We start from the raw sequence: 60,948 nt of genomic DNA, 5'->3' as shown, positions 1-60,948 counted from the left end.
AATAAACACCACACATCACATGAAGCTAAAATTGCCATAGAGTTCAGCAGATTTATGCATATAGTTAACGTGACCTGGAGAGTACAGGTCACTGATGGCGAACCTATGGCATGGGTGCCACAGGTAGCACGCGAAGCCATATCTGCTGGCACGTGAGACGTTGCCCCAGCTCAGCTCCAATGTGCATGTGTGTGCAGGCCAGCTGATTTTTTGACTTCCAGAGAGCCTCCAGGGGGATGGGGGAGGGCAGTTTTACCCTACTCCAGCTCCAGGAAGTCTTTGGAGCCTGAGGAGGGTGAAACACGAGCCTACTGGGCCCACCAGAAATTGGGAAACAGGCCATTTCTGGCCTCCAGGGGGCTTCCAGGGGAAGCTGTTTCTGCCCTCCCCAGGCATTGAATTATGGGTGTAGGCACTTGCGCACGCACAATAGTGCACACCCACACACTTTCGGCACCCTAGGGAAAAAAGGTTTGCCATCACTGGTATAGGTAAAGCTGGATTATAACCACAATAGAGTTCAAAATGTCCAGTTCTAATCTAGACCTTTGTTAAGCGAGTTTTGCCCCATTTTATAACCTTTCTTGCCACAATTATTAAGGGAAACACAACATTTGTTAAGTAAATCATCGGGTTGTTAAGTGAAGCTGGCTTTCCCCATTGATTTTGTCTGAAAGTTACAAATGATAATCATATGATCAATGGGACACTGAACTGACATTATGTGCCCCCAATTTTGATTGATGACTAAGCGGATGCTACAGTACACGTAATCCTCAACTTACAACAGTTCATTTATTGACTGTTCAAAGTTATAACAGCACTGAAAAAAGTGATGTATGACGAATTTTCACACTTACAACCCTAGCTGCATCCTCATGGACATGTGATAAAAATTCAGATGCCTGGCAACTCATATTTATAACGGTTGCACTCTCTCAGGGTCATGTGATCACCTTTTGCCACCTTCTGGCAAGCAAAGTCAATGGGGAAACTACATTCACTTAACCACCAGGTTACTAACTTCACAACTGCAATGAGTAATTTAACAACTGGTATAAGAAATGTCATAAAATGGGGCAAATTCATGTAATTAATGTTGCATTTCCCAATAGAAATTTTGTGCTCAATTTTGGTTGTAAGTCAAGGACTACCACTAATTTAAAATGGAAACTGATATTGCAGGAAACTGAAAACGGATACTTATTTTAGGCTTATGACAATTAATGCAGCTGGGAGCTAGCCTCTAGGGCAGGGGTGTCAAACTCTATTTCATTGGGGGCCACATCAAGGTTGCGTTTGACCTTGGGGGTTATGGTGGGCATGGCCACCTCAACACCACTCGTCAGGGATGGTTGTGGTGATCCAAGCGCTCTGCCGGTGAAAACAGGCTCCCGAGCTCCATATTCGGCTGCCGTGGCCTCCTGTCAGTGAAAATGGAGCTCAGGCGTGCCACGCGTGGAGCCCGTTTTTATTGGCAGAAGCACTGTGGGCTGGCCCTTCACTGTTTCCAGGGCAACCTGTAGACAGATCTAAGTACAGTGGTACCTCTACCCAAGAACGCCTCTACTTACGAACTTTTCTAGATAAGAACCGGGTGTTCTTATCTAGAAAAGTTTTTTGCCTCTTCTTAAGAACCATTTTCCACTTACAAACCCAAGCCTCCAAAATTGAAACCAGAAAAAGCAGGGAGAAGCCTCCGTGGGGCCTCTCTAGGAATCTCCAGGGAAGAATCAGGTCCAGAAAAGGCGAGGAGAAGCCTCCGTGTGGCCTCTCTAGGAATCTCCTGGGAGGAAACAGGGCCAGAAAAGGTAGGGAGAAGCCTCTGTGGGGCCTCTAGGAATCTCCTGGGAGAAAACAGGGCCTCCACCCTTCCTGTGGTTTCCCCAATCGCACACATTATTTGCTCTTACATTGATTCCTTCTTCTTACAGACTTTTCTACCTGGTCATGGAATGAATTAAGTTCGTAAGTAGAGGTACCACTGTACCTTGCAGATCTTGAGTTTGATACCCCTTCTCTAGGGTTCTTACAAATGACTTGCCAGTGATGCTGGCAGTAATAGCTCTATACCGGGAGAACCTCCTTTGTGATGACTGGCCTGAATATTTCTTTAATTTTGTTCTAGATTATTTACATTCTTTCCATTTTCCAAAAATTGAAAAGATTGATGATTCAGTTTCAACCATAATCTTTATTTCCCTGAATGAATGGGTCTACATAAACTTGGAAACATTATTGAAAAATAAAAATGAAAGTTGATAAATTATTCTAAGTCAAAATAATATATAAAATTATAAAAACATATAATCATTTACCAATGGAGAACTCTCCAAAGAAATTAAAATTACAAAATACAAATACAAATTAACACTCAGTCAGTTTTTCATGAATAACCTTGGCATCCTGTTTTATCTCTTAACTTTGCTTCATTATTCTGCATGTATGTGGATATTTTTCATTTCAGCAGAATGAAGCTAGAGAACATCTGTGACATTTACTAACAGAGTTTGTAAACAATATTTCTGTACTGAATAATATTAGTTTCTCTTTAAATACAACATTTCTATCTTTGAAAAGAGCAAATGGGTTAGCATATTGAAAAATACCAATCAGAAAAGGACAGATACTTCATAATATTTTAAGGCTATTTCTACAAACACTTTATAGGAATAGGTAATGTTTTTACTGCAACATTCAAGTATGTGTAGTTCAGAAGAAATACTTAGATTTAGTCTGACAGTTTTAAGAGCACTGTTTTCTTTCTTGAAAAATTAAAACATTGACAAGGATTAGCAACTAAACATAAAGCTACTAAAACTGAAATTAAAACCAAGGCACTTTAAACAGCAGGAACAAGTAACAGAATTGGTGGAATTTAAAAAAAAAACCCTTAAATTTAAAAAAAAATAAAGAAAGGGTTTTCAGGATTAGTAGAAGCCCAAATCTAAAATTACAAATTAAATTTAAAGGTATCTAATCATTTTACCGAAGGGTTTCATCTTTTAGTGCTCCCCCTTCTTTTGACCTTCTTACAAGTCATATATTTTGTTGGTGTTTTGCCTTAGAACAGCTAGCATGGCAGGTAACGACACTTCTTTGAGGCGGGCAATCTCTTTCACTGTGTGCAGAGCTAATCCAGGATGTGAAAACTGGCTTACACTTTTTGGCATCTGCCGAGGAAGGAAATAAGGTGCATCTGTTTCTACCACTATTCTGTTTAATGGGATTTTTTGAACAGCCTCTCTAACCTCAATTGCTGATGGGTAAGACAGCAATGCTGTGAACCCAACAGTTAGATTTGGAAAATAATCTAAGAGTGGCTCAATGACACTATAGTGGCCATTGAAACAATGCCTGTGTATTTTATAGTCTTTTGGTACACATTTTTTCATGATTTCTAACAGATCACCATCAGCATCTCTGCAGTGAATGAGTAGGGGCTTCCTTAAAGAAACAGCTAGATTCAGTTGCCTCTCAAAAACCTCATGCTGTTTTGGAATTTCTGTATGGCACTTGTAAGAGTAATCCAGTCCTATTTCACCAAAGGCAATAGATTTGGGATGTCTCATTGCCTGCAACAGATTTCTTTCATAAAAATGTGTGTAATAAAAAGCAAAGTGGGGGTGGCAGCCAAATGCCCCCCAAACCATATCTTCCTTTAATAAATCTTCCCATAAGTTGTTTTTTAGAGTACGAGGGTTACAAAAGTCAGCTATGCAGCCCTGAAATTCTTCAGGAAAGGTGCTGCTGTATTTGTTCCTAAATTCAGAAAAAGTTCCTCTGAAAGATGTTTTTGAATACAACATGTCCAAATGGCAGTGTGTGTCAATAAAGCCACTTTCTAAATATTTGGGCAACTTCATAGGAAAATCCTGGTCCACACAATTGTTAGTGAAAGAATCTGACTTCCATGATGAAGAAAAGATAGGAACAAATGCTCCTCTTTCTATATTTTGGGGTCTTTTTTCCCCTTTATAGTCCTGTAAAGCAGTGTTTCCCAACCTTGGCAACTTGAAGATATTTGGACTTCAACTCCCAGAATTCCCCAGCCAGAGAATGCTGGCTGGGGAATTCTGGGAGTTGAAGTCCAGATATCTTCAAGTTGCCAAGGTTGGGAAACACTGCTGTAAAGAACCGTATGATGCCATATTCTCTTGTACACTTTCCACTGAAGTTTTTTTATCTTTTGCTGCATCTGTTGTTCTTTCTAAAGAAATGTCATAGAGATTATTGACATATGAAATGTTTCCAGTAGGTCTTGTAAAAGAATGTGCTGGCTTTGGGTTGCTTGTACAATGTTTTTTATAATCATTCATTTTGTGACTGTAAAAATTAAGAGGATACATCAAAAATTCTGTTGCTGACGCTGACATTTCCATAGTTCCTGAAACTCTGTGATTGGGGATGGAATTTTCTTGTGAAAAAGTAACCAATGGTTCTCCATCTTCCATATTGGACCTATTTTTAGATGAAAGTTCTTTCTTTTCCTCCATACACTTTCGATCTGGTCTTGAATCACCTGTAAACACTGGTTCTAGAGAGGATTCAGCAATAACTGTCTTCTGGAAGTTGACAAACCTTTCTGCAGAATCACTTTGTTCATTAGATAAAGTGGAGGGAATCCATTTGTCCTTTGCTGTGTTTTTTTGTTTTGCGCCAGAAGTAAAGCTTTCTACAAAAGGTTTCTGATTGTTGCTATTCTGTTTGGTCTCTTCATCTTCAGACTTTGAATCTCCATAGGCCAATGTCCAATAGGCTTCCGATTTCCAATATTGTTTTTTCCTTTGGCTAACAAAAGTATTCCAGTCAGAGGTTTTACTTAGCTGTTCCGGAGAGACTTGGGTATTTTTTTGTTCTCCAATTTGTGAAAAGCTGTTTTTAAATTTGTGTTTTGGTTGGTAATTTTCTTTCCAAAATGTTTTATTCTGTTGAATATCTGTTTTCTCTTTCACGGGAACATGTGAGTCATTTGATCCTTGATAAAGTTCATTTCCATATCTTGATCCTGTAGGAACATATTTGGAAGTAAGCATTGTCTTAGAAAGTTCTCTCATGCTATACTTAGCTGCCTTAATGTTGGAAATCTCTGGAGGTTCCAATTCATATTCAGGTCTTGATAGTTTATAAATTTGTTTGGAACCAAGCATTGGTATGGAATCTTCTTCAGCGCTGTCTCCAGAACTTTTTGTAACAGCTTTCTTATTGTTGGGATCCTGTTGGATATTTTTTTTATCCATTGATCTTGATCCTTCCACGCCTGGACTTGACATTACAGGTACACTTCTTGGATTGCCCCCCAACCAACATAGTGCTTTATCGTCTTGCTTGACAGAAATGTTATGTTCCTGTGGTGCAGTTTCCAAACAAAGTGACTTTTTTCCAATTCCTCGCCCTCTACCTTTTGAAAACTCTTCCAAGTCGTTAACTGGTCCAGGCTCCTCTTTTCCAGTAGAGCTTCCTTTATGAACTGCATTTGTAGATGAAGTTTTTCTTTGGGCTTGCAATGATCCCCCAAATACACCCAGCAGAGCTTTAAGATATATTATTCGAGAGCCTTCATCTTGATTTTGTCTTTTTATTCTTCTCTGGGCACATTCAGGCGACTTTTGTTTTAAGGCGCTTTCAGGGGATGGGGGTTTATTTGCTTCTGCTTCTCTACCATCATCTCGCTTAATCTTCAGTTTCTCACGTGGCTGAGAGGAAGATGTCATTTAAAAAAATAGATTTATCCAAAGCGGCTGCGTGGGTGCGTGGGTGGGGGCTTTATAAGAGCTTGGCTTTCCTTAGCCCTACTGCTAATGTATCATCTTACTTCGACTTCATCAATCGCTGGCAGCGAATAAAGTTCGGGAAAACTACTTCCACGGGTAGAAGACTTTCTGATTTTGAGGAGTCTTCCTAAACGCAGCCGCCCTGCTGTCCACCAGAATACAACGCGGAAAAAGCTGGCAGGTACGGGAGGCTTGCAGAATTTCGCAGGGAACTTACAGCGAAGCTGCGCACTCGGTTTTGCATCTCCTGCTTGGCTGCGTCGAAGTTATATTTTCTTCACCCAGACGTTGGATGCGGTCTGGGTCACCGTTGCTTCGTCCCAGCTGCCCCTTTGACGGCTCGACCCGCTGTATCTTCTTCCGATACCTTACCGCTCCCTTTACGTCGCGTGCCTTGTCCACATCCCGCTGTCGCGCCTATAGAGCGCCGGGAGGGAGGCTGTAGCCAGATGGTTCTGCCCAATGTTTTTTTTGCGAGGGAAGCCCGATCCTCTTACCAGAAAAATAGCCGCAATAGCCACGTGTGTCCTAAGGCAATAGAAGACCAACAGAGAGCGACTCTCAATTAGTGTTAAAGTAAAACTGTGGTGCCTGCTTAGCATCCTCCAGCTTTGTAGCTGTGGTGGCTTTGAACAGGTGACAACATTTGTGAAAGTGTCTTCAGCACACTGTCAAAAGTTCCAACAACCGTCCTGGTTCGGGCTAAGAACTCTCTTACTCCCCATTTCATTCCTCACAATGGGAAACCCAATACTAGTTTAGATGGAGGAATTCATTAACTTTGATAAATGAAAATATATATAGAAGTGTTAAGCAATTACAGAAACAATTACAACTACAAGGTATCAAATGTAACCTCTGTTCACACCACTTCAGCTTGATGCTTTTTCTATCTGTTCTCTGCAAAGGACTAGAAATAATTCTTTTCTTGCCAGGAGGTATTGTTTCCACCTGTTCTTTGGTTTGGTAGCAATCCTATATGGTCAATCTATACTAAAAAGTTGTTTCTTTTAATGTTCACAACTGCTAAATCTCTGTATATAAAAAGAATTAATTTTGGAAAGGAAGAAATAAGAGGGAACTTACATATGAATTCCAGGTTTAAAAAGAAAGACAATTAAAACAATTGCATGTCATTTATTTAAGTAAAATAACATGTGAAAAGAATCCCAGGAAAGGGGCTTTCATTGCATCCTGATAAATGTTTTTCAACTGTCCCTTTCTCTAGTTGTTTAGAGCAGTTTTTCCCAACCTTCGCCACTTGAAGATATCTGGATTTCAACTCCCAGAATTCCCCAGCCAGCATTCGCTGGCTGGGGAATTCTGGGAGTTGAAGTCCAAATATCTTCAAGTGACCAAGGTTGGGAAACACTGGTTTAGAGTACTGCCATTTCTGTGATGTAGAGTAGAGAGATAGTGATATCTAAGAAAATTTATATGGCCACCCAACTATTTCTCAGTTCCAGACAGCTTGCAAAGAGAAAAATCCAATATAACATCATCATCATCATCATCAACAACAACAACAAAAGTTAAAATCAGTGTCTCAAGAGAATTGATTGTTGCTTTAGATCAGTGTTTTCCAACCTTGGCCACTTGAAGATATCTGGACTTCAACTCCCAGAATTCCCCAGCCAGCATTTGCTGGCTGGGGAATTCTGGGAGTTGAAGTTCAGATATCTTCAAGTGGCCAAGGTTGGAAAACACTGCTTTAAATAATCAAATAAAATCCTCTGGTCATTATTATTATTTTTTATTATTATTTATTAGATTTGTATGCCGCCCTCTCCGTAGACTAATAAAGTATAAACAGCTCATCTGGCCATGACTCCTGTCTGGATACCAATAAGGGTGACATCTAGTGTGAAACAAAGAAGCTTCTGCTGGAAAGGGTTGCTAAGAAACAATGTCTGATCTTCCCAGCTATGTGGCAGTTTATCAAATATGGCTGATAAAGCCATCAGAGTCACTTTCCATAAGACGGGTGGCCGTATGAATTTGAATGAATGAATGAATGAATGAATGAATGAATGAATGAAAAAGCAGTGTGGTTAAATATGTTGGATTTGGAATGATTCTAGGACCCAGATTCCTAGTCCACCTCCAGTTCATTGGGTGGGCAGGGGAACTAATCACACTCTCAGCCAAACTTATTTTGCAAGTGGTTGAGGGTAGAAGTAGAGTAGAGAGAACTGCATCAATAAAGGAAAATATATCTAACTCAGGGCTGCACCATGGAGTCCTTGGTACTGAATGACCTTAACTTTATTCACAGATGTTTCATTACTCCACTAGGTAACATCATAAGTGGATAATACTGCATAATGCTGCTGATGTTATTGTTGATGATGGGTAATGAAACATCTGCAACCATGTATATGTAATGATATATGGGAATGATTTAAGGAGACCAGGGGAATGGTCTCTGTTACAAAAGGCAAATGGTCAGCTAAGAGGCAGTTTAGCCCAAAAGGAATGTGGGTGTACCATATCTCAGAACAGCCCCCACTTTTAGTTTTTTGGTCTCTAAAAGCAATATAGAAGAAACCTTATAATGAAGTAGAATTAGGTCATCTGGCAATGTGTTTCCCTTCTGAACTGCTTCATAAGGCTGAGAGCCTATCAACTTATTCTCTTGAATAAAAGGAAGGTTATAAATCTAATAAACCAACAAGCACATTTTGCCACAAGCAAGGCAATTGTTAAGTAACTTGGCTTGATTTTAGGACTTTTCCTGCCATTATTAAGCAAATTACTGAAGTTGTTAAAGTGAATCTTGTGGCCATTATGAGAACCTGGCTTCCGCAGTTCTCTTTGCTTGTCAGAAGCCGGCTGGGAATGTTGCAAATGGTGATCATAAGACCCCTGGATACGGCAACCATTGTAAATACATGCCCATTGTCAAGCACCCAAATTTTGATCACCCTGACTATAGGGATATTATAATGGTCATAAACGCATTAATCCATTGTAAATCACTTTTTTCCAGTGCCATTGTATCTTCAAATAGTTGTTATTTGAATGGTTGTAAGTTGAGGACAACGTGTAGTCAGCGGTGGGCTACCAGCTGGAACTCTAAATTGCGCTCACCGCCGCGGCTCTTAAGTTCTTGCAGGACCAGCGCGATTTTAATGCTGCACCTGTGGAGGAAGCATAAACGCGCACGGAGCCGCAGGTACACCTGTGTTTCAGCGAGGTTTTTTTGCAGCAGCAAAATCGCACTGGTCCCACAAGCACTTATGAGCCGCCGCCACAAGCACAATTGAGCGTTCTGGCTTGTAGCCCACCACTGGTAGGAGTGTTCATTTTGGGTTGTCCAGTATTATCAATATGGAGATTTCCCTAGGTATATTTGGCAGTAGGAGCATTATTTTTTTTAAATTCTAATCTAATTTAAAATCTTCCCATGACTATTTCCTGTCAGTTGAGAAGCTCATAAAAAGCCCATTTCAATTGTTTGCCAGAACTGAATTCAAACAAAATATTAAATTATGAGATTATAATTCACCATCTTTAAAAACTGAAAACACTCCTCATTAATACATATTTAGGAAGTTCTCCTTTATATCGCAACATGAAGTAATATAATAACGCAGAAAAGAGAATGTTACTATTCCTCTCCCAGCTGTCTTTTCACTCTCTTGATATTTTTTTTTTAAAAAAAACCTTCTTTTTGTGACGGTTGGCTAATTGAAGATCAAAGGTGTTAACACTTGGTGACCTGGCTCTGTGCCAGCCAGATAATTATGGTCTGCCACTCTGAATCCCACTGTACTTTCATTATTAAGATCAATTGTTGTGTCCAAATAATTGGAATACCTTTCTATGTAAAGTCTTTTATTAACTTAGGTAAGTTTTTTCTGACATCTACTTTAGCCTTGTTACAAAATGTGTTTAGGTTTAGATTCATATATTCAAGAATAATCAAAAACACTTGATACCATGTTTGTGGGATTGTGCCAATTTCAGAAGCTAGCTGAGTGACAGCAAGATTGATCACCAATGTCAAAAAATCCACATAATGTCAAGGAGATTTGCCCATAGTACGCTCCTGTTAAAGAGACAGGTGTTAGAGAATTCAAAGTAGGATCCCATTAATTCCTACAAAAAGCCCCAGGGCTGATCCTTCTATATCCATTTCAGACAAGTGCCCTAGTAAGTGAATATTGCTTCAATAAGGCTCTGATCTGGACCTCCATTTTACATGTAGATGTTGGGAATCACAGAAATTTGCAATGATGAATTGGTATTACAGGAATCCAGTATAGAGAGTAATGCAGTGCAACAGAGACAACAATATGTGAAAATCTCTTTGATGTGTTCAAAGTATGCATTTATTGCTAGAAGATTAATTAAAGAGTCTTCTTAGTTATGTAAGATATATGTTGTAGAGGGCTTTTATGGCTCCATCATTTTTCATGTCTATATTAAAAACTACGCTAGCCATAAAATGTCCGAACAGTCCAGATGGGACCATAAGGCTGAAGCCCTACTCATTTTTGTGTGCACTTAAAACGGGGAAAGACTTTAGCAATGTAGTGCCAAGAACTGCCATCGTCACATTTTTAAATTTCCCATGGATGCATTATTTTAAACCCTCTTTAGTATCAATCTGTAATGATATGTGGGAATGACCATGGGGGGGAGGGGGCAGGGCAAAGAAACACAAACAAGGAAATGGTAAGATAGAAGGCTACTTACCTAGACTTCTCGAAAGAAATGTGGGCAGGGCACCTGTCTCAGAAATGATTGTCCCTAGCTTCTTGGGCTGTTAAAGGAACCGAGTAGATCATCTAGTCTAACCCCACCCACCCTAGCAGGATGGGGTTACACTATTTCTGACAGATGGTAATCCAGTCTCTTGAAAACTTCCAGTGGTGAAATTCCCACAACTTCTGAAGGTAAGCAGTTCCATTGGTTGATTGTTCTCACTGTCAGAAAACTTATCCTTATTACTAGGTCGAATCTCTCCTTGTTCAGTTCCCATCCATTATTCTTTGTCTGGCCTTTGACTGTTTTGGAAAATAGTTTGACCCCCCGTCCTCTATGTAGCAGCCCCTCAAACATTGGAACACAGCTACCATGTCTCCCCTGGTCCTTCTCTTCACTAGACTAGCCATGCCCAGTTCCTGTAACAGTTCTTCATATGTTTTAGCCTCCAGTCCCCTAATCATCTTTGTTGCTGCTCTCATTTTAGACTTGCAAGAGTGTAACCTTACAATAAAATAGAATCCGGTAATCTGACTTTGTTTTCTGTTTTATAAGCTGATACATTCTTCCTCTCCATACTGTAGGTTAAAATGATAAAAGGCAGTGCTATCGGATTTATGTTTTGCGGAGGCTTTTTGAAAGTGAGACTGAAATATAGCTCTGCATGAAATCAGATTGAGGGGCTAGGCTTCCAGGGTAGAAACAGTGTGGACAAGCACATATCCAGGGACTGGGGACAATGTTGCGGCAAATGTGACAGCTGGGCAATGTGCCCAAGTGAAAAGAGTTTCTTTCACAAAAATAAAGCTGCAAGGTCGCCCACTTCAGCCTTGTAGGGCAACCCCTCATAAGGAAACCCACGGTCCACTTTTCTAAAGCACATTTAGATAGATAAAATGTAAAGAACATTCAAAACCAGAGGTAGGATTCAGCTGGTTTGGACCATTTTGGGCAAACTGGTAGTTCTGACAAACGGTTGACACTGCCCCACCTCTCTCGTCCAAAGAGTCCCCACATGACCCATTTTGGATCCCAGGTAAGTGCAGGTGGCACTTAGATCCTGGGGGAAGTAGGAAACTGGCCTCCCAGAGGTTCATGGAGAGGGAAAACAGATCTGTTTCCTTTCTTCAGAGAGCCTCCTGAGTCTGGGCGGTGGGGTGGGGTGGAAAATGGGCCTCCCAGAAACCCATGGAGAGGGGAAATGGGCCTATTCCCTGTCTCCAGAGAGCCTCCAGGGCCTGGGAAGGCGGGAAACCCAAAAACGGTCCTATTGCTGGCTTTTGGAGCCCAGGGGGTTTGAAAACTGCCCCCCCCCCCACAGCTCATTTTTGCTCTGGAGGGGGAGGTTGTCTGCCACATCCCCTGGCCACGCCCACCATGGCCATGCCTATCCAGCCGGTTATTTTGGCAGAGAACTGGTTGTCAGTTTATTTGAATCCCATCACTGACCCAAACCCATCCAGATAAATGTACAGTGGTACCTCTGTTTATGAACTTAATTCGTTCCGTGACCAGGTTTTTAAGAAAAAAGTTTGTAAGAAGAAGCAATTTTTCCCATAGGAATCAATGTAAAAACAAATAATGTGTGTGATTGGGGAAACCACAGGGAGGGTGGAAGCCCTGTTTCCTCCCAGGAGATTCCTAGAGTGGTCCCATGGAGGCTTCTCCCTGCCTTTTCCAGTTACAGTTTAGGAGGCTCAGGTTTGTAACTGGAATAGGGTTCTTGAGAAGAGGCAAAAAAATCTTGAACACTCGGTTCTTATCTAGAAAAGTTCATAAGTAGAGGCGTTCTTAGGTAGAGGTACCACTGTACTTCCAACCTATGTGAATCATTAAAAAGTAAGGAAACCACTATAAATTAGACTGAGGAATACTTGTTCTGTTTTAAGCAAACTGAAATTATTTGTGTGGCATAACAAACCAGCCTGGTGGCTTTGGACCAGTCATTCTCTCTCAGCTCAACCCACCTCACAGGGTTGTTTGCAAAAATAATAAAGGTGGAATACAAATAAAATAATAAAAAGGGCAAAGATTTCCCTTGCTGATTCCAGGAGCAGTGTTCATCATCTCTGATTCACAGCCAAAGAGCCAATATTGTTCAAATATCTTTGTGGTCATGTGGCCAACCTGACTATATGTTGAGGTATTATTCCTATTTATCTACTTGCATTTATATCTCTAACTAACTTAGCATGTAGTAAACAGATCTGGTTCTGGAAGAAGTCAAAACTAGCTAGTAGTACCTGGAACCCAGAGATATGCACAGATCAATTAATTGATCAAGCTAGGGTCAACCTTTAGCAGCTATGTACTGTATAGAAGATTTTTCCTGGATGATCTACTGTATTTTAATGATTTTTCAAAGTGTTTCTATTTTTTTGTCCACTCCCTGTATTTCCAACTTGGTATTTTTTAGTGTTGTGCTCATCTCTGCTATATCAAGTGCTTCCATCTTTCTGCTGGTTATTCTCTTCACTTTTTTCCACTTTTCCAACTTTAAAGACTTTTTAAGACAGCTACATCTTATGTGCTGGGTCTAATGATAATTTAAGCCTGATACTTTTTGAGTCTGAGTTGATTTGTTTGATAATATGTTTGCTTTCTTGACTATCCATTATATTATTTCCAGTCTTCTCTAGCACCAAAGTTTAAAGAACATTTTTTCTATGGTGTTTCTTCATAGTCTATGTTTGGCTCCCCTTACAAAGAGAAAACATTACCTGAACAGTTCTGATCTTTGACACCTCCCAGTATATGAATGTTTTTTCAAGGCCTTCTTTGCTACCCTACCAAGTCATAGGTGTACAGTGTTCCCTCGATTTTCGCGGGGGTTACGTTCCAAGACCTCCCGCGAAAGTCGATTTTCCGCGAAGTAGCGGTGCGGAAGTAAAAACACCATTTTTGGCTATGGACAGCCAAAAACTACCCCCACGCACCCTTTTTCAAGGCAGCGCAAGGAGCTGGGCTTGAAATTAGGGCAGGGAGCGACGAAAGTGCGGAGGCCGGCAAAGATTGCTTTGAATGTCGGCTGCCCCCGCCCCCCCAGCGCCTCCGGCCCCCTCGCCGCTACCGCCCGCCTGCCTGATCCACCCCTCTCACCGGCTTTCTTGGGACACGGGTCCTCCTGCAGCAGCGCTGGCAGCTACGGGTTCTCATCCTCCTCATTCGGCCGGTAGCCGCTCTGAGCGCTTTGAGAATGCCCGCCACGCCCCTCTCGCAGTCCCTTAGCTGAGAGCGCTTTTGTCGCAGCTATCAGCAAGGGGGCTGCAGGAGAGGTGGGGGCAGGCATTCTCACAGAGAGGGAGAGAGAGAGGGAGAAAGAGAGAGAGAGCAAGAGGGGGGAGAGTGGAAGGTAGTGAGAGAGAGAAAAATTATAGAAAAAGGGAAAAAAAAGAGAAATGAGAAAATGATTGAAGCAGAGAATGACAGGAAAGAAAGAGAAAGAGAGAGAGAAGTGACTCTTGGTGATGACATATGACATCATCGGGTGGGAAAAACCGTGGTGTAGAAAAAAAAACCGCGGAGTATTTTTTAATTAATATTTTTTGAAAAACCGTGGTATAGCCGTTTCGCGAAGTTTGAACCCGCGAAAATCGAGGGATCACTGTATTTCTGGACTGCTGATTTTTTAATTTACTGTTGATATCCATGGGAGTGTCAAAGAAGTCAAAATGGTGGTTGCAAGCACAATTGAAGCTCTATCAATTCTTAATGTCTAACATGTATTTTTTTTAAAGTGAAGAATCTGGTTGTGTAGTTGAAATCATCTGTAGATTCCACTGCCTAGGCCCTAATTCCTGCTTGAGGTATCATAAGAAAAAAAGAACAAAACAGAAAAGAAAAGGAAACCAGACTGCCACTTATGAAGGGGATCCACAATAGCTACAAATTCCGCATATTATATTTTTAAAGAGCTTCTCAATGGGATCTAAAAGAAAGGTCTATTACCTTATTAGTCCATGCATATAAATAGCTTTTGTAAAGCTTTAATTCAGAGGTGGGGAACTATGGCCCTTTTATGACCTGTGGGCTTCAACTTCTAATATTCCTGGTTTCCCAGCCCTGTTTTAATTCATAAGACTGAGACTTAAATTGTAAAATTAAACACGTAAATTTGTTTTAATCTGCCTATTAATGATTCATATTTTGTCTATTTATTTATTTTATCTGCCTATCTAAAATATTGTGGTGGGTTTCTGACAGATCATGGGGTATGTGAAAATGAATATTCCCATGATATGGGCAAAATAGATCTATTGAAAGCTTATGCAATAATTCATGAGTATTTTTCTGGGGTCTTCTGAATCAGTTCTCCTTTCATGCAAATGGTTATTTCAAAGATAATCCTGAAGAAGTTATCTAATTAGTTTGCTCAGTTGAAATAATCCAATTTCTAACATTTTAAATCTTGAGGTTAATACATCCATCTAAAGTAGTTTTGGGAAATATGATGTGTTAAAAAAAGGTTATAGAAATTATCAAAATAGAACTAATTTTCAGACAGACAAATGTTTAATCTATGTAAGTCCAGAGCTTGTTTGAATGCATGATGATGATGATAACAACAGCAGCAAAAGCAACAACAACAATAACAACAGAATTGGAAGGGACCTTGGAGGTCTTCTAGTCCAACCCTACACCACTTCAGACAAATAGTTAGCCAACATCTTCTTAAAAACTTTCAGTATTGGAACATTCACAGCTTCTGGAGACAAGCTGTTCCACTGATTAATTGTTCTGTCAGGAAATTTCTCCTTAGTTCTAAGTTGCTTCTCTCCTTATTTAGTTTTCACTCATTGCTTCTCTTTCTACCTTCAGGTGCTTTGGAGAATAGCCTGACTCCCTCTTCTTTGTGACAGCCCCTGAGATATTGGAGCACTGCTATCATGTCTCCCCTAGTCCTTCTTTTCATTAAAAGTAATTTCATGGTTGTTTGGAACCTGGCCAGAGAATGTTGTCAGCTCCTGCCAAAATAGCATTTGATTTATTAAAATCTATTATAGTCACTGATGAATCAATTAAAACACATAACTGTAAAATAAATACTTATTGCACACTTGGTATAAAGAATAAATAACCTTTTGCTTACTGATTAAAAGTCATAACAAATGCACTAGTATATCAGACAAAGTGCTTTTCTTTCTTAAACGTAACATTAAAATAGCCTTCGTTAATAATATACATTAGGATGTATAAAAGCCCATAGGAACCCAGTCAGTGAACCTATGGGTCATGACCTTGGTTTTATGGGCTATTAAAAAGCCATCAAAACCTTCCTTGAAGTGGTTCACACGTCTTCCAGAATAATGTGTAATTAAAAGGACCTCTAAATTCATAACAGATTTTATATTTTCTAGATTTGAACCGTAACCTCCCCCCCCCCCATCAAAGTATAAACATTTGGATTCTTCTCTACTTTTGAAAAATAAAGTATTATTTGGAGGTTCTTTCCTTGAATAAGGATTATTAATTTGGATGCTGTTTTGATTTTCCAGCTGAGTAAAACAAAGAACATATTGGCAGCATGGTTGTAATTCTGCTTCTGGTCTTTTAAAAAAAGGGAGAAATGAAAATGATTTTTTGCAGATCTTTGGAATGTATAATATAAAGCATAAATTGTAATTGCATTTCATTTACTAAGTGCTGCATTACCTCATCCTTTAGTTTTAACAATGGATTTTCCATAAATCTTCATATGGTTAAACATGATAAAGTGCTCAACATATCATGGAACATGACAGTGCTTATTAGCCCTTGAGAAGTTATTGATTGCTTACCTTGATTAATCTTTTATGGGTCTCTGTAGTATTAATTCCACAGGAGGGTGTGTGAGGCAGGCGAGATGGAGTAACATTAAACTCCTTCATTCATACTTTCAGCTTTACTTACATGAAATTCTCTGACTGATGTCATTAGGCTAATTATAATATATTTTCTCTCTCTCCCCCTCTCTCTCTCCCCGCCTTCAGTTTATCAGTTGGTATCAGAATTTCTGAAGTTTATTTTTGGTTGAAACTATCAGATTAAAAACAAGTTTGATAAAGCAAAAAAGTGATTTTCTGGGATCAGAACTCATGTATATTTTTATTGTACTCTTCTGCTTTATAACAGTAGTATTTTTCCATTGCTATTTCTGCAAATTTATGAGTGATTAAAAATCTATCTGAACTATACTTTCTTATTTGGGATAGTTTAATGTACTAATTATTTTCTATTATTATTAATATCCCAAAATTCAAAATTTCAGATCACATTGCAAAGTATCCATGGCATGTTTATTGCGCTTCTTTTCAAAGTTTAAATTATTCTCACACAATACATTCTATAATAAAATTATTATTAGAAATATTATAAAATATTTTTTAAAGAACATCTTAAATTTCAGAACAGAGTTTTTGAGGCCATTTTCACATTTCTGAACAGTTGATACTATTTTTGGTGGAAACAAAGACAGCCCAATACATGACATCATCCTGCCTTCTCAAATTCCTGATCCATGAAGATACATCAGTATAGCTTTTCTGATTGCTTAATGCTGGGCCATGACAGACTATTACGAAGAGTCTTGTTGGACCATCTGTTAGAGGAACAGCCTAGAATATATTCCTGTTTGCTAACAATAACATAAAAATGATCTTTGCCACAATATAACAAGCTAGAATAAATAGAAAAACCAGATCGGTTGACCCATCAGCCAATGAAACAGAAATTACATACGAAAGGTATTTTATGTGTGCACAAATCTATATGTCTATATCTATAACTTGTAAATTATATGCAAAAAAGAAAAAAAGAACTTTTCTTTCTTAACTATACAGGAGTCTATACAGCGTACATAAGTGCACTGATGTGCCTATCGTCCCCTGTCCAATTGTCTTTCCTTATCTCATATATCATATATTTTCTCTCCTTTCCTTCTACTTCTCTTCTTTCTTACTTTCAATCTTTATATATATTACTTAATGTCTATTCTCTTTCATATGTATTGTATATTGGACAAAGAATAAAATAAAATAAATAAAAATAATCTTAATTCCAGTATTGTACTGTATAAAGCTACAAATAATCTAATAAGGAGGAACCAGACAGTTTCTATAATGATTTAGATCAGGGGTGTCAAACTTGTGGTCCACGGGCTGGATGTGTCATGTGCTGGCCACACCCACCCTTGTTTTAGCAAAGCAGGGGGAAGGTCGTGATATGTCACATGATAACAATGTGATGATGCGAGTTTGACACCCCTGATCTAGATGAATGATCTGATAGATGCTTATGATTATGGTTAAAAGGAGTTTGATAGAATTTAAAATCCCATGTTGTCTTTCAAACTTTCAAATCTGTCTATTCCTAATAGAATATGTCTTGAGCAAACCATGGAAATGTTCCAAGATATAGCCTACTTGCCAAAACTCTGTCATTTATTTAGTTATTTATTAATGCAGTTTAACTGCTGCCTCAGTCTTCATGGAATCTTTAAATCCAGAATCTTATTGGTAACCAAGCCATTATTGTTATTATTAAGATTTGTTGTATAGTAAAGACGACAAAGCAAAAAATAATTAAAATCGCTTAATATAAACCAAAATAAAGATATGTATAATAAAAAATCGGACCAAAATCAATACAATCCCTGTCTGAGTTCAATCCACTTGATAATTACTAGAAACCTACTAATATTACAACCTATGATTACGTTTCACTAACAAAAACAACAAACATAGTCAAACTAAGCCGTCACAATCCAAATGCCTGCTTGCTTGCAGGTACTACTTCTCCTCTCTCTCTTCTCTCTTTCTTCTCCCTTTCTTTCTCCCTTCTTTCCCTTTCTACCCCTTTTCTTTTCACGTTATTGTTGGATTATCAATTATTACAGCTATAAGATTATCCAAATAAGAATACTGAATATGAAATATTTACATATAGACAAATACTTGGAATGTGTATACAACAATATATATAAGCTGTGATATAACAACACTGTTTACCCCATCCTCCTCCCACTTCTCTTTTTTGTACTCCCATCCCCTTTCCCCCCTGTTTTACTTCTTTTTGTATAAACCAATAAAGTATATTTTTAAAAAAAAGATTTGTTGTATAGTCAGCCAGATGTTTAGACTGACTTTGGGATTTTTATCCATCTATTGAGTCCTTCCTAATGACCTGGAATAGGCAAATGATATTGCTTCATGGTATTACAGGTATTATCACAAGTAAAGCTGTCTTTTACAATTGACTGGTAGGATTGTGTCAGCTCTGTTTGGGGAGGGGAGGCTATTTTGGGATGTGAGGCCAAAATGGGGAGGGTCCTACCTGCAAGCGTGGTAGGTCGTGTGCACATGTGCAGGTGGTGTGACGTGCAGGAGGGGCATTGCATTATGTGCATGGGTACTCGTGCATTTGCAACCGTGTATACGCACACATTTTCTGTACCCAAGGGGGAAAAAAGTTTGCCATCACTGTTTAAGGGTATTCTACTTGAGCAGGGGATTGGACTAGAAGATCTCCATGGTTCCTTCCAATTCTGTTATTCAGAAGGCTTTATCTTTAACTTGTATATTGTTTACATTCTTGTAACCGGGTGTTTACAACCAGACATAAACAGTTCCTTTCAAGGACAGGGGAATTAGAACAAAGCAACCACAGAGAATGTAAAGATAATATTTCTCAGAATAAAGCAGGGTGGAAAAAAAAATTCCACTAAGCATTAAAAAAAAATGCAAGAGAAGAGCTTTTTAAAAATTAAGGAAATATGAAATCCGTATTGTGAAAATCCAATGCAAATGAAAATCCATCCAAGTCACTTTGGACATAACTCTCTTTCTATAAGAGAAAGTAAAAGTAATTCACCACAGCAGAGTTACTCAGTGAAAAAAACATTAACGAATATCATATTAAAGAGTTAGAGTAAATTAGCCTTCAACCAGTCAATTAACTTTTGAATGTATGTATGTATGTATATATGTATGCATGTATGTCAGTAGTGGGTTGCTACCGGAATGTGCCAGTCTATAGAGTGGTAGCAAAACTGAGCTGCATGCACAGCTCCACATAAACAGTGCGTGCGTGCACAGAAGCAAAGAAATTGGCGAAAATTGAGCATCCGCGCACAAGCGCAGAAGCCAAATCTCACGCTGATGTTGGTACGCACCCACCTGCCAGACACATGTGCCCCATGCCAGTCACCGGGAGCACGCTGAGAGCACTGGCGATGGGGAATCATTGCTGTATGTACGTCTGTCTGTCTGTCTGTCTGTCCGTCCGTCCGTCCGTCCATCTCTCTGTCCGTCCGTCCGTCCGTCTCTCTGTCCGTCCGTCCGTCCGTCTGTCTCTCCGTCCGTCCGTCCGTCCGTCCGTCCGTCCGTATGTATGTATGTATGTATGTATGTATGTATGTAGGTATGTATTATGTTCCAGCATAAATCTGGAATGCCACAAGCAATTTCAATCAAACTTAGTACACATATGACTTACTATCTGGTGAAACATATGGTGGGGGTAAGACACCCCTACCACCCCTAGAGGCGGCCTGTGTTCCCAGGATCATCCTTCACCCCAATTCAGGCCTAGGCTTCCCTCACACAGTAGGTCTAGGAAACAAGGGGAGCCTGATTAGGCCAGTACAGAGGCCTTTGATTGAGCACGCTACGGCCTAAGCGGATAGTCTGCCCCACCTCACAGTTTCAGCCCATGTTCCCAGGATCATCCTTTGTCCCAACTCATCGCGTGAAAGACAGGACCACCCCAATTGAGGTATGGAGCAGGTATGGAGCCCAGAGAGGAGACCCAGCCTATTTCAGCAGGGGTGGAGGAAGTGCAGGATGGCCCAGCTCTGGGATTTATGTTCCAGTCCCAGACCCAGTTTGAGGAATGGTAAAACAGATGGTAGCAGAGGCAGGGTAGTGGCACTTCTAAATCCCCCAGCTGTCCACAGTGTTCATAGCTGGAATTTGAACAAGGTCTTTATACTTTTAAACCCTGTAAATAAAATTGCTTTCATTTGACACTATAGATATAATTAATTCCTTTTCCTGTCTAATACAAGATTGGGATAAATAAATACCTGGGCAACGCCGGGTAATCAGCTAGCAAAAAATAAAAACAAACAAACAGCTGAAAGGAAAGATGGAGACCTCACTCTCCAATGACTCCTACCAGGAACTACAATCCTTGCAAGGCTCCACCATCATCCAAGGGGTTGTCTTAAATTGTTCTTGGCTGCTGTCTTTCAAGCTGTAGAGAGCCGGTTGCCAAAGAACCCACTTCGGTGGGAAAATCAACTGTTTCTCAGCAGAAGAAACAGATTGCCTGTCGCTCAGCACACCAACTTGGAAGGGGAAATTGATACATGATTTCTCCTTGACCAAAAAATAAATAAAAATAAAAATCTAATATTGAAAATATTTTTTGCCTTTAGGAACATTTTGAATTTATTTCACAAAGGGGTTATCTTTACAAAGAAAGAAGAACAGGTTGTAATCTGACTTCTATTATTTAAATATTCCCAAACAATTATCAAATTTGGGGATATTTCAAATTGTAACACAGAATTTTGATTTTTCCTCTCTATTCAATATCCTGGTCAGAAATGAACATGTTAAAATTAATTTTCACTTACAGTCCACCTTTAGAAAAGAACTCATAATTCTCACAGTATTCTGTTGATCTTTGTTTTCCTGTCCTCTAATGGACAGTAATAGTGAAGAATCCATCATTTAAATGAGGCCTCATGAAAAGCATCACTTAGAGAAATGATACTATAAAACTGAAATTGTGAATGTAAAAACCAATTGGCCACTTGATTAGATGTAAAGATGAAAAAGAAAAATCTGTGTGGTTTTCAGTACAATCAATTTATGAATGATCATAGGATCAAGGCTGAAAAAGAACACATTTTCCTCCCTTGGAAACCATCCCATAGGTGTTCTTTTGTTCAGACCTCCAAATTGTTTTCTTTCAGATTCCAACTGGCAGAATTCTGAACTAAAAAGGCCATGTAGAGAGAAAAGATTATTTCAATGGAGATGTGTAGAAATTATTACCTAGGCAAAAGGGACTAAAGAATTTTTAAAATTCTTCTGATTAAGTAATACATAGGGTTTTTAGCTGTAGGTTTTTTTAATGTATTAGATTTGTTTTGTATGCTTTGTTTCTTTATTTATTCTGTGAGCGGCTCCACGTTTTTGAAGAAGGGTGGTATACAAATCTAATTAATAATAATAATAATAATAATAATAATAATAATAATAATAATCATAGAAACATAGAAACATAGAAGACTGACGGCAGAAAAAGACCTCATGGTCCATCTAGTCTGCCCTTTTACTATTTCCTGTATTTTATCTTGCTATGGATATATGTTTATCCCAGGCATGTTTAAATTCAGTTACTGTGGATTTCCCAACCACGTCTGCTGGAAGTTTGTTCCAAGGATCTACTACTCTTTCAGTAAAATAATATTTTCTCAAGTTGCCTTTGATCTTTCCCCCAACTAACTTCAGATTGTGTCCCCTTGTTCTTGTGTTCACTTTCCTGTTAAAAACACTTCCCTCCTGAACCCTATTTAACCCTTTAACATATTTAAATGTTTCGATCATGTCCCCCCTTTTCCTTCTGTCTTCCAGACTATACAGATTGAGTTCATTCAGTCTTTCCTGAATGGAGTCTTGAATAATGACATATCCCCAAGTAATAGAACTATTAACAAAGAAGAAGAGGCATATAAAAATCAGGCTTGTAAGAATCTATTATTATAGTTCCTTTAAAAGTGAATGTAGATTTCCTGTGCAATCCCACTCTCTCTGAAAGGACCAAATTGTAGAAAGTGTGACCTAGCCTTAAGTCTATATCTGTAGGAGACAAGCAGTGGAAGTCAGTGTTATCAGTTTGAAGTCATTGAAGTCATTGCCATGAGAGATCCAACCCCCCCCCCCTACACACCGCCCCATGGATTCTGTTGATCCTTATCTAATCTAGCTTTGACCGCTAGTTGACTACATTCTTGATATAGATAGCAATAATAAACTCTTCTATGCTTTGATCTCAACAAATGTTCCTGGTTTTTGTGCGTGACAATAACTGAAACATGTTCCATCAAGCACGATCGCTTAGCCAAAAAAACCCATTAAGTTTCTCAGAGATGTAGTCTATATAAAGTGGGCCTTCTCCGGGTCCCATCAACTAAACAATGTTGGTTGGCGGGCCCCAGGGGAAGAGCCTTCTCTGTGGCGGCCCCGAGTCTCTGGAACCAGCTCCCCCCAGAGATTAGAACTGCCCCTACCCTCCTCGCCTTTTGCAAACTCCTTAAAATCCACCTTTGTCATCAGGCATGGGGGAACTGAGATATCTCCCCCGGGCCTATACAATTTATGTATGGTATGCTTGTGTGTATGTCTGTTTAATAATGGTTTTTTAAAAATATTTTATATCGTAAATTATTAGATTTGTTATAAACTGTTTTTATTGTGCTGTGAGCCGCCCCGAGTCTACGGAAAGGGGTGGCATACAAATCTAATAAATAAATAAACAAACAAACAAACAAACAAACAAACAAACAAACAAACAAACAAACAAACAAATAAATAAAAGATGTTGCACAGCATCTCATAATAAGGAAATGGCAAACCATCTCAAAATTGTTGTGTACAAATCTATGAAGTCACCAAAAGGTGAGCTTGGTTTCAAGGAATCCTTTGTTTTTATAGTGAACTAGAGAGTTAAACAGGACAGTGGGATGCATTCTTTGTAGTAGTACTAGTACTATGCTAGATGAAAATGTCTCTACCTGCATTTTGTGCACAAAGCAGAAATTCTTGTAACTTTCTACTATAAATTATATTTATCCTAAAAAGATACTAATTCAGAATATGAATGAATATAGTTTAGACTCTACTTTTTTCTATCTTCCTATTAAAAAATGGTTCCTTGAAAATTCTGGGATTAGTGTGCTGTTCTGAAGCTGTACAGTGCTAGGAGGGCTGTATTGCACATTCTGACTTATTTCTTTAAAAATCTGTCTTTTTCTTCCTGACCAACAAGAGAAAAGATTGTTTGAATTGATCAGCTGAACCTTCCGAAAGCCTCCCTTTTTCTTTCATTTTTGTTTTGACTGGTCTTCCAATGGCCGCTATCTCTCATGATTCTTGACAAGCTTATCTTTTCTTTCATGTACGCTGAGAACATAGGCATCAAAGACAAATTCCTTGTGTGTCCAATCAGACTTGGCCAATAAAGAATTCTATTCTATTCTATTTGCTTTGCCACCTTACGCTCAAGACTGAAAGAAGTCCCACTGAGAATCAGATGAAAAAATATTTCTGTTTATTTTGTATATGAAGATAAAGAAGGCACTGAAAAAAATCAAACATAATGTTGCTGGTGTCTGCCTCTATTTTTGCTGCTTAAGTATGCATCCACCACTCAGCCTATGATATCACAACTCATTAATCACCAAAAGGAGGTTGGCTTTGGCTGAGATCAGAATGTGGGATCATGCCAATGTTTCTTTTATTTGATGCATCAGATGACTTTAACAGTGCAGTGGACATGTGTGTGTGTGTGTGTGGGGGGCAAGCAATGTTTATAGTAGCTTAAAAATAGAACTTGATCATTTATCCTGAAACCAAATGCAAACCTTTTACTTGAAACTTGGTACATGATATCCAAGCACCTGAATTTCATCCATGTCCTTCCATTGTGGGAATGGGTGCCAGTGATAAGTAGTTTAGAATATCTACTCCAGGGAAACCTCAAATCAATAAAAGTACATGTGTTTCCATTACTGTGCACAATTGCTTTGATTCTGAACCAAAAGTAGAATATAGGTGCTAACAAATAAATTAACATGTACTGTCAAATGAAGGAAAGTAATTGTTAACTGTATTTAACTAATTAAAATAGTTAATTACGCGCTACACAAAGCGCCTAGGCTGAAGACAAGGTAATACTGGGACTGCCAACTATCTGATTGAAAGAAAATTGGAAATTGTTAATAGCAGCCCATTACAGTGCAATGAGGAGGGAATTAGAAAGCTATGTTTCCTATGGCAGCACAAAATAAAAATTTAGGACAATCCCATCCTGATATCGATTAAGAAGCTTTAACTAGTAAACATAGAGTGTAACTTAGAGTGATTGGCTTGGTTATCATCATTTAGATGTTATTTCTTGATTATCAGCTGCTAATGAATTGTTTTTTATTTTATATGGTGTGATTGTTGTGAGCCGCTCCGAGTCCTTGGAGAGGGGCAGCATACAAATCTAATAAATTATCATCATCATCATCATCATCATCATCATCATCATCCTGTTTGAAGGGTTTTATTGCAATTAACATGTAAGCCACTGTATGGTAAGCCACCGTGAATCCTGAAGATTCAGTAACATACAATTTTACCAATAACAAAGAATACTTATTTCAGGGTTAAAATGAAGGGTCCTTAGTACCTCTGAGCTTGCTTGTTTTCATGATGATGATGATGATGGTGATGATGGTGATGAAAATGTGAAAAGGGTGAAAATGTGCATTTGATGCAGGTGCATGCTTCTGAACCGGTAGGGAAGTAGATTTCACTGCTGCTCAATTAGTATACCCTCATAATGCAACCCATTCTAGAATTTATTTATGTGGTTAAATAGCTGTCCATCTCAAGGTAATGGCACTCCACACCATTTACTGAAAGAGTGAGGCCATCTGCAACAGAACATCTGCTATTGCAGAATACACCAATCAAAGATGTTTGTAGGTTTAGGCTCCAAGGTTTAAATCTTGCACTTTTTTCATCTCATCTTTCCCAGTTGACATATAGTTGTTCTCTTCAAGACTATGGAAGGCAGTGGGGCTCAAGAGTGGGGGGGGGGGGGTTAACTATGGGAAATGCTAGTTCCTGTTTTGCCAGCTTTATTCATAACATAAAGTCTACTAGTGTACTGCAAAGAGGTAGCAATATTGCCTTTAGGTTAAGGAGACCAGACGTCCTGATTTCTGCAGGACAGTCCCACTTTTTGCCAATTTGTCCTGCATCCTGCTGGGTTTTTAAAAAGTCCCTCTTGTTTGACATACCAGCTGGCGGCTGGAGATTGCATTGGAGCTGCTTGCCGTGTAATCAGGTGGCTTGAAGGGTTCAGCCGGCAAGCAGCTCAGCTTCCACCCTGGGGGGCTGGGATGGGCATGGGGGACATTGACACTGCTAAAGAGGTGCTGATGCCACTGCTCCTCAGCCTGCCTGAGCAGCTGATGCTACGTTCCCTCATAGGGAGAGAGAGAGAGAAAAAGAGACAGGATGGACGGAGTGGCTGACGAGTCTCGGGCGGCTGCTTCCCATAGAAGCCAAAGCAGTGGATACACTGTCCTGGCCCTCTTCTTTGTCAGGCACTCCTGCTGCTTGGGGATTCATCAGCGGTGCGCCGGGCACTCTGTCGATGTTCCCATCCGGTGACTGCGTGGAAGAGTGCACCTACCAGGTCCGAGCGTCATGAAAGAGAGAGAGAGAATGAGAGAGAGAAAGAGAGAGAGAGGGAGGAGGGAGAGAGAGGGAGGAGGGAGAGAGAGGGAAAGAAAGAGAAATAGGGAGAGAGAAAGAGAGAAAAAGAGAGGAAGGAAGGGAGAGAAAGAAGGAGAAAGAGGGAGGAAGGAAGAGACAGAGAAAGAGAGAGAGAAAAGATAGAAAGGAAGGAAGGAAGGAAGGGAGAGAGAGAGGGAGAAAGAGAAAGGGAGGGAGAGAGGGAGAGAGAGAGAGAAAAGATAGAATGGAAGGAAGGAAAAGAGAAAGAGAGAAAGAAAGAGGCAGGGAGAGAGAGAAAGGGAAAGAGAAAGGGATTGAGGAAGAGAGAGAAAGAGAGTGAGAGGGGAAGGGAGGAAAGGAGAGAGAAAGAAAGAGGAAAGGGAGGAAGGAAGAGAGAAAGAGAGAAAAAAGCGGAAGGGAGAGAAAGAAATTTTTTTTTTTTTGCTCCATATACACCAATTTTTTAATCAAGATGCCCCCCCTCCCCTTTCACGATAAATGGTGTCCCTCTTTAGCAATGTTAAAATCTGGTCACCTTACTTTAGGTCTTTTGCAACTACTCCTTAGACCAGTGATAGTGAACCTACGGCACGCAGAGCCATACCTGAGGGTTCTCAAGGCATTGCCTTATGCCAGTTCCAGTGCACATGTGCATGCTGGTCAGCTGATTTGTTGCCTTTGGCCATTTTGGCCATCCCCAGGGTTCAGGAAAGCCTCCTGAAGCCTGGGAATAGTGAAAAGCAGCCCAAAAGCCCAACCGGAATATTTTTTTCAAACTTCCAGTTGGCCTGTTTGGCTGCTTTTTACCCTCTCCAGGCTTCAGGAGGCTTTCCTGAACCCTGGTGTGAGCAAAAAACAGTTCAATGGGCCTAGCAGAAATCCGGAGGCTTCACTGAGGCCTGTGCGCATGCGCAGGGAGGAGTGTAGGGGGATTGCATGCATGTGGAGGGGCAGCACACATGCACAGGGTGGAGGACATTGCATTATTTATTAATTGGACTTATATGCCGCCCCTATTTCTCATGTGAGCAGCCTTGTGGCACCCGAGGGAAAAAAAAAAGGGCTTGCCATCATTTCCTACGACCATCAAGTCAGGTGCAAAAAATCTGCTTTTTACCTCAGTGTTTGATCCCATTAGCTAGCCTTATAGCATGTTAGTACAAAACCCAAATTAAGATTTCAGAGGTGCTTACTTGGAGCAATGAAGACTTAGATTTTTATTTGATTGGTTATTTAGCTTTCAGTAGCTCATTCTGCATTGCTACAGAGTTTATAGGTTTGGAAATTTTATTTTAGGCATGGGGGATTTTTTTATTTTAGGCATGGGGATTTGAGACACCTTTCCCCAGGCTTATTATAATTTATGTTTGGTATGTATGTGCTGTTTGGTTTTTAATTATGATAGGGTTTTTAGGGTTTTTGTTAATATTAGATTCGTGTCAGTATAATATTGTTTTTATCGTTGTTGTGAGCTGCCCCGAGTCTTCAGAAAGGGGCGGCATACAAATCTAATAAATTATTATTATTATTATTATTATTATTATTTGCACAGGGTTCCTGGTACTGTGGAGCAGCCTGCTAAATTTTGGAGTGACATCGAATGATATGAGATAACTTGGCTCTACCAGTTAAAATTCTGGCAGTCTGCTTCTTTACTAATTGGAGTTTTTAAGTCACGTTCAAGGGAAAATCCCTACATACAATCATTAGCAATCAATAATTTCCTGGTGTATTGATTACTGTGGCCACACCTTCTTATTTAATCTGATACCAATCTTGCTACAGCATGTAGCTAAGAAAGGCCTATAGTTCCCATAGTATTATGTTACCAAATGACCAAAGAATAGGTTTTCAATTCCATTGTATAGAACACTGATGGCGAAACTATAGTATGCATGCTGGAAGTGGCACACAGAGCCATCTCTCGGGCATGCCAGCCATTGCCTGTTGACCTTCTGGGTCCCGGCACGTACATGCATGCTGGCCAGCTGGTCGTGAATGCAGGAGCACAGGAAACTGGAAGAGCAGCTCTCTGGCACATATGCATGTGCTAGGAAGACGAGTTTCTGGTTTCCAGTACATATGTGCACCGACCAGCCAGTCTTCATGCATGTGGAAAACTATGTAGCTGTCACACATGAGCATGCGAATTGCTCTTCCGGTTTGTAGCACTCCTGCACATGAGTATGCATGCTTCCATTGTGGCACTCAAAAGGTTTGCCAACACTGGTATAGAATGTGAAGGTTGTATGTTTGTGTTTTATTTTTACAATTATAATTGATTGATTGATTAATTGATTTGATTTGTATGCCCCCCCTCTCAGAGGACTCGTATACTGTTCGTATACTGAAGATGGCATTTAATTTTGTTGTGCAAGGTGCAATGTCAATAAACTAAATAAACTAAAATACATTTATATTGACATTTAACATTCTTGGCACATTAGAAGCCTTTCCAATGTGATGCACTCCAGATATGCTTCAGTGAGGGTTAGGCGAGCATGAGGCTTTGGGGCTTAAAGTTTAGGGAGGAGCATGGGTATAAACTGCTAGTCAGACTATTATTTATACTTCTACATGGCCATTATTTCAGCTTTCAGTCCCAGATTTGGGCTGCAAAATCTATTAGCCACTAGATGGCAGCAAAGTGATACATAAAATATTATTCCCACCACCTAGTGGTCATGTGTGCTTTTGCAGCCCAGAAAAAGGACTACTGCTTTCTGTTGAAATGAAACTAAAGCCTGCCTTGATTTTTTTAAAAAACATATTTTATTTATGTTGGGAATATTTTCAGTTTGAAATTGATACTTTGTTGTGTCTTCCACTTCATAATAAATTCTGTATTGGAAAAATCTTTCATAAATAAAATATTGTTTTAGGCTCACATCACAATTATGTGTTTTTGTTTTGTTTCAGAGAGCTTTTTTAAGGCAGTTTTCTACGATAGTGAATGTAGAATTCATTTGCATGAATGACACAAAAGACTTATCTTGCTAATGAATGTGCTATTATGATTGCTTTGATAGCTGCAGTGCTTGGATAAAATCCCACTAGATCAGAGAGACTAATCAGCTCTGATTAGCTGATTACTCTGTGGAAGACACGCGTGAAAATTAGAGGCAGCTGCCTAAAATCTTGGCTTGCTCTATTAGACCCAACACTCCCCCCTCCTTTTTTACCTCTTCAGTTCTCTGCATGAGAAGGGGATACTTACATTTAAGACCCTGTATTATTAGCTATAATATTATACAGAAGACATCTTTTTAAATACTGGCATTTCTGAGAATTGCTTCCTGCAGTAACTAATAATTTTTCTCCTCTCACATTCCAAATTAAAATTTAGGTGCAACGTTAAAGCTATCAGATTTGAATTGCAAAATCCAGGTGGCTATTACTGTAGATGATAGCAAATTGCTATTAAAAATATCCCTCTGTGCTGTCTGCTGGTCATTTTCTATCTAGTATCTGATAGCCCTAACATTATTAACTCAAATATGCTTCCGTTCTAAGATAAAAGCTCAGGCTTGGTACTGTTTTTATAAACTTTATAATTTTATAAATTGGAAGTCTGGTCCACATTTGGCACTTTTCAACCTGAAGTTGTCCTTTGAAAACTATTTACAATGTCCAGGCAAGTTTGAAGTTTGGCAACTGTTAAGGAAGTCACAAGAAGATTGAGAAAACAACCTTTTGACATAAGCATGAGGTGGGAAATTTCTGCATGATATGAATCAGAATTTCCATTTAAATTGTAAATTGATAGGCGTAAGGTGTCACTATATTTCTTACAATACATTTGTGTTGAAGTATAAAATGTTCCTGATTGATAGGATTATTATGGTGCAATTCAAGAAACTTGCAGAGATACAAACCACTACACAATTTTAGCAAGCCTTGGGGAAATGAATTAGAGAGTTTGGCTTTGGAAACTTACAGATTCTACTTAGTAGAAATAGAATAACAATAAAAAACTCTTCTTGCCCAACCCCCTGCTCAGGCAGGAAATTTTATACCAGTTCAGACAAATGGTTGTCCAATTTCGTCTTTTGTAATAGAACCTACAGTAAAGAATATTTCCTCATATATTAAATAAGTAGTTTGAAAACTAATGTATTTAACCTAAATGCAGTGATTAACAAACATGTATTTAATATGGTTGTGCAATGCTTTAGAGTTGATCTTCCTCAGAATACATGAGACTTTGAAAACAATATATGTCTGCAACTCATTTGTTGTTAGTTGTGAAGTTGTGTCCCTATCGCAATGACATGGGCAACGTTCCTCCAGGCCTTCCTGTCATCTACCATCCCCTGGAGTTCATTTAAGCTGGTACCTACTGTTTTAGTGACTCCATCCAGCCACCTCATTCTCTGTTGTCCCCTTCTTCTTTTGCCCTCAATGTTTCACAGCATTAGGCTCTTCTCCAGTGAGTCCTTCCTTCTCATTTGATGGCCAGAGTATTTGAGTTTCATCTTCAGGATCTGGCCTTTAAAGAACAGTTAGGGTTGGTCTCCTCCAGGACTGACTGGTTTGATTGCTTTGACTTGCAGGAGTCTCCTCCAGCACCATAGCTCAAAGGCCTCAATTCTTCGGCGCACAGCCTTTCTTGTGGTCCAACTCATAAAACTGCAACTCACAAAAGCTGTAAAAAGTAGCACAGAATTGTGTGGCTGTTGTAGTATGAAAACGATCATGTCATTTTTTTCAGTGCCGTTGTAATTTTGAACAGTTACTAATTGAACGTTGTAAATTGAGGACTACCTATATTCAATAACATTAAAAGCCTCCCAGATATGGCACTGCTACGTAAGTTGTAGACTAAACAAGAAAGAATTGGAATGGGTGCAAATTCAGAATGTCTACTGAAGAATGGCTATCTTGGTATTCAACTGCTTTGAAACACATTGAATTTGATACTCAGTGCAAAATGTTGTTCTGGTATTCATTGTTTGTTTGGTTCTCAGTGTACAAGCTAGAACTTGACAATGTCTTGTGAATCATTACATTATGCCTTATGGAAAAAAAATTGTTTAATACTTATAGTTTTTGGTCCTTGTCACTCCTCTTGGAACCAATTAACGTTAAGTACTGAGTTACCAATCTATACTCTTTTGAGGCGGTGTTTGCAATGGTTGTGTGGCTTCATGCAAAATGGCCTATTCTAGTCTTGACCTACTGATGAAATACCGGACAATTAAAGACAACTGTTCAGTTGACATTAATATAGGTTCAAATATTGCCTAGAGATAGCCAGTCTACGGAGAGGGGCGGCATACAAATCTAATAAATAAATAAATAAATAAATAGATAGATAGATAGATAGATAGATAAATAAATAAATAAATAAATAAATAAATAAATCCATTGATAATACTTTGGATTACTGCATCGAGAACATATTCTAAATCAGGCGTATCCAATCTTCAGCCTGTAGGCCACATGTAGTCCTGGACAGCTAGTAATGCAGCCACACATGATTTTTAAAAAAATAATAATAAAACATGTTTGTTACTTACATCCATTATCTATTTTATATACAACTCAAGACAATCCCTCTTCACTCAGTGCAGCTTGGGTAAGACAAAAGATTTGATCTCATGGTCTAAATGTAAGTTGTGTTTCAGTGATTCCTGGGGGTTGCTGGTTAATTAATATATTTATTTATTCAATTTTTATGCCGCCCTTCTCCTTAGACTCAGGGCAGCTTACAACATGTTAGCAATAGCACTTTTTAATAGAGCTAGGCTATTGCCCCTACAATCCGGGTCCTCATTTTACCCACCTCGAAAGGATGGAAGGCTGAGTCAACCTTGAGCCGCTGATGAGATTTGAACCGCTGATCTTCAGATCTACAGTCAGCTTCAGTGGCCTGCAGTACAGCACTCTACCTGCTGCGCCACCCCGGCCATATGGTTGTGTATTTGGTGAACGGGAATAATTGGTATAACAACTCCACTGTGTCTTCTGGATTAGATTAGATTAGAATTCTTTATTGTCCAACTATGATTGGACACACAAGGAATTGTCATTGGTGCATATGCTCTCAGTGCACATAAAAGAAAGTGCACATAGGCTCTCAGTACACATAAAGAACACTTAATTATTGTCGGTCGACCTTAGTTATTATTATTGTCATAACGTACAAATAAGCAATCAGGAAACAATCAATATTAATATAAATCGTAAGGACACAAGCAACAAATTATAGTCATACAGTAATAAGTGGGAGGAGATGGGTGATATGAACAATGAGAAGACTAATAGTAATAGTAATGCAGCCTTAGTGAATAGTTTGACAGTGGTGAGGGAATTATTTGCTTAGCAGAGTGATGACATTCAGGAACAACCTGTGTCTAGTTGTCTTGATGTGCATTGCTCTATACCGTCGTTTTGAGGGTAGGAGTTAAAAAATGTCTAGGATGCGAGGGGTCAGTAAATGGAGATGGGATATTGTATACAATGCAAGTAGAGAATATACCAGCAAAAAATGGTCACTTCCTCACGTTTGAATTCCAGTCATTTCTCCCTTCCTCCTTATGTTTTTTTCTGGGTGGGATTTTAACCACTGATTTGGCTAGTTGACTTCCAGATTAGCTGACAGTGGACGAAAGTTCCAAGGAATAATTCTTTTTCATGTCAAATTAGTGAGTGGATCTTTAAAAAAAAAAAAAAAAAAAACACAACGCAGATCAAGATTGCATTGCAGGGCACCACATGAAAGCCCGCAGGTCTGTTTGACAATGTATTTTGGCCAGTTAAGAAAACTTTCAGCTAACAAGGGGAATTCCAGTCATGTATAGGAAGCATTTTTCAGTAACCCGCAATTATGTTTGGTCTCGTGTAGAATTATTTGTTTGACTGCCAACCTGTTTTATGGTGTTTTGCCAACTGTTATGAGATTAGCGCACAATCTCAATTTTTTTTTAAAAAAGGAGGAAAATAAAACTCCCTGTCAGATGTTTTATGAGCTCATAGGGTGAGAATCCAAAAACAAAGAGCTTTGAAGAACTGAATAGTGACGGTTTAAGATAAACAGACACACTATTCAGTAATGTGATTAGAGCTTCAGTGTCTTTTTGGACACTACGGTGTTACCTAACCGTCTTCTTTTCTGATCAGTAATCATATCCTTAAGGTTACAGCATGTTACAAATTGTCCTTATAAAAGAAATCCATAGAAAACGCAATACCTAACTCATGTTTCAGAAGAAGGCACACCAGGGTCATCCATTTATCTGTCTGTCAATCTAAACATTTCATCACAATGCAGTATGATGATTAAAAAAGACAAAAGAGAAGCAGGGTTAAACTATTCAATTAGATACTTGATGCCAGTAAGTGGGATTTCCAGGGATATATACATGTTTTTCCAGACTGATTCCCAAAAGTGCTCACAGTTCTTTCCTTCACTGATTTAAATGCATAACTTTGCAGCCTTCAGGCCTTTAGCTAAACTTTTCTATGGCTAGGGACCCCCTTCTCAGCTTTGTACTGATAATACTTTTAATTAATGTTGATAATGCCAGCTTTCAGAGAAGAACTCAAGCTATCAAAACAATGCAGCCTCTGATTTTCAATTAAGTTGTAACTAAGTAGATGAGTCAAAAGAAGAAAGGATTTGGACATGCCTACTCTCTTTCTATGAACATGTCTATTCTCTCCTTTGACCTCACCTACTTCTTCCTGATCCACCCATACATAACCTCTAATCCATTCCAGGAGGCCCATGTACACAACTGCGTTTATTAGTTACATTACCCATTAACTGCATTGTCCATTCTTGAACAGAAAGGCAAGATGTAAATTTCAATAAGAACAAGAACTTGTCAATATTGACCTCTTGACTTTTTCAAGGTTCAGACTAGGCACTATGTAATTTCTCTGGTATCATAGGTAGAACTTAAGCTATGCTTTGGTGTAATGTGTCCAGATATACAGAGCTACACAGCAGGAATTGTCAAGATACCAAATTTATAGTGTGGCAATTTAGGAACCAGTGCAGAGAAATAACCAGGACACTTTTGTAGAAAACAGTAGTAACAGTTTTACTCTTCAGTTCAATCAAAATATCTTCTGTCTTAGTCTTCTATTTACAGGAACAAACTTTCTTTTAACTATATGCATTAAAGCTTGCTTACATGTAGATACTAAACCAATTCAGGTTTCTCCATATCAACATAACAGCTCTAACTCAATAATTTACTCCTGCTCAAAACTGCTCCAGTCAGCTAACTAATAACATTACCACTAACAACAGCCAACAAAAATCGTAAAGTTGCTTTGCATTTTATAATGCTCTGGCCCAATCAGGTTGTAGTTTACACCTTATGATTCAGCTTTCATTACTGTTTAACATGCTTACATCCCTCTTTTTACCTTATATGGTAGCATAATGGAATATCACCTAGGATTGAGCTAATCCTTGACATAATGTCCTTATGCCATTCACTGTTTGTTTAATTTATCCATGAATTTAATGACCTCAGTGCATTTGTGAGGTTATGCAAACACTGGTCTTCCAAAATTTAATTAATTATATATAAGAGTTTGAAATAATTAATTGGAGAAGCTGATCCAAACCATATTTTAGCCCTACAGTAGATACAATCCAAGTTGTTTTAAAGCTCATAGCTGGGACCCAGAATTTATTTCTGCTGTCAAAACTGATCTTGTCACACAAAAAAGCTACAAGATTATCATACCAATTTCAGAGGTATTCTTTTTAAATGTATGTGTAATGATAGGTGGCGCTAAAATCAAGGCGGATAGAAAGAATAGATGGGCTACATTTTAGATTTTCTCTATCAACACCTCTTCTACTCGCCTGTTGGGTTAAAACTGACAATAACTTTTAGGGTTGGTTTGTCATTGGAATTGAAAAATTTGGGGAAGAGGTGGATCAGTATATGTGTGAAATATACTGTTGCTCTTGCAGTGAGTTCTGATAGCACCACCATGGATATTCAGTTGCATTTTGGAACAAAGCTTCCTAGATTAGTTTTATCCATGTGTGTAGGTGCATGTGTGCATTTGAATGTGGAAACTGCCTTAGTGTTTACAAATGCTGGCATCCTTCTGGTGGCGCAGATCAGAAGGAAATTTTAAGCCAAGGGTTGGCATTGTGTTGCAATCAGGATTCTTTTCTAGGTGCCGCTGGAGCTGTCAGTCAAGCTACTCAATGTATTCATTATTCTCTAGTGGAGTGTTATGCTCCAGGGGAACACCGACAGGCAAAATGTTACAACATGCCTTATAACTGCAGCAAGAACATCATTCCCAGTGGGTTCCAGCACAGGGTTTATGTGTTCTAGAGAACTCTTCTTTTTCCTGGAACATTGAACCTAACATGTGACCTTCAGAAACAACAGTAGCAGATATATGCCGGATCAAGCTCTATTTTGAATAGGCACGGGCGGCCCTTTCTGAAGTTGATGGCAGCTGGGTGAGCTGGCAGGAGTAGGTTTTAAGGAGGTGCTGCATTTCCAATAGAGTCCTTTGAATTCCAGGTGTAGCTTGCTCATTTGATTTTTTTAAAAAATAATTTCATTAGAGATTACAGGTTTTTTTTAAATAATAAAAAACCTAATACTGTATATACTACAAAAAAAAAATACAGTGGTACCTCTACTTAAGAACTTAATTCGTTCTTAAGTAGAAACGTTCTTAAGTAGAAGCAATTTTTCCCATAGGAATCAATGTAAAAGCAAATCATGCGTGTAAACCCACTAGGGAAAGAAATAAAAACTCGGAATTTGGGTGGGAGGAGGAGGAAGAGGAAGAAGAGGAGGAGGAGAGTCACTGCCAAGGGAAGAAGGTGAGGGGAGGGGAATAAAAAAAATCCAAAACTTTAAGGCTTAAAAAAAAAAAGAGGGACTCTGAGGCGGACAGGAGGAGTACGCTCCTCCAGTACACCCGGCGCGAGGTTGCCTCCCATACACTGCCTCCCATACATTGGCTGCTGCTACCTGCTGCCTCTTCCTTCCCATGCTGAAGGGCTCCCCTCTCCTCTCACTTACTCGCTTTGTAGCTGGTGCCTTTCCTTCGCTGTAGTGACTCCTCGGCTGCCCAGAGCGAAGGGAGTGTTTCTTTTCTCTGGCCGCTGGCAGAGGTTTATTCCCTGTCCAAGCGCCCAGAGAAAGGAAAATGCTTCATTCGTCTGGACTGCCAAAGCCTCCTTAAGCGCCACTGAAAGGCTCCTCTGGCAGTGCAGATGGCCGGGACTAAAACCCACCTCTGTCATCAGGCATGGGGGAATTGAGATACTCCTTTCCCCCTAGGCCTATACAATTTATGCATGGTATGTTTGTGTGTATGTTTGGTTTTAATAAGTTTTTTTTTAGTTATTTTAATATTAGATTTGTCATACGCTGTTTTATTATTGTTGTTAGCCGCCCCGAGTCTACGGAGAGGGGGGGCATACAAATCTAATAAATGAATGAATGAATGAAAGAAAGAAAGAAAGAAAGAAAGAAAGAAAGAAAGAAAGAAAGAATGCCAGGGAACTGGCTGGGCCTTTGTGCTGCTCTCAAATTTCCTGGGAAATTTTTCCTGGCTGGGGTTCTTAAGTAGAAAATGGTTCTTAAGTAGAGGCAAAAAAATCTTGAACACCCGATTCTTATCTAGAAAAGTTCTTAAGTGGAGGCGTTCTTAAGTAGATGTACCACAGTAAAGAGAAAAAAAATAGAAAGTGTGGAAAAGAACATTCCTCCCTCCATATAAAAAGTAAGTTACCACTATCTCTTATAATATGACATAAGTTCTTTTCCGATATCTCAATATTTAACTTCAGACAGTCCTTGACTTACAACTATTCATTTACCAATTGTTTGAAGTCATAATGACAATGAAAAAGATGGCCTAGGACCAGCCCTTGCACTTGCAACCATTGCAGTATACCGGTGGTCACATGTTGTGCTTGGCAATTGCCATATATTTATGGTTGCAGAATATTTATGATAGTTGCAACATGCTGGGGTCATATAAATTACCATTTGTGATCTTCCAAACCATCTTCTGACAAGCAAAGTCAATGAGAGATGCTGCACTTGGTAAACAATGGTGTGATTCACTTAAGAACTGCAGTCATAACAACTATGATAAAAAAGTTGTAAAATTTTGCTTAGCAATGGAAATTCTCACCCCAACTGTGGTTGTAGGTTGAAAACTACCTCTATAAAGAAAACCCAAAAATTTAATCATTCATTTCTTATCAGCAAAATCAATTATATCTATTACAACTTTGATTAAATGAGCCAACTCTATATTCCTTCCACGCACTTTAGGAATATTGGTTTTTTAATCCAACAATAATATAAAATAATGCCCTGGAACTTTGTTTTTCAAAAGGCAATTGGACTTTCTTGTTTTTCTTTGAAGATATTTCTCTTCTCATCCAAGAAGCTTCTTCAGCTCTGACTGGATGTTGGGGAGTGGAAGGATTTATATTCCTTGCAGACAGCTGGTCATATGCATTCTTTTAGACAGTCATTGCCACTTGGAGGTTTATCCTTAGAGTCACCTGAGTAATGCAAATGGGTGTGGAGCCTTCTTGGAACTGCTGACAGGATTGTGTTGCTGATTGGAGATAGATGATGTTGCTTGTTAAATCATTGGATTTGTTTTTTGTATTGCTGTTTTGAGCGGCTCCGAATCTTTGGAGAGGGGCGGCATACAAATCTAATAATAATAATAATAATAATAATAATAATAATAATAATAATAATCCCTCCTTCCTTGACTTAAAAGGCCTGTTTGACCCCTTCTTTCAAAGTAGTGTAACTCTTTGTCCAAAATGTGGACATTGCTATCTTCAAAAGAATGGCCTTTGTCTTTTAAATGCAGATACAGTGTTCCCTTGATTTTCGCAAGTTCAAACTTCGTGAAAAGTCTATACCACGGTTTTTCAAAAATATTAATTAAAAAATACTTTGCGGTTTTCCCCCTATGCCACGGTTTTTCCTGCCTGATGATGTCATATGTCATCGTCAAACTTTCGTCTGCCTTTAGTAAATATTTTTTAAAATAAACTTTAATAAATAAACATGGTGACTAATAATCTAAATGGTTTCTAAGGGAATGGGAAATTGTAATTTAGGAGTTTAAAGTGTTAAGGGAAGGCTTGTTCATAGCCAAAAATAGTGTATTTAATTCCGCATTTCTACTTCGCGGAAATTTGACTTTCGGGGGCGGACTCGGAACGCATCCCCCGCGAAAAGTGAGGGGACACCGTATACTGCTGAATCTTGTCTTTTCAAACACCCAAAAGCCAAACATTAGCGAACTTTTGTTTCCCAATAGACAGATCGGCACATGTTTCACTGCATTATACTGCATATACTACGTTGCTCAGTTTGTGTCTGGGTGTTTTATTCTTGGGTTGGACAAGCTTCTGCCTTAGTTGTATTCTTAGGTTAAAAGTGTGCATATTTTTGACAGAGAGGACTGCTGGTTTGAAACAGGGTTCAAAGAGGCCATCTATGTCAAAATTGAACAGCCCTCCCTCAACAGAGCATTCTTAATGCCTCCAAAAATACAGACAGTCCTTAGCTAAAAGGTTTCTTAAGGTGTCTTTCCATTTTTAAAAGGTGTAGTTCAGTGCAATTGCCAAGTTTGGTACAGTATGCAATTTCTCATCTTTGGGAGAAAACATATGTACAAATAGTATATATGTGTGTGTTTTTTCAGTAAAAGTATTTTTCCCCTCCACATCAGCAACATACACAACATACATCACATATACCAATTCTCTAAATTGAGTTTTAGTTATCGCTCCTTTAACATATCTCCTCAATAATCTTCTATTAATATTCTATGTGCAGAGTAGCTGCTTAGCTTCCTTTTTATCTTTTGTTCCCCCCTTTTGTTTGCTTGGTAAAAAGTTCCCAAAGCTTCCTGTGGCCCGATCTGCTCAATAACACAAGAGCTTCAGGACTTGATAATTTAATTCTGTAACTGGTACAATAAAGTTGTACTTTTCCATTTCATCAACCTCTTTATTTTAGTTTTGTACAGTTAGGTTGTGAAATGGATACATTGGCTACCCAGAACAAAATAATAGGAATATTACAATGCAGGTGACTCCTGCAACCATTTTTACAAAATGACTCCTATCTGCTTGTATTTGCCATATTTAACATGGGTAAACAAACAAACAAAATAGATTTGTGTATTAAAAACAGAGGTAATTGTGAAAGCTGGAATGATTGTACTGTATTAAATGTTCAATCTTAACAATACAAAGGGATTCCCTCCCCCATTTTTTCTTCCAAAGCATGTGAAGAATGACGTAACTTTTTGGAAAATAAATCTTTTAGCGGTCTCTTACTAAAATAATGTGCGAAAAGAAGACCCTGCAGATTTCACTCCATTAGTCATTGTCAACTATAGGAAGCAGTGCTCATCTCTGACAGCATCTCCATTGAGCCAATATTGTCTGAAGGCATTTCCATGTTATCTGGCATTTCCCTGTCGTATGGCATTCAGTCTTGAACCTGAGCTGCTGACTTTCCAGCCAACAAGCCCAGCATCTTAATTGCTGGGCGAACATGCTGCCTCCAAAATAGACCACTTATAATTTGAAATATATTGCCTTATATTATACACTGTATTTCCCTGATCTGATGTCCTGCTGATGAATTAGGACTATAATACTTTTCACAGGCTCCTTCCAGAAAAACCTGTTGTCCCACTGTATTTGGACAGACCAAGCAATTATATATTTTCAAAACCACCTGATGGTCAGGCAAGGAATAATGAATGGAAACTGATCAAGGAGAGATTCAGCTAAGAAATAAGGAGAAATTTTCATCGCAGTGAGAACAATCAACCAATGGGACACTTGCCTTCAGAAATTGTGGGAGATTCATCACTGGAGGCTTTCAAGACAAAACTGGGCTGCCACCTGTCAGAAATGTTGTAGCTGTCAGAAATGATGCAGCTTCAGCACATTATTTTATCCCCTGGTTAAGGGCTTAAAAATTTATTCTGAGAGAGTAACAATGAAAGAGCTTGCAATCCAGTAAGAGCTGGGAACATTAGCACCTGGCTAGAGTGGAAATAATTTTATTTAGAGCAAGTTAGAGCAAAAACCTTGCAAAGACTTAGGGCTTAGAAAACATTCTTCACAGAGAGTAACAATGAAAGAGCTTGCAAGCGGGTAAGAGCTGGGAACATCGTTAGCACTTGGTTAGGGCTGGAAAGAAACTTACTCAGAGCAATGAAAAAACCCTGCAAAGACTTAGGGCTTGGAAAACATTCTTCACAGAGAGAAACAATGAAGGAGCCTGCATGGTAAGAGCTGAGAAGATTGTTATCAGCTAGTTAGGGCTGGGGGGAAAAAAGGCTACATTCAGAATATAAGACGCATATAAGGTGGGTCTTATACATTGAAAAATACAGTTTTGGGTAGGACCATCATTTGGTTCCCTCTAAGAATCTCAAGGATGATAGGTTGCAGAGGTGATGAGGATTCTGATGTTCCTAATTTCTCCTAATTGTTCATGAGTGGTGTCTGCATCTACATGCAGACCTCAAGCAACGGTAATTACAAGCACTATATTTGGATCTCTGGTGGATTCTTCATACAATTGAATTATAAAATGAGCATTGGAGTTGAGCAAGATGGCACCACAAAACTGATTATGATAAATATACCTTCATCCATTTCCCCCTGCATGTCTACGTGAGAATCTATCATGTCTTAGGTCTTTCCATGGCAAGCACATTCATCAAAACAGATGCATGGATATTCCTTGGTAAGATAAAAACGAGTACTCTTGTGGCTGTGGGACACATTTAATCAATTTTTGTGGAGGCAGAGTCCACAGTTAATCTGTAATATATATGTTAGCTGGGCCAGAATGTTCTATTTCTTTTCTCAGAAAGTTGTTTTTAAATTGTCAAAGCTTATTCTGGGCCTTATTTAGAACTTACTTTGTTATAAGAACTTGTTTTCTTATTAAATTCCTACCTGACAGTAGAGGAAAATGGCAGGGCTGATTTTAGGCAGCTGCTCTGTTGAATTATGGTGTGAAAAACAGGTGCTGATTGCAGTCGGGGAACTATCCAGTCAGAGTTGAAGAAGCTTCTTGGATGAGAAGTGAAATGTCTTCAAAGAAAAAAAACACAAGAAAGCCCAGTTGCCTCCTGAAAAAACACCCTTGGGACAATCACAACCTGGATGACTGAGAATCTCTACAGACTTTCAGGGAACTTTAGGTTTATCCTCCTGACATGCAATATTGTGTGCATAGAGATTTCATTTCTAGCCAAATTATTATTATTATTTAAAAAAATACTACTTTACATTATTATTAAAATTCAATGTTTACAAAAATTTAAGGCAACCAGAAAGATAAGGATTTCATTCTTCTGTTTCCTTCTCTGCTTGGAACCCTCTTCTTTGCAAGTGACCCCGTTCCTCTCCCCCAGGGAAGGCAGGCGGTGGTGCTGAATTTGGTGAGGGAATGACAGCCAAATTCTGCTTGCCGTCTTCAGCAAGCATCCACCTGCTCCGCTGGTGCCTTTTAAAGTCAAGTTCAGCTTACTCACCTCCTCTACATTTTCCTTTGTTTAATTGCAGGTGATGATTCAAAAGAAGTCTTCACCTGTTTTACGGAGCTTTCATCTTCTCGCAGACAAAAGCAGGTTCGGGCTTGGTGCTCGATCTGCGGCATCGTTAGGCCCTTTGGTATTAAAGTGGTTGAGATGACCTCTGGGCTTTTAAGACTTTAGGGCTGAATTGATGTGCATGTGTAAAATCCAAGCTTTGTTGTTTGGCACCGTTTTCCAGCATTTGTTATTCTTTCTTTTTCTTTTTTCTTTTTGTTCGTCTTCTTAAGTTGGAAGATGATGAGGACTATACGATACATTACATTCTCTCACAGCTTGTTATTCATGCAGTCACGTGGCAAAGCGTAGACATCGGATTGATTTATTTAGAATTTATGCTTTTCTTGTGTGTTGCTTCGGGCCTAGAAGACAGTGTGCGTGAGCTCAAATGCCCTTAACATTTGGCACATCTATTCTGTGAATCAATATCATTATGTGTAAGTAAATATGGGAGCTTCTGCTTTGTGTGGAAAGTGTCTGTTTTTTCTCCTGCTCAAAGAAACTTGGTTTTGTGTGTGTGTGTGTGTGTGTGTGTGTGTGTGTGTGTGATATTGGAACACTGACACTTGGATAAAGAGCATTGGAAGATCTTGTGGCTCTTGGGCAGGTTTATTTAATCTGAGCATTCACATTAATTAAAAGCTATTGTAAAAAAAGCTCATTGTCCAGAGTAGGTAGGACCAATGAAAGAAGGGACTGATTGGTTGAGTTGATGTAATGCACCAGCATGGAACCAACATATGGATTGCATAGAGCAGTGATGGCGAACCTATGGCATGGGTGCCACAGGTGGCATGTGAAGCCATATCTACTGGCGTGTGAGCTGTTGCCCTAGCTCAGCTCCAACATGCATGTGTGTGCCAGCCAGCTGATTTTTGGTTTGCACAGGGATGCTGGGAGGGCATTTTTGGCTTCCAGAGAGCCTCCGGGGTGATGGAGGAGGACGTTTTTATTCTCCACCAGCTCCAAGGAAGACTTTGGAGCTTGGGGAGGGTGAAACACGAGCCTACTGGGCCCAACAGAACTTTGGAAACAGGCTATTTCCGGCCTCCAGAGGGTCTCCGGGGGTTGGGGGAAGCTGTTTTTGCCCTCCCCAGGCATTGAATTATGGGTGTGGGCACTTGCACATGCATGATAGTGCACATGTATGCTCTTTCGGCACCCAAAGAAAAAAAGGTTTGCCATCACTGGCATAGAGGTTAAAATTACTGCAGATGAACTATAAAAATCCAGAGAACCAGTAGATGGCAGAATAATTTGTTTTTCAATAGTTTTCTATTGAGGGCTGGATTTTTGCAGCCCAAGTCGGTAATACTAATGAAAATAAGTTGTGTAATTTTGAAAGGGCAATGTGGACCAGGAGAAGTGCTGTCATTCTCTCTCCCTCCCTTCTCCTTCTCTCCTATCTATCATATTTCTACACTATCCATCTCAGCTAATGTCAATTTAAAAATAAAGACTATAAAGCGGTATAAAAAGCATATTCTTAAAAGAAAAATCTGAGTTAAAGGCAGAACAAAAAACAAAGTTAAAATTTGAAAAGTTAAAAAGCTAAGGAGGCGGAAGGAGTGTCCACAGCCCGGGGTTGGGTTCGATTTAACCTTCCCTACCGGTTTGCATCGTGCCAGATGTTTGCATTTGTGCATGTGTGCTCGCTTCACATCGGGAAATTCATTCATTCATTCATTCATTCATTCATTCATTCATTCATTTTTTTGACGTCTATGATGCCCAATCCCAAAGGACTCAGGGTGGCTTACAACAGTATAAAATTCCAAAAACACTAAGAAGTCAAATATAAAATTTAAACTGTAAAATCTTAATTAAAACCATAATAACTAACCCATTAACATGCATACATAACATTCATACAATATGGCCATGATAGTTGTTAAATTCATGGGCCCCAGGCAAAGCCAGGTCTTAGTAGCCTTACGAAAAGCCAATAGGATGGGAGAAATATGGACCTCGAGGGGGGGAGTTGGTTCCATAGAGCCAGGGCAACAACAGAGAAGGCCCTCCCCCACGGCCCCGCCAACCTGCATTGATTGGTCGCAGGGACCTGGAGGAAGCCCACTCTGTATGTTCTTATAGAGCCCTGCGACATATGTGGCAGGAGATGGTCCCATAAATGACCCTCTGTCCATGTGCAGAAGCCTCCAAGGTCTCATATCTCATTTTACTAAAACTACCATATATTTCGGAGTATAAGACACACCTTTTGCCTCCCTAAAAGAGGCTGATAATTTGGGTGCATCTTATGTTCTGAATGTAGCTTCCCCTGTAACGATCTTCCCAGCTCTTACCGTGCAGGCGCTTTCATTGTTTTTCTCTACGAAGAATGTTTTCCAAGCCCTAAGTCTTTGCAGGGTTTTTTCCATTGCTCTAACTTGCTCCAAATATTTCTTTCCAGGTGCTAATGATGTTCCCAGCTCTTACCGGCTTGCAAGTTCTTTCATTGTTACTCTCCCCAATAAACGTTTTAAAAGTCCTGACCAGGGGATAAAATAATGTGCTGAAGCTGACCAGACTAAAGACGCTAGCCAGATGAATATTTGGTAGGCAGATTCTTTCCCCTATTTTCTTCCCAAAAAACTAAGGTGCATTTTATACTCCGGTGCGTCTTATACTCCAAAAAATACAGTACAGCGGTACTTCTACTTAAGAACTTAATTCATTCTTTGACCAGGTTCTTAAGTAGAAAAGTTTGTAAGTAGAAGCAATTTTTCCACAGGAATCAATGTAAAAGCTAATAAGGCATGCAAACCCATTAGGAAAGAAATAAAAGCTCGGAATTTGGGTGGGAGGAGGAGGAGGAGGAAGAAGAGGAGGAGGACAGTCGCTGTACAGAGCGAAAAGAACGTTTCTTTTATCTGGGCGCTGGCAGAGGTTTATTCCCTCTCCACGCACCGAGGGAAAGGAAAATGCTTTGTTCGCTCTGGACTGTGAAAGCCTCCTTACGTGCCACCAAAAGACTCCTCTGGTAGCCCAGAAAAGTCTGAGATGGCTGGGATTAAAAGTGGAAAGGCAGGAAACTGGCCAGGCCTTCGTGCCGCTCTCAAATTTCCTTGAAATTTTTTCCGGGCTTGGGTTCTTAAGTAGAAAATGGTTCTTAAGAAGAGGCAAAAAAATCTTAAACACCCGGTTCTTACCTAGAAAAGTTCTTAAATAGAGGCGTTCTTAAGTAGAAGTACCACTGTATATCAGTTTGGAAGGCTTCCAAATATGTAAGTCTTACTCTCAGTTTAGATTGTTATGTTCCATTTCTGTTAGTAGTATCAAGAACAACTATTTTAATTGCCAACACACTGCAAGCTCTGTGGAACAGTGTAGAACTGTGATGGCAAATCCATGGCATGCATGCCATAGGTGGCGAGTAGATCTCTCTCTGCGGGCACATGAGCCGTAGCCCCAGCTCAGATCCTTGTGCATGCCCGCATGCCTCCCACCAGCCAACTGGTTTTTGAGTCTCTGCTGCGGATGAAATATATGCACATCTCAGGTTGCATGTGCATATGCGTGGGGCAGGACATGCATGGGCTTTGTGCATATGGAGTGTTGTGCATGCATGCATGGGGGCAGGGCACATGCATGGGGCATCACATGCACATTGCATTATGTGTTTGTGTGCACGTGTGCGTTTTTGGCATTCAAGGCCACAAAGGTTAGCCATCACGGGTGTAGAAGTAAATAGAATCTTCTTCAGGGTAGACATTCTGTGGCTTTCAAGATGCTATTAGATTTTAACTACCAGCAGCCTCTGGAGAAAGGTAATAAATGCTGCATTTCATGCTTTGTAGGGAAGAAGCAATCAAGGAAGACATACGAAGTGAACCTGAAGGTTCTTATAACACTTTTCAAGCTATTAATATAAATATCACCGTATCATTGGGGAGTCTGAATATTTACAATCCCTGTGTTTTACAACTGTCTTATTTCTTTATGTGAGGTTTATCACATTAAACAAACATTTGTGTTATGCTTGAAATGATTCCACCTGGAACAGTCCACAATGATACCTTCTACTCTTAATAGGACAGATTTGATTTTGGTTTCCTTTAATAATGAAAAATCAACAGATAGCTATCCTTTGACAGGTTTGTGAAAATGTTTGGCAGATTATGTCTACTGTTTGCCAGATATATATACTGTAAATAATACCTTTGGCTTGCTGGCTGAAGAAAGAGAATGGCAAAGCCTAGAATTGGAGAGAACATTTAGAATATTCAGCCTAATATCCAGATTAGTACATCCCAATTAAACCATTCCATAGATGATTGTCAACTAATATTTTATTGAATACATACAATGAGGAGAGCCCACCACCTCTCAGTCACGAAGACGTCCTTCCTGGAGTCCACGTTTCTGCCGGCCAGGAAGGATGTCTCTGTGACGTCAAAGCTCCACCCATGGAATTCCCTATTGGGATTCCCCACCTCCGTTTGAGCCTCCCGACCGGCCGACAGCTCCGCGGCTCTTTTGCAAAGCTGACAGCTGGGCGGCGGGGCTTCTCGGCGTTCTCCTGAACCTGAACGCCAAACCTGAACTTTTGCCGAACTTCCGGGTTCGGCGTTCGGGAGAATGCTGAGAAGCCCCCCAGCTGTTTCAAAAGGCGACAGCTGGGCAGTGGGGCTTCTCAGCGGCCTCCCCAATGCCGAACCCGGAAGTTCGGCAAAAGTTCGGGTTTGGCGTTTGGGTTCGGGAGGACGCCGAGAAGCCCCCCGGCTGTTTCAAGAGGCGACAGCCAGGCGGCGGGGCTTCTCGGTGGCCACCCGAACCCGAACTGTTGCCGAACTTCCAGGTTCGGCATTCGGGAGAACGCTGAGAAGTGCCCAGCTGTTTCAAAAGGTGACAGCCGGGTGGCCGCGCCCAGCAGAGCGCCATTTTTGCATTTTTTTTCTTGCACGCATTAATTGATTTTACATTGTTTCCTATGGGAAACATTGTTTCGTCTTACGAACTTTTCACCTTATGAACCTCCTCCAGGAACCAATTAAGTTCGTAAGATGAGGTATTACTGTATGTAGAAAATTAGACTAATATCTACTGCAACTGTCTGGAAATGGATCTGAAGGATCAGTTCTGTTTTCTGGTTTCAATGAAACAGCTAATTGAGATCTCTTGATGTTATGTTGTAGCTTTGAGTACTGTCCTCTGTAGTTTATGCATTGGTTCTAAACCAGTAAATTGTGCACTAATGGTAAAACTCAGAAGTAGTCTAGGTACACAATAGTGGTAGTCCTTGACTTTCAATCATTTGTTTAGTGATCATTCAAAGTTACACACATTTTGTTTTGGATCCAAGATGGTACCGACGAAGGCTGCCTTGGTGAAATGCTCTCAAATGATTTCTTTATTTTCTATTATTCTCTGCAATTCTCTACAGATTTCATACTCATAAGCCCATCTGCTAAGAATTAGGGAACATTTCTTTAAGGAGCAGCTCTTTGTACCCTCACCCCCATCTGTCTTTACAAATACAGAGGAAATTCTAACACAGGAGGAAGCAAAGGGGAAACCCCGATTCGTCTCCTTGCTGCTGCTGTGCTACCGAGCAGATCAGCTGCTGGGCAGCCGAAGGAACCTTCCCTGGGTCTTCCCGGCTGCCCACGCAAAGGGGAAACCCCGGCTCCTCGCTGATGCCCGCCGCTCGCCCGCCCGCCAGCAAGAGGGGGAAGACCCAGGGAAGGTTCCTTCGGCCGCCCAGCAGGTGATCTGCTCGGTAGCGCAGCAGCAGCGAGGAGCCGAATCGGGGTTTCCCCTTTGCGTGGGCGGCGGCGAACGCAAACTCCACCATCTACGCATGCGCGGCCATAGAAAAAAAGGGCGCGCATGCGCAGATGGTGTTTTTACTTCCGCAACCCTACATCGCAAAAAATCGATTATCGCGAGGGGTCTTGGAACAGAACCCTCGCGATAATAGAGGGATCACTGTATATTATTTTTGTGGAGTTTAGCTTTCTTCAGGATACATTGGTAGCCTGACTGTTATAGCCATCCTACCATGAACTTTCAATATATTCCAGTGTTTAACCTCTGCTTTTTCCCCTGTACACCTTGCTTTTCCCAAAATAAAATAATCAAAATGAAATAGGAATATTCCTTCCGAACTTATAAATACAGTGTTCCCTCGATTTTTGCGGGGGATGCGTTCCGAGACCGCCCGCGAAAGTCGAATTTCCATGAAGTAGAGATGCGGAAGTAAAAACACCATTTTTGGCTATAGACAGCCAAAAACTACCCCCCGCCCACCCTTCTCCAAGGCCGCACAAGGAGTCGGGCTAGAAGTTGGGGGTGGGGAGCGATGAAAGTGCGGAGGCTGGCGAAGATTGTTTTGAATGTTGGCCGTCTCCGCCTCCCCAACACCTCCGGCCCCCTTGTGCCCCCGGCTTCTCACCACTGCCCCACGCCTGCCCGATCCGGCCCTCTCTCCAGCTTTGTTTGGGTGCGGCTCCTCCCGCAGCAGAGCTGGCGGCTACGGCTTCTTGTCCTCCTCATCCGGCCACTAGCCGTTCTGAGCACTTTGGGAATGCCTGCCCCACCCCTCTCACAGTCCCTTAGCTGAGAGCGCTTTCATCCCAGCTGTCAGCAAGGGGGCTGCAGGAGAGGCAGGGCAGGTGTTCTCACAGTGGAAGCCAGCGAAGGTTATTTGGAATGTTGGGCATGCGTGCATGCACGCTTCTCATCCCCCTGCCAGCCCACCCAGTACATTCAAAATAAAAACCTTCGCCGGCCTCCGCAGAGAAGAAAGGAAGAGAGAGAAAGAGAGAGAGTGTAACAGACAGAGCGAGATAGAAAGGAGAGTGGGAGAGAGAAAGTGAGAAAGAGAGAGAGAGAAAGAGAGAGAAAGAAAGAAAGCGAGAAAGAGCAACAGACAGAGCAAGGTAGAAAGGAGAGAGGGAGAGAGAAAGTGAGAAAGAGAGAGAGAGAGCAAGAGGGGGGAGAGAGAGAAAGAGAAAGAAAGCAAGAGAGAGAAAGAGAGAGAAGAGAGGAAGGAAGAGAGAGAGAGCAAGAAAAAGAGAGGAGAGAGGAAGGGAGGGAGAGAGAGGAAGAAAGCAAGAGAGATGTTGATGGCTGGGGGTCTTCTAAGTCATTGGCACCTTCATCAACATCTTTTTCTCCCTTAGCTGCATCGCCTCATTCTTTGTTCGCCAGATGGGTGTAGAGTTGTTGTGCCTTTGTCCATATCATATTGGTATCCAATGCAATGCTCTTCTTACGGCAGTCTTGTACCCACACGGACAAAGCAGCTTCCATTTTCATAAGCCGTTTATTTTATTTATTCATTCGATTTTTATGCCGCCCTTCTTAGACTCAGGGTGGCTTACAACATGTTAGCAATAGCACTTTTTTTAACAGAGCTAGGCTATTGCCCCCACAATCCGGGTCCTCATTTTACCCACCTCGGAGGGATGGAAGGCTGAGTCAACCTTGAGCTGATGATGAGATTTGAACCGCTGACCTACAGATCTCCAGTCAGCTTCAGTGGCCTGCAGTACAGCACTCTACCTGCTGTGCCATCCCGGCTCTAGGTGTCACCATCCTTTTTGCTGCCTTGTTGAATGTGATCATAGCTGTTGGTCTTATATTCTTTTCATCTTTCCGAATGTATCTCACACTTGATTCATTTATTCCATAGTGCCGCCCAACTTCCGCATATGAGCAACCCCCTTTTAGCATATCTAACAGTTCAATCTTCTCTTTAATTGTCAGCATCTTCCTGCTCTTTTTACTGTCACTGCCTCCGCTCCGTGTGGAACATTTAGGAGGCATCTTGGGTATGTCTTCCAATAAGTTTTAATACTGTACACTAGTTGTAAAAGTAGTAATGCACGCCGGGATTTCGGGCCATCAGCAATGACGGCTGAAATTTTTGCAATAATACCACTGATTGGCCGAGATTTTGGGCCATCAGGGATGATGGGCAAAATTTTTGCGATAACAACAGCAGATGAAAGTTTGGTGATGACGTATGACGTCATCGGGCGGGAAAAACCGTGGTATAGAAAAAAAATCTGCAGAGTATTTTTTAATTAATATTTTTTTGGAAAACCGTGGTATAGATGTTTTGCAAAGTTCAAACTCACGAAAATCGATGGACCACTGTAAATACAAATTTTCAAAAATTTGTTTCACTGCCATGAAATATTAATTAAAAGTATATGTTAAAATCTTGCTGATAATACTATAAGATTAAAAACTATACCAGCAAAGTAAAGAATTTTGGAAAATAATTATGATGAGCTACATAAAAATTATACAAATCTGTTCATCATTCTTACAATTAATATTGAAACACAGATCTAAGAAATCCTTTAAAAGTAAGAACTATTCAGTTAATGCCCATACGTTTTGTTTATGTAAAAAATGTTCTGTATTTTTTCTCTCTCCTGTGATAAACAGTACGTCAAGGGTAAGAATGATTTCAATCTGTATCTGCCATAATGAGAGCACTCCAAATTAATCAAGAATAATAGACATGGGGTTTTGAGAAAGTCCTCATGAATATGGACTTTAAGAAGGAATCATTCTCTTAGCATGCTTTAATCATGTCAATTGTGCAACATGAATGCTTAAATCAAGTTTAATGGATTGTGGATTTTCTGTCTCTGAATTAGTTTACACATTACTTTTTTTTTTTTGCAATTAGGTGTCAGATTCCTTAACACCCCCATACCCCCAAATGCCCTTTTGCAACCTTTGGTTACACTGAATAACAACCCAAACCAAAAGAAAAATGGTTTTATGTACAATTACAGAAAATATCTCTCTCTTACCTCCATATTATTTAGAAAACCTAATATTCAAGCGCCAAGTGAAATAGCTATTGCAGAAATTCTCCCTATTATTTAAAATGCAAAGGAAATCCTGTTTTTAATTACACCTGGTCAGTCCTGTGACTTTTTTTTCCATGTTAAAGTAGTCAACACATTAACAGGCTTTAAAAGCTAATCTGATGCTGCTTTCTTAGTTATCACTTAGACTTTGGCCCTGAAGATAAGCAGGATATAAAGTACAAGCCAGCAAAGGAAGCACAAATTGCACGCTACTATTTCTAGGGATTTTCTTATTGTTTCCATTTTTAATGGAATTAAATTAGCTGGACCATGCAGTTACTGTCTAAATAAATAAATAAATAAATAAGTAAATAAAAAAATCTTCAATACAGTCTAAAACTCATCAGAATGAAAGGGCAATCATGGACAAACTCAGAACATCCTAGAAGACCAATTTAAAATACAGGCATTAAAATATATATCTTGAAACTCAACACCAGTGCATGAATATGCACAGACTCCTACCACAAGTCAACAAGTTAATCAGCCAGCATCGTAATAAAAGCCTTAGTATTTACCCGTTCTCAGCATTAACAACAGATCTGTGTCAAATCTTGCAATATAGAAATATGCTTACACCTTTGTAATACCTGTCTGCAAAATAAAGCAGAGCACAGATGTGACCCACCCAAATGAACTTTAACTTCCCCATAGCAAAGACTGTTTAGAAACAGCAGTTACTCAACAGCTAGATTGGCACACATACAGCTGCAAAAAAGGCTTTTTCCTCCTGGCCATGAGCTTAACGGTTGTTTTCTTCCCCAAACTGTTCTCTGCTATCACTCCATCCAGTCAAAATCAACGGCATTAAAGAATGATGTGTGATTCTTAGAATAGTTGGAACCTCAAAGATGCTCAAAATTGACATTTTGTGTTGGTCTTATTTTTATTCAGAATTTGAACCTGCAACATGGCTGCGTCAGGTACACACAGCCATAAACTTCCTTATATTGTTCAGAGGGACTGCTAAAAAGTGTAAGCAACAATAGAAGATTTACTTATTTCTTGGTGAAAGCAGACGAAGGAGTCTGCAGAGACAGACCCTCCATTTAGCTCAAAAGAGGCTCCAGAATAATAAATTCAGTGGCATTTCAAATGAAAACATAGGAGCATAATGCTTTTAGACTGAGGATTGCCCCTGAAAAATGACGTAGGGGCTATATTACAAACCACCGTCACCACCATTACCTCCTCCTCCTTCCCCTCCTCCTGTTATGTTACAATGCATATTAGTTGCAAAACAAAATTCTAATACCTGCAATTTTTTTTTAAAAAAAACATTGTTGGCAAGGAAGCCTGCTATATCATCGTTATGAAGTGATGTCACTGTTCCTCCAATGTCCCCAATTGCCAATGGATTAAAAAACAACCACCTGCACTGCGTGTTCCTTCTTCTCACGCCAGATGGTGCTATGTTGCTGGTTGAGTTTTACAATGTAATTTGCCGGGCTGATTATTTAAAATGTCTCTGTGAAATTCATATTGCCTTTTATTTTATTTCTCGTAGTAGCATCAGATCAGAAAGAAATAAGATTCAAGAGCCTTCTGTTATCCTCTATTCCTCTCACAGATGTTCATTCATAACATATTGCTGATTTTCCAAAGAGTAAACGATGCTATTCCTCTCTCTGATTACAAACCTCACAAAGATCTAAAACTATCATTCCATTTATTTCTGTGATCCTTGTAAAGACATCCACACATGTACAGTACTTGTGAACAATGCCATAAGTCTTTTAAAGTTCTGTCTTCTGCAGGGAAAAAAATATCCTCTCTTTTTTTCCTTGGGATCTGAAAATTATAAGATGTCAGAAAACCGGAATCACCCCAGAAATTCAAGATTGCCTCATTCAACATGAATTTGATCCAATGCTATTTTATTTGAGCCATTAGAACTTGAAAGTTGGTTTTCACAGGAAAAATTGTCCATAATTTTCAAAGTGCCCATTCTAGCTCATTTTTTTTAGCAAACTGGAATGAATAGCAGGGATAATTGGCCCAATAAGAACCCTGTGAAGATTCAGGTGGACATCTTCATGAGTTTACCCTAATACAAGAGTCGCCCAGGAAGTAATGCACCACATTTTTTTTCTTTAACAATTATTTATTGAACACAGTGAATCTTACAAGCAAGAAAGAATGGTGGGTTTTTTACACTCCCTATATTTCCATGTAGTCCCCGTCCTGTTTTATGGCCATCCTCCAGTGAGACACAAGGGCATGTATGCCCGGTCTGTACCACTCCTTGTTCTAATGGCCTCACCCACTGTTCTTCTGTTCTATTCTTCTAATGGCCTCACCCTCTGTTCCCAGTGACTAACCGTACTTCTGTCGACTGCAGATTCTTCATAAACTGTACACAAATGTTTGTGAATGTTCCCAACAGTTTCTTTCTCTGCAGTGAGAAATTCTATGCGACACGCTGCTTGTAACGTACATCACTTACAGATGGCATTTTGAAACACTGCTGCAGCTACTCTATCTGGCTGAAGATATGCAAAATTCACACACATACTCCTAAAAATTCAAATAATGTATATCTGAAGTTTTGCATTCGTACCATTACTGTAGGCTGAGGGGAAAAAAGTAGTGCATTACTTTCTGGGCGACCCTTGTACATTTCTCTTGTAGGACAGAGACAGCCGAGACAAGGAAGACAGATTAGCAACTTCCACGTTTTCTACCAAAATATTCATGGAAAAATGTGCTGAATCAATGCATACATTGTTCTATTCTCTTTGGGTATACTAAAAATGATTTGCAAATGTAGCATGGTAGGTTACAACCTATCACAGAGGTACACAGAATTCTTGCCTACATCCTGTTTCCTTTCTCCTAAAGGTGAATAGTACCTTATATGGTTTATTATATGCCCTAAACAGATACGAATTGGTTAAGCAGTCCCTTCCACAAGAGCAACAAATACTTATCTTCTTATCATAAAACTTAAACACCAAAAATTTATCTTGTTAAAAACAGAACCCAAAACAGCAGGCACGGATCTCCTTAACAGAAAAACAAGAAACACTTATCTTGTTAAAGACAGAAGCTAAAACAGCAGACAGTTTTAAAAACAACTTATCTTCTTAAAATAAAACTTAAATTATTTTATGCACATTGGGTTTTTCCTTCAAAATGATGGACAGTTAAGGTACATTTAGCTTAACTGTTGAAGAGGCATTCACCTTGAACAAGGCGGGAAAAGTCAGCTCTCTTTCAGTGACCAGCTCAAACCGTCTCCTCAAATCAAACAATTTAACATAATAATTTTGGTTCTTTGCCCTAATGGCCAGTTGGGTGGACTTTGCCATGGTGGGCATGACCAGAGGGTGTGGCAGGCAGCACTTGGCCTCCTGCACCCCCTGAGAGCAAAAATGGGCCATGGGAGGGAATGTGCCACCTCCACCACTCCTGTTTTGGGCCTAGTAGGCTTCCCTACAGCCTTCTTGGACGGAAAATGGGTCACTGAACTCCCTCTGCATCCCGCTTTGGGCAAAGGAGCCCTCCCTGAACCCTCCTAGGAGCAAAATTGGGCCTGGAGGGGTGCAGTCCCACACCCCATTTTGGGCCTAGGAGGCCTGCCTTTACTACCTGGAGCCAAAATGGGGTACATGGCGTCTTCTGGAAGGGGTGGGATGGGGCCAAACAGCAACCGGCCTGAAGTGGCTGAATCCCACCACTGAAGTTATCGAGGTTGAGTACCTAATGATTCTTTCAAAATATATAAACTATCTTCAGTTTTTAAAAAATCAGTAACATCAGAAGCCATTGAAACTCTGGCATATCTCTGAGGGTTCCATTGATTTAATTATTCAGTTGTAATTCTTGTACATCACTGTATTTCAAAAAGACTCTGAGCAACTAATAAAATATTTACAGGATGTCCGCCATAATAAAATTACCTAATTACATCAAATTAAAATATCCACTGAAATAAAAGAATATTTTTCCGTCATAAAAAGATTATCACAACAGACACTGTATCATCCAATCAAGCCACAACAATTCTTCAGAAATGTGCCATCTTTAACAGCTTGTTAAGCAGTGTTTTCAAACCTGGTAACTTTTAAGATATGTGGATTTACAACATGCTGACTGAGGAACTCTGGCAATTGAAGTCCATACATTGGTGCTCTCTGCTACTGCTAATACATTGTGCATTAAGGTTCTGCACTAGTTACACTTTGATGAAGATATTTATGATGGCAGCCTGGTGGTTATACCAGGAAGTCCTTGATTTATGACCGTAATGTTCTGAGTTGTGATCATTGTAAAGTAGACTATTCGTGTGAACCAACCTGATTTTGCTGGGTTTTTTTAATGGCAGTTATTAAGTCAACATCAGGGTCATTAAGTTAACCAATAGTTTGCTATGGAAGTCAGTATTGGTTTTTGACAAAAATGTAAAATGTGGCTTTTTGGCTGCTGGTCCTACAATTCCTGTGGGCTGATTCCTGAGCATTTGAAATGTGGCCACAAGACTGCAGTAACGGTGATGGCTGTCCAAACTGGATCATAAGTACTCCCAGCAAGGTTCATTGGAACTTTGAACTATCGCTAAATGAGCAATCATAAATTGAGGACTATCTGTACCAGGGGTGGGTACAGTGGTACCTCTACCTAAGAACACCTCTACTTACGAACTTTTCTAGATAAGAACCAGGTGTTCAAGATTTTTTTTAAAAAATACTTTATTAAATATATACATTAAAACAGAAAGATAACAAAAGACAACAAAATAACAATATATACATAACATACAAATAGAGAAAAGAATAAAGCATCTTGCTTTATACATGGAATATTTGGTATCATAGCTTTTTGACTCTTCTCAAGAACCGTTTTCTACTTACAAACCCGAACCTCCGAAACTGTAACTGGAAAAGGCAGGGAGAAGCCTCCGTGGGGCCTCTAGGAATTTCCTGGGAGGAAACATGACCAGAAAAGGCGGGGAGAAGCCTCTGTGGGGCCTCTCTAAGAATTTCCTGGGAGGAAACAGGGCCGGAAAAGGTGGGGAGAAGCCTCCATAGGGCCTCTCTAGGAATCTCCTGGGAGGAAACAGAGCCTCCGCTCTCCCTGTGATTTCCCAATCATGCACATTATTTGCTTTTACATTGATTCCTATGGGAAAAATTGCTTCTTCTAACAAACTTTTCTACTTAAGGACCTGGTCATGGAACGAATTAAGTTTGTAAGTAGAGGTACCACTGTACTTACTTTGCTGGCAGTTTGCTTCCTCCCGTGCTGCATGGCTGTGCCAGGCACAGTGTCAAAAAAATTAACCGCCCCCAAATCCGAAACCAGTACCAGGAATTTGGCTTCTGCACATACTCAGAAGAAAAAAAATTGTTTTTTAAAAAAAAAAGTTGGCAACATCCATGGACCGGCACTGATCGAACAGGTTCCACGATATTATCGTGACATCACCAGGGGTTACTACCGGTTTGGGCAAACTGGTCTAAACCCACCTCTGATCTGTACTATAATGAGGACCCAGATTGTTGCAGGCAATATGCTGACTCTGTAAACTGCTCAAAGATGGCTGTAAAGCACAGTGAAGTGGTATATAAGTCTAAGTGCTTTTGCAAAGACATGTTCTTTGGTGTGCTAAATAGGAAATTCTTGTTAGCGCCTTTGCAAATGTTCAACTAATCTTCCAATTCATTTTCTACACGTGCACATTTGAACTACGTGAAGAAAATAGTCAAGTTATTCTTGGCTCTTGTTTCCTAAATAAAATTACAGTAAGAGGACTTTTCTTATTTTGACATTTTATATGGCTTCATAAGTTATTTTGTGACTAGACTTGATTTTTATTCTACGAGGAGTGTAGTCTTTTCTTAATGAAGACAAAAATGTACAACTTTATTATCCGAGAGTGCCATTTAAATATATTATTTTTTAGTAGTGTTTATACAGTCATCTTATAGGAAAGCAGTTGCTTTTCTATATAGCAAAGTACAATAGTAAAGAAATCTGTTGTTTATCTCTCTCCAGTCTTCGTAACATGTTGCTTTTTCTATGTAATGTGACTTCTTTCATAAAATAAATATCATCTTCAAATCAAACAGATGATAAAATCTTACTTCTTCCTTCCCTTTTTTTGCATAGGAAGATCTCTTGGTTAAATTGGAGATTGTTGCACTTATTTATGATACATAAATATTTAGATCAAAGAACCAATTATGCTGGCCTTTAAATTTATCTGTCTGTCTGTCTGTCTGCCTGCCTATCTGTCTGTCTATCTATTTATTTGACTTCTATGTCGTCCAATCCCATGGGACTCAGGGCTGCTTACAACAATATAAAAACACAATACAATGCAATAGTAAAAAGAAGTCAATATTAATACTAACACTAAAATAATAAAAACAGTAGAATCCCATTGTAAACCCACAAAACAATCCAATCAACTAACCATATCTATCTATCCTATCTACACAATTCAGCTGTGATAGTATTCATGGCTCCCAGGCCTGCTGGCAAAGCCAGGTCTTCACAGCCTTTCGGAAGGCCAGTAGGGTAGGATCAGTATGGACATCAGGGGGAGTGGGTTCCATAGAGCTGGAGCAGCAACAGAGAAGGCCCTCCCCTTTGGCCCCGCCAACCTGCACTGCTTAATCAACGGGACTTGGAGAAGGCCAACCCTGTGAGATCTTATTGGTCTCTGGGAGGAGTGTGGCAGGAGATGGTCCTGAAGATAGTCTGGTCCTAAGCCATGTATAGGTGATAAACAACACCTTCAATTGTGTCCGAAGACTAATTGGTAGCCAGTGCAGCTTACGGAGCATTGGTGTTACAGGTGTTCCATGATATATCCCTAGCGGCTCGCCTGGCTGCATTCTGGACTATCTGTAGTCTCTGAATACTCTTCAAGGGTAGCCCCATGTAGAGCACATTGCAATAATCAAGATGGGAGGTGATGAAGGCCTGAGTGAATCTGTGCAAAGCCTCCTGGTACAAATAGGAGTGCAACTGGTATACCAGGCGAACCTGAGCAAGGGTCCCCTTGACAACAGTTGAGATATGGCAATCAAGACTGGGGTGGCTGTACTGCAAGCCACTGAAGCTGGCTGTGGATCTGTAGGTCAGCAGTTCAAATTTGACTCAGCCTTCCATCCTTTCAAGGTGTGCCCCCCCCCCCAGAATAATGGATGGACAGATTGAATGGTTCTTCAGAGGAAATGCCCAGAACCACTCAGTCTTGTCTGGGTTGAGCTTGAGCCTGTTGGCTCCCATCCAGACCCTTACAGTTTCCAGACAGCAGCACATTATATCACACCAACTATTTCACTGAATAAACATGGAGTAGAGATGTATAACTAGGTATCATCAGCATCCTGATGATACCTCACCCCATGTCATCGGATGATCTTACCCAGTGGCTTCAGGTAAATGTTAAATAGTAGTGGGGAAGAAGACAGACCTCTGCCTTCCCCCCTAATACCAACTGCAAACTATTGTTTTATTGTTCAACTTTTGTTAGGACAATAAAATATAGTCACAATTAAATTATGCCTTGGGTGGAGTTAAGTGTTCACCTGTGTGTTTTACTTCTCAGTAAAAGGAAGTAGCTAGTGTTAGATGATGAATTTCAGTAATATTTCTTACTGTCAAGAGAACACAGGTTGCTTATTCAGAGAATCTTGGCAGCTTTGACTCTTCTTCATCCATGATTCCAGTTCCAGAGATACCGGGAAAATTGAAGGTTTATGATAGACATTTCTAAAACAGCCTTAATTCCATTCACTGGAAGTCAGCCAAGCCCCAACTTTTAAGACTGTGACTTTTAAGTCTTATGTGATCACAAATTGGTTTCAGTTAATTTTTCTTTAAATGGCCATGATAAATGATCATTTGGCAAGAGTTATATGTATATGATTTCTTTAAGTCTATCGTCTTTAGAGGCCACTCAGCTCTATATCATTTATTTGTAATTTTCCCAAACAGATTATTATTATTATTTATTAGATTTGTATGCCGCCCCTTTCCGTAGACTCGGATGCTCTTTCAATTTACTAGATGGGACATATAGAATTATACTAGTCCAATAGATGTTTGTTTGTTTTTGTTTGTTTACTTACTTGCTTATTTTACATCCCACATTTTTTATTTTCTTTATAAGCAAAGAAGTGAGCATACATTGTACTACTTTCTTCTCTAATTATTCCACACAATAACAATAATAACAACCCTGTCAGGGTAGTTTGGGCTGAGAGAGAACAATTGGCCTAAATTCACCCAGCTGGCTTTCATGCCTAAGGTGAGACTAGAACCTCTGGTTTCAAACAATTGCCTTAACCACAAGATCAAACTGGGCACTCAGTTGGGAAATCTGTTTTATTACAATAGGTACCAGTTCTCTGTTACCTTAACTTGTGTCTGGCACAAGGAATCAAGACCATTTGAAAGGTTACAGCACATACAATTTATTGAAGCCTATTTAGGAATCTACTCAACTAATGGCCAGCATTAAGTTAACAAATTTAATGGGAGGCTGGACTTGGATCTCTTGTGGCAATTAAAAATCCATTTAATTCTGTCCCCCAGCTCTGCCTACATCTACATCTTGGATGGAATAGCCATTTAACTCCATTTACTACAGTACTTTAATAACTCAATTTAATAATTTAACTAATAATTTAATTTACTGGATTTCTATTAGTGTGAAACAAATATGGGTGGTAGGTCACGTTCAGGTAAAAGAGAAAAATAAAAGATTTCCCTGTCCAGCTGTGTCTGACTCGAGAGCAGGGGTGGGCAATTAATTTTGCCATGGGGCCGCATGAGAAATTGGGATGGTTTTAGAGGGCCGGACTAATATAATTAACTCAGTTCTACCCAATTCTGTAAAGACCCAGGCCCTGGCCTAACCTAAACACCCAGACCCACTCTACAGACCCCTAATTGTTTGCTTTATGACAACACCACAGTCACTGTGCTGGAGTATTATGCGTGGTTTCTGTGCTCGGCCGTTCTCGGTAGGAGGTCGGCGTCCGCTCCAGTGTGAGGATGAAAGAGCTCACCGCATCTGCCGGGACTCTGCTTTCCTCATGATTCATCAGGAAAGCAGGAACTGAAGGAGTCCTGGCAGATGCGGTGAGCTCTTTCATCCTCACACTGGAGTGGACCCCGACCTCTGCAAACCAGTCACAGATAGCGGGCGGGCCGGTCACAGACAGCAGGTGGGCCGGATGCGGCCCCCAGGCCACCCCTTGCCCAGGTCTTCTCGAGAGCGTGGTCTCAACTCTGTTTCTTCGCCAAAGCCAGCGTTGCCTGAAGACATTTTCTGTGGTCACATGCAGTAGTGGGTTCTAAAATCCTTTACTACGGGTTTGGTCCCATGCATGTACGCAATGTTCTGTGCATGCATAGAAGCTTCTGCACAGGTGCAGGCATGTCCCAGGTGGGTAGGCAGAGCTTTCTGCTGCCGCATTATGAATTCTTAGAACTCGTCTGAACCAGGAGCAACCCACCACTGGTCATTGGACAGAATGACTATGTGCTGAGGCACACAAAATGCTGGTCCCCCCTCTCCAAGTGGTACCTATTTATCTACTCACATTTGGATGCTTTCGAACTGCTAAGTCAGCAGGAGTTGGGACAGGGAATGGTAGCTTACCCTGTTGCGTAACGCTTGGAACCCGTACCCAGGCTATCTGTTTTCCAGCTGACAAGCTCCGCGTCTTTCCAACCAACCAAATTAGCAATCCTCATCTAATGAAAATAATCAGCCACAGGGGTTCAATGCACATTCATTCTGTGCTGTCCCTAAACTATCTTCAAAGATAAACCCTATTGAAATAGTGCCAATCAGTGGATATATTTTGTCAGTGGATATTTTATCAAATTCGAAGGAAGAGCAATAGAGAACCATCTTCATAGAGATGAAAGCTCCAGTTGCTGCAGGCATTTCAAAGGAAAGATTAAGGGGCCTGGTTTTCCAAAGATTTCAAGAGAAATCAGCAACAGCAGCCTCCTGCCATTAGTGGTGGCACCTGCGTGATAAATTACATGGCATTGTGCCACCAGCAGCTATAAAAGTTGGGCAGCGACAGGACAGGTGTTGAGCAGTGAAGGGCTGCAAAAATTTTATGACCACACTGTGGGTGTGGCTTATTGTGCAGGTGTGGCTTGATGGTCATGTGACTGGGTAGGAGTGGCTTGCCGGCCATGTGACCAGGTGGGAATGGCTTGACAATCATGTGACCAGGGGGTGGCTTAAAGGTCATGTGACTGAGTGACTTACTGACTAAGATAAGTTTTCAAATAGATGCTCGGACTCTTTTTCAGTTGATTAAGTCACATTATTTGAATAGCCACAAAAAGGACAAATGATAGACAGCATTATTGCATTATTTGTTGAGGAGCACAGTAACATTTTAAGGTTTTGAACTGAACCCACAAGCTTCAGTATGATAATAGATTAGGCAAGTAGCTTAATTTTCCATAATTGCTATAAAAGTTAGGTTCTAGATAACGATTAAAATGATGAAAGTGTTTATGGGCAAAAGC

At 40.0% G+C, this 60,948-nt stretch overlaps 1 protein-coding gene across 1 annotated transcript; it reads right to left on the bottom strand.

Moving 5' to 3' along the window:
* Nucleotides 1-3,032: 3,032 nt before the first annotated feature.
* Nucleotides 3,033-49,369, bottom strand: LOC139153314 (putative deoxyribonuclease TATDN2). The gene is made up of 3 exons (XM_070727065.1): nt 49,106-49,369; nt 4,124-5,696; nt 3,033-3,973 (listed from the first exon to the last, which is right to left on the bottom strand). Exons 1-3 carry the CDS (start codon nt 49,367-49,369, stop codon nt 3,033-3,035), a joined length of 2,778 nt encoding a protein of 925 aa, XP_070583166.1.
* Between the last annotated feature and the right edge of the window lie 11,579 nt (nt 49,370-60,948).

Source organism: Erythrolamprus reginae, chromosome Z, assembly GCF_031021105.1.
Source record: "Erythrolamprus reginae isolate rEryReg1 chromosome Z, rEryReg1.hap1, whole genome shotgun sequence".
In the NCBI taxonomy this organism is placed as follows: domain Eukaryota; kingdom Metazoa; phylum Chordata; class Lepidosauria; order Squamata; family Dipsadidae; genus Erythrolamprus; species Erythrolamprus reginae.
The sequence above is the reverse complement of the archived record's forward strand: the minus strand, read 5'-3'. Positions and strand labels throughout refer to the sequence as shown.

What these genes read in the sequence shown, in the direction of transcription:
- LOC139153314 (XM_070727065.1), bottom strand. Translation starts at nt 49,369, where the DNA reads ATGCCTCCTAAATGTTCCACACGGAGCGGAGGCAGTGACAGTAAAAAG. An exon ending in GAGCCGGGATGGCACAGCAG is followed by an intron (nt 5,697 to 49,105) that starts GTAGAGTGCTGT and finishes TCTTCCTCTCAG; the next exon opens with CCACGTGAGAAACTGAAGAT. An exon ending in ATACGGTTCTTTACAGCAGT is followed by an intron (nt 3,974 to 4,123) that starts GTTTCCCAACCT and finishes AGGACTATAAAG; the next exon opens with GGGAAAAAAGACCCCAAAAT.